The sequence below is a fragment of the Cricetulus griseus genome (assembly GCF_003668045.3).
Source record: "Cricetulus griseus strain 17A/GY chromosome 1 unlocalized genomic scaffold, alternate assembly CriGri-PICRH-1.0 chr1_0, whole genome shotgun sequence".
NCBI lineage: Eukaryota > Metazoa > Chordata > Mammalia > Rodentia > Cricetidae > Cricetulus > Cricetulus griseus.
Window position 1 is genome coordinate 57,953,260 of NW_023276806.1, and position 72,089 is coordinate 58,025,348.

At 42.2% G+C, this 72,089-nt stretch overlaps 3 protein-coding genes and 1 long non-coding RNA gene across 5 annotated transcripts; 3 read left to right on the forward strand and 1 right to left on the reverse strand.

The window, feature by feature from the left end:
* Window positions 1-14,380: 14,380 nt before the first annotated feature.
* LOC113830678 (3 beta-hydroxysteroid dehydrogenase/Delta 5-->4-isomerase type 1) lies at window positions 14,381-20,984 on the forward strand. 2 transcript variants are annotated; one of them, XM_027393774.2, is made up of 3 exons: window positions 14,381-14,564; window positions 17,760-17,924; window positions 19,832-20,984. In XM_027393774.2, exons 1-3 carry the CDS (start codon window positions 14,420-14,422, stop codon window positions 20,641-20,643), a joined length of 1,122 nt encoding a protein of 373 aa, XP_027249575.1. In that variant the 5' UTR covers window positions 14,381-14,419; the 3' UTR covers window positions 20,644-20,984. The 2 variants fall into 2 exon arrangements, with proteins under 2 accessions (XP_027249575.1, XP_035307870.1); XM_035451979.1 differs by lacking the exon at window positions 17,760-17,924.
* Window positions 15,905-31,407, reverse strand: LOC113833199. Its single transcript, XR_003480760.2, has 5 exons — window positions 31,204-31,407; window positions 22,798-22,899; window positions 19,043-19,115; window positions 17,819-18,941; window positions 15,905-16,801 (listed from the first exon to the last, which is right to left on the reverse strand). It is a non-coding gene; the product is annotated as an uncharacterized LOC113833199 (long non-coding RNA).
* Window positions 31,408-31,568: 161 nt separating this feature from the next.
* On the forward strand, window positions 31,569-39,920 carry LOC113833198 (3 beta-hydroxysteroid dehydrogenase/Delta 5-->4-isomerase type 1-like). Its single transcript, XM_027393773.2, has 4 exons — window positions 31,569-31,812; window positions 34,035-34,241; window positions 37,366-37,530; window positions 38,725-39,920. Exons 2-4 carry the CDS (start codon window positions 34,097-34,099, stop codon window positions 39,534-39,536), a joined length of 1,122 nt encoding a protein of 373 aa, XP_027249574.1. The 5' UTR covers window positions 31,569-31,812; window positions 34,035-34,096; the 3' UTR covers window positions 39,537-39,920.
* Window positions 39,921-40,224: 304 nt separating this feature from the next.
* On the forward strand, window positions 40,225-44,012 carry LOC113833179 (3 beta-hydroxysteroid dehydrogenase/Delta 5-->4-isomerase type 1-like). Its single transcript, XM_027393525.1, is given in 2 exon segments — window positions 40,225-40,240; window positions 43,297-44,012. Coding segments are annotated over 2 exon segments (732 nt in total).
* The last annotated feature ends 28,077 nt before the right edge of the window (window positions 44,013-72,089 follow it).

The window sequence follows — 72,089 nt, forward strand, 5'->3', positions numbered from 1 at the left end:
CATCCCTTTTCCCCTTGCTCCTCTAGCAGCACAATGTGATCCACTGGAAAGGAGGGACGCCAATAAGGCATCGATAAGTCTTATAAAATATATAGGTTTATGATAGTTAAGACTGAGCTATCAGTTGAGGAATCCTAGTCATTGGTCAAGCAGCTTTGAACCTAATACAAGTTTCTGTGTATCCATTTGGGCCTAACTCGGGCGGGCGGCTGGCATAAAGCGCACATCTGGCAGTGGGGCTCGGCGGCTTTTGGTGGAAAGATTTATCGTAACAGAATGGTGTCAGACAAGCCCACAAAATCACCAAAGAGGTGAGAAAGAGGCACACACCCCTGTGTGAGCAATGCTAACTTGCAGCAAGAATATTTTCTTCTTTGTGTTTTTCTCATTTCTAAAGTATTCTCAATAAAAAAGTACTGAAATATGCAACTACCTAGGTAAACCTTTAAAATTACACTAAACAAAAGAAGTTGGCAAGATAATAAAATATTGCGTAAATCTCTTTATATGAAACATCCAAACAGACAAAACTATGGAGACAACATTTGCCCAGAATTAGGTGTGGAAATGGAGAGCAAGCAGCACCTACAAATGGCTATGTGGCTTTTTCGTGGGTGAGAAACACTCTATAGAGTACTGATATTTTTACAACAGTAGATATAAAAAAATGCTTTGAATTTTGTACTTTTAATTATGAGCCATTCATAAATTATGTCCATAAAATTGCCTAAAGGAAAGCACAATAAAAGCTTTGTAAACAATATCCTGCTAAAAATATTTTTGAGGAGTGTTCCCCTTTCTCCACATCCTCTAATTTGTATATTTTGGAGATCATCCCTCTGTCAGATGTGGGAGGGGTTGGCCCTCCCTGAGGAGGGGTGGGATGGGAGGTGGGATACAGAGTTGGTGGGAGGAATGAGAGGACAGGAGGGAGAGAGAACTGGGATTGGTATAAGATTGTTTTTGATTTAATAAAAATTAATTAAAATATTTTCGAAAGATTTTTTTCATTTTTAAATATTTAATTGTGCATATCTACGTGTGTCTGTGTACAGGAGTGCTGGTACCCACGAAGGCTAAAGGAGGGTGTTGGATTCTCTAGACCTGGAGTTACAGGTGGTTGTGAGCCACCAGACATAGGTGCTGAAAAGCAAGCTCTGGTGTTGGGCAAAAGCGATATATTATACTCCTTAACCAGTAAGTCATAGCTCCAGTACCTGAAAACATTTTTAACTTACTTTTTTATTTGTTCTTTGTGTCTTTTACATCATGTAGCTCCATTCCATTCATTTCCCCATCCCTTCATTTCCACCCTCTGCCCTTGCAAACTCCCCCACAAAATAAAATGAAATAAAATTTAAGGCAAAAAAAAAAAAAAAAACCATAAAAACCAGTCTCACCATGGAAGCTGCAGTGTGACACAGTGAGTCATAGTTTACCCTTTTATCCATATATCTTTACTTGCAAGTGTTCATTGCAGAGAGTCATTGGTCTGGTTCGAGGCCTCTAGTTTCTGCTACACTATCGACGCTGGGCCCTCACTGGAACTCCTCTTGGTTATTCTGTTGTTGCCCAGTGTCTTGGAGATCCTGAAGCTTTGGGTCTGCAGGATCAGTCCCTTCATGTGCTCCAACAGATCCCCAGATGAAGTGGAAGTTGGGGTAGGTCAACTCATAACCCTCTTTTGGGGCCTGGGTAGTTGCAGGGCTGGTCAGCCTGCCCCCTCTTCCTTGTCCTCGACACCAGGGTGAGCTTTCCTGCATTGCCCTGGCGAGTTCACCCCTTGCTGTGATGAGCAAGGGCCTGAGCCAGTTCTCCTGTTTTCATGTCCTCAGGGACGGGTCTCCCATACCTTCATGGCCAGCTCTACTGTGTCGCCCAGGCATGGTGTAGGGGTCATTCTCCCAAGTGCTGCAGCCAATGAAGGCAGGAACAGCTCTTCTGCTCTTATGACCTCAGGACCCATGTGCCTTGGCATTGATGGGAGGAAGCATCTCTCCCATCACATGACAGATGAGTAATAGGTACAACTCTCCCATGCTCACAATTTCAGGGCTGGCTCACTCACACCTCTGCCAACAGGATTGGCTCTATTGTGCTGCCCGGGCAAGATGCAGGGCCTGCTCTCCTGAATGTTGCAGCTGGTGAGGAACAGGGCCAGTTTCCCCCTCCCCTCTTATGCTCTTATGGCCTCAGGGCCAGCTTCCCACCTGCCTCAGTCGTTGATCGGCCACAGTGTTGGGGGAGGGCATTCCTCTCCAATCCACGCTGCCTCATGACAGAAGAGCAATGTGAAGGTGTGGGGGGGTAAGTCCCAAAGCTGTGAGCACTGGAGATCTGTCCCCATTACTCATCTGTCGTGTGGCAGCATGGGTGGGAGAGAGATGCCTTCCCCACATCACCCCTATCCCCACCCATCAACACCTGAAGCAGGTAGGCGAGCTGGCCCTGAGGCCATATGAACTGGAGAGATGCCCCTGCCCCCCACCAGCCGCAACACTCCAGTGAGCAGGCCCTGCACCTTACCTGGGCAGCACAATAGAGCCAACCCCATTGGTGAAGGTATGAGTAAGCCAGCACAGAATTTGTGAGCATGGGAGAGCTGTCCCCATTACTCATCTGCCATGTAGTGGCATGGGCAGGGAAGAGATCCCCACAACACACACACACACACACACACACACACACACACACACACGCACGCACGCACGCACGCACGCACGCACGCACGCACTCGCACACGCACATGCACACGCACACGCACGCGCACGTGCGTGCGCATACCCATCTAACACCTGAGGTAGGTGGGAGGGCTGGCCCTGAGGTCATAAGAGCAGGAGAGCTCTCCTTGCCCCTCATCAGCTACAACACTCAGCAGAGCAGGCCCTGCACATTGCCTGGGCAGCACAGTACAGCCAATCCTGAAAACATTTTTAAAGGGAAGTGGGGTAGAGTTGAAGATGGAAACAAGAGCCAGAGGAGAATGATACTAACCTCGCCTTGACCCAGGTCTAGAGTAGATGGCCCTGCTGCTTCTTTGGGGAGCAAAATTTAGAGGCGCTCTCAGAGACTCCCTCTACCCTGATATGAGAGCAGTTTCCCCTGAAAAGCTATAACCTGGAGCAGAAGAAATCATCCCCTGAAAAACATTCTGTCTGCTCAAGCAATGCACAGGTCTTCAGACTACGTTGTGACTGTAGCGATGATAAGCATAGGCAGGACCACACCTTGACCGGGACTGCTCATTCATTATGCATTCCTACTGTCCCTTATCCCAATTCTTTCTCTATTGAAACCCAAATTCCATGTCAGTACTTCAAAGAAACCATTGGATCCCTTTGTGAACTGAAGTTCCAGGGAAGGAGAAGATGGGCAGGGTAGATTGGAGAGGGAGACAAGGAGACAATCAGAGGGACAGAGAGAAGCTAAACTTGTGTGATGATTCTCTAGGATCAAATGGCTAAATATCAAGAGTTATATCACATCCTTGTGATGATCTATCAAAGAAAAAAGACTTTTTGAAAAAAGTCATATGGAAACTTAACAACAGTATGATACTTGCTCAACCGTGTTCATTGCAGCATTATTCATAGTAACCAGAAACTGGAAACAACCTAGATGCCCCTCAACAGAAGAATTGATAAAGAAATGTATTACATTTACACAATGGAACATTACTCATCTGTTAAAAACAATAACATTATAACATTTTAGCAGATGGATGTAACTAGAAAAGCACATTCTGAATGACCCAGAAAGACAAACATACTATGTACTCACTTATAGGTAGACATTAGCTGTTAAGGAAAGGGTAATCATGCTACAATCCACAGATCCAGTGAGGTTAAGTAACAAGGAGGGCTGGGGTGGAGGTGGGGGCAACACACAGGGATCTCCCTGGGAAGGGGAAATAGAATAGATTTTGCAGGTAGATGGGGCAAATGGGAATGTGAACAGGAGGGACCAGGTGGAGGTTGGAGGGATGGAGGAAGAGAGTACTGGGAGAGATGACTGGAATTGGGGGACATTTGGAGGTAATGAAGAAATCTAGTGCACTGCAAACTCCCTGGAATCTACAAGAGTGACCCTAGTGAAGTCTCCTAGTAGGGGGAGATACGGAAGTGGCCATATTCTGTATAACAAGGCAAGGCTCCTAGCAATGGGACTAGGACAGCAACCCAGCCATAAGACCTTCATCCTACAATTTGTCCTACTGCAAGATGTGCTGGAGAAATAGCGGTGCAAAACTTGTGGTAATGGCCAACCAATGACTGGACCAACTTGAGGCCCACACCTGACGATGCCTCAATGGCCAGGAACCAGAGGCAGGGCAGCCCAGAGACCCAGGATAGAACCAAACAAAACTGGCAAAAAAAAAAAAAGTCAATGAAATTATTCCTAATGATACTCTACTATATTCATAGGTCAGTTCCTAGTCCAATTGTCAGCAGAGGGGTGTCATCCAGCAACTAATGGGAGAAGTTGCAGAGACCCACATCAAATACTAGGTGGAGCGATTGTTGGAACCCAGCATTATGCTGACCCCGCCCCCTGACAATGGGTGGGACACACATATGGGCATTCAGGCAGATACTTAGGCAGCTCAAACAGCCCCGTGTTGCCTAGCCACATCCTGGGGCCACATCATGTTACGGGGCTGCATAAGGACTCAGTACGCATGTGCAAGCTTTCCCTTTTAAGTGATCACCACATGTTCATTTTCTCTCTTCCTTCACCCCCTTCTCTCTCTCTCTCTCTCTCTCTCTCTCTCTCTCTCTCTCTCTCTTTTTCTGTCTCTCTCTCTCTCTCCCCTCTGCTTCTGCCCCCTTCCTTTGTCCCCTCACCCCTTCCTCCAATAAACTCCACAAGGGTTTGTTGAGTCTTATGGTTCGTGTTTTCAAGTATTCATAACTGGTTTCCTGTTCCATCTACCTGTGCGTAACTGAAACAAAAGAACAACAGCCATGGAATCCCCACAAAAGAGAGAGAGAGAGAGAGAGAGAGAGAGAGAGAGAGAGAGAGAGAGAGAGAGAGAGAGAGAGCTGATTAAGAAGCAAACAATAAAGATTTCATAATATCCAGCTCTACATAATGCACCTCTCCTCCTAAGTCTAAGAGTCCACTGCAGAAAAATGGATGGAGAGAGTGGGAGAGCCAGATGCTGTTGATGACAACAAGGATAGAGTCTTTTGGACACAGCAGGGCAGCTGCACATATAACTCACAGTGTTGGTAACAGCATGCACAGAACATGTACAAGACCAGGCCATACCAAATCCCAGGCTGGAAATGGGATTTGGACATAAAATATGACCCCTAGCTGAAGAGCTGTTGGCAGTTGTTTAACTGTTTGAAGATGGATGAACAATTTTCTCCAAGAGTATAGCTCTAAGTCTACCATGCTCCAGTAGAAGTCCATACTTTCAAGAATATTTGGGAAGGACATTGGTCTCAATGGATTAAGAAGAAAAGAAGGAAGAAGAGGAAGAAGGAAGAAGAAAAATGGAAGAGGAATAAGGAGGAGGAAAAAAGGAAAGAAAGAGGAAAAGTTGTTGTTGCTGTTAGGTGGGGTAAGGAGAGCAGATGAAGTATTAATCTAATTAATCTTATCAATAAAAATCAGGACTCAAATATTGGGGTAAGAACCTGAAAGATCAGAGAACAAGGAGCAGCTGCGGGTTGCTTCTTACCTCTTCTGTTCCTCTATCCAAAAGGGTGGAGATCCTCTCTCCATCATGCCTTACCACTTCCTGTCTCCTCTCTGTCTACAGTCCTCCAAACCTCTATGGTCAGCTAGTAGCTAGCTATTTCCACCCTCTGACTCCAAACAAGCTTTATTTAAAGATTAAAAGAAAAAAGACACAGCTTTTTACATCCAAAGGAATAAAAGAGAATATGCTAATTCATTTTGTCAACTTGACACATGCTACAGTCATCTGGGAAGGGAAACCTCAATTGAACAAATGCCTCCATCAGATTGCCTAGCAGGCAAGTGTATGAGGGATTTTGCTTAACAATTGATATAGGAGGTCCCAGTTCACTGTGAGCAGTGTCAGCCCTGAACAGGTGGTCTTGGGCTGTATTAAAAAAGCAAGCTGAATGAACCATTGAAAGTAAGCCAATAAGCAGCATTCCTCCATGGTCCCTCTGTGTCTGCCTTCAGGTCTATGCTTGAGTTCCTGCCCTGACTTCCTTCAATGGTGACTGTGATATGGAAGTCTAAGCCAAGTAAACCTATTTCTTTCCCAAGCTGCTTCTTGTTATAGTGTTTTATCACAGCAACAGAAAGCAAGTTAGAACGGATGGCTTGCTCCAGAATCACATGTAAGTAAGTGATCACAATCAAGGAATACAGATTCAAGTTTTCCCAAATACCATATTGCACTGTGGAAGTGGTTACGTGGGACTTTATTAATTGTAGAACAAAGAAATTATGACATTTAACTTTTGGACTGGTGAAAGCTCATAGTCTGCTAAGCATGAGTTGTAAGGGCCACTTTTTATTAAAGAGTTCATTTAATATTCATGTATAGCCCAAATAAAACTTGGGTTAAATACTTTTAAATGGTTTTATGTTTTTTTACTAATTCTCTGAAAGTTTCATATGACATGTTGTGGTCACAGTCAAGCCGCCCCCACTCCAGCCAACTTTTCTCAGATCTATGTGCTGTGTGATATTTTGACTGTAGACAGAGAGGAGACAAGAAGTGGTAAGGTGTGATGGAGAGAGGATATCCACCTTTTTGGACAGAAAAATGGAAAAGGTTAAGAAACAAGGGGTAGCTTCTCCTTGTTCTCTGATCTTTCAGGTTCTTACCCCAATGTTTGAATCCTTTGTTTTAGGGATTCCTGAGACCTCAACCATTAGGATACTGAGGGTGGAGATCTTCTCTAGAGACTTAACTGGAGAGGGACACCTGCTTCCAAGCTCACTTACATGGTAACTGGAAGACTTAGTTACTTGAACACTATTGCACAGGAGCCTCCATTCAGTTCCTCACTGGCTATCAGTTAGAGGCTAACCTCAGTTTCTCACTAAAATGTCCTCCACAACACAGCATCTTACTTCATCATAACTAATGTAAGAAAGAGAGTCAGAAAGCAAAATGGAAGTCACAATCCTTTCTAACCTCACCATGGAAACATTGCTTCATGTTCACTTTATTATATTCATTAGAAGCAAGTTATTGAATTCAGTCTGTGCTCAAAGGGTAAAGAATACATTGGGTGTGAATATTAGGAGGTAGAGATATTGGAGCCACTCTAGGAGCTGGCTACCACACATTCATTCTCGGCCTCTGAAGCACACACTTAAGAGCATTCATGCCTTTGCCAGGGAAACTGGTACTAGGTGGGAGATGGGAATTAGACTCACAGCCTTCTCCCAATGCCTTTCTAGTAAAGACAGCTAAGCTGTACTCAAGCAAGTACAAGAGATATGACTCTAAGCCTCCCTTTTTTGTGACGGGTACAATGCATCCTCATTTATGATAACTGGCTCTTCAAACGTGGTTCAAATACATGATACTCTAATAATAACCATCTTATAGATGGGAATAAAAATGCATTTCCTCAACAAATGATTTTGTCTTGGGGTATTTGAAAAAAATAGAGGATTCTCAATAGAGGAATCTAAAATGGCTGAAAGACACTCAAGAAAGTGCTCAACATCTTTAGCCATCAGAGAAATACAAATCAAAACAACTCAGAGATACCATCTTGCTCCTATCGGAATGGCTAAAATCAAAAACATAAATGACAGTTTATGCTGGAGAGGATGTGGAAAAATGAGAAACACTCCCCCATTGCTGGTGGGAGTGACAACTCATACAACCACTTTGGAAATCAGTATGGTGGTTCCTCAGGAAAATAGGAATCAGTTTACCACAAGATCCAGCAATTCCACTCTTAGGCATATACCCAAACGATGCACATTCATAGAGCAAGGACATCTGTTCAACTATGTTCATAGCAGCATCATTTGTAATAGCTTGAACCTGGAAGCAACCTAGATGGCCCTCAACTGAAGAATGGATAAAGAAAATGTGGTGCATTTACACAATGGAGTATTACTAAGTGGGGGGGGGGAGGTGGCAATGGAATCTTGAAATTTACAGGCAAATGGATAGAACTAGAAGAAACCATCCTGAGTGAGGTAACCCAGTCACAAAAAGACAAACATGGTATGTATTCACTCATATATGGATTTTAGATATAGACCAGAGGATTACCAGCCTACAACTCACACTGCCAGAGAATCTAGGAAACAAGGAGGATCCTAAGAGAGACATGCATGGTCCCCTGGAGAATGGAAAAGGACAAGATCTCCTGAGCTAATTGGGAGCATGGGGGAAGGTGAGAGGGAATTAGGAGAAAGGGAAGGGGAGAAGAGGAGGACATGAGGGAGCAGGAAGATTGAATCAGGGGAAGAATAGAGGAGAGCAAGAAAAGAGATACCATAATAGAGGGAGACATTATAGGTTTAAAGAGAAATCTGGCACTAGGGAAATGTCCAGAGACCTACAAGGTTAACCCCAACTAACAATCCAAGCAATAGTGGAGAGGCTGCCTTAAATGCCCTTCTCTGATAATGAGATTGATGACTACCTTATATGTCATCCTAGAGCCTTCATCCAGTAGCTGATGGAAACAGAGGCAGACAAAACAGCAGACACCCACAGCTAAACATTGAGTTGAACCCTGGAACCCAGTTGCAGAGAGTGATGAGCAAAGGGATCAAGACCAGGCTGGAGAAACCCACAGAAACAGCTGACCTGAACAAGGGTGAGCTTGGACCCCAGACTGATAGCTGGGATACCAGCATAGGACCAACCCAGACCCCCCTGAACATGGGTGTCAGTTAGGAGACCTGGACAATCTATGGGGCCTCTAGTAGTGGATCAGTATTTATCCCTAGCATGGGAATGGACTTTGGAAGCCCATTCCCCATAGGGGAGAGGGCCTAGGCCTGGTCCAAATGATATAACAGACTTTGAAGATTTCCCAATGGAAGGCCTCACCCTCCCTGGGGAGCAGAAAAGGGATGGGATAGGGGGTCAGTGTAGGCAGGGGAGGGGGGAGGGAGAGGGAACTGGGATTGACGTGTGAAACAAGCTTGTTTCTAATTTAAATTTAGAAAATGATTGAATTTGTTCATTGTCAGGCTTGGACACCTCTTTCAAGGCATATATATAGTGCATTGTTTATTCTAACCTCTCTGTTCTTTCTTATCTCCTTCCTACCCTGACTATCCCCCACTCTTCCCCACAGGTCCCTTCCCACAGTCATACCCTTTGCATTTGTTTTGTGATTCTGGTTTTAACCAGTACTGTCGATGTGACAGTGGGTTTGGAGCTATCCATCGGAATCTGGTGAGGTCACCATTTGGTATACAACTCAAGGCAATGACTGTCTACTCCACAGAATCTATCGATTGACAAACAGCCAATCATGAATCCCGTATTTTTTTTTTTTTTACTTTTGTGGCACTTCTTTCTTCTATTTACGCATAGGTGTTAGTGTACAAATTAAAAAATAAAACTATTATTGGGGTTGGAGAGATGTTTCAGCTGCTAAGAGCATGCATTTACTCTTTCAGAGGACCAAAATTTGATTTCCAGCACCCATGTCTGATGGCTCTTAACCACCTGTAATTCCAGCTCCAAGGGATCAGACATTGTCTTCAGGGTTCTTCAAACACCTGAACTCCCATACATATAGCCAAATATAGATGTTCATAATAAAAACTAAAATAAAGCCTTTTAATAAGAACAAGAAGATATTCTAGCATCCTTGATTATTCATCCACCTTCCAAGTCATTAGTCAAGCTATTTAATAAAATGTATTAAGCTCCCATTACATGTTAGATATAATGCTAATTCTTAAGTGTGCTAAAAAGATGAATAAGGACCAAGTTGGCCAAAGTGTTACAGTGAAACCCTGTCTCAAACAAAAACAAAAAGAAAACAGAAAAAATAAAACCATAAAATACAGGTAGATGAGATATAGATACTTTAGTCATTCTCTCATATTCAGAGCTACTATTGTGGTAACATGTGTGAAGCACCATGACCAAAAATCACATAATGGAGCAAAGGGTTGATGTAGCCTATGTTTCCACATCACTGTTCATCTAAAGTTAGGACAGGAGCTGAGGAACCTGGAGGCAGGAACCTGGAGGCAGGAGCTGGTGCGGAGGTCATGGAGGAGTTCTGTTTACTGGCTTGCTCTTCATAGCTTGCTCAGACTGTTTGCTTATAGAACCCGGGACCACCACCCAGGGTGGCACCACCCATAATGGGCTGGGCTCTCTCCATCAATCACTAATTAAGGAAATGCCTAATAGGCTTGATAACAGCCCAATCTTATGGAGGCATTTTCTCAATTGAGGTTCCCTTCTCTATACTCTAGTTTGTGTCAAGTTGATTGAAAAGTCATCTGACGCAATTTACCCTTAGTCAACTTGACACACAAACACAATACTTATTTTGCTGGCTAGTCTAATGTCAAGTTAACACAGAAGCTAGAGTTACCCGAAAGAGAGGCAACATCAACTGAGAAAATGCTTCTATAAGATCCAGTCTGTAGGGCATTTTCTTAATTAGTGACTGATGGGGGAGGGGCCAGCCCACTGTGGGTGATGTTGCCCCTGAGTTGCTGATCCTGGGTTCTATAAGAAAGCAGGCTGAGCAAGCCATAGGAAGCTAGCCAGTAGGCAGCACCCTCCATGGCCTCTACATCAGATCCTGCCTCCAGGTGCCTTCCCTATTTGAGTGCCTGTCCTGACTTCTTTTAATGATGAAGAGCAATATGGAAGTGTAAGCCAAATAAATCCTTCCCTCCCCAACTTGCTTTTCGGTCATCGTGCTTCATTGCAGCAACAGAAACCCCAAGACACTTATTAAGCATAACCTTTCCTTTCCTGTCTCCAAGATCTCATATTAATATTACAATATAAAATGTTATAAACTTTAAAAGTCTCACAGTCTTTACAGATTTTCACTATTTTCCCCCATACTTCCCTTGTGAACAGCTAATACATAAAATAGCAGTACCAGCCGAAGTGTTTCTTTAGTTAGTAAAGCTTCTCTGTTCATGCTTTCTTGATGTAAAAATACAATAAAGAAGACAGAGTTCCAAGCCTGGAATGTAATAGGAGCTCAGAAGGCAGTACTTCAGAGTAACATACACTGTGCAGGACCAACTCAAGAAGTTTCAGAGGGTAACAATATTGGAAACTGGGCTAGCAACCATTCTTGTTGTATTTCAGCAAAGAATGTGACTGCTTTCAGCCTTTTTCCTAAGAATTTACCTGAGACTAAATTGAGGAGTAATGGACTAATTTCCTTGGCAAAGTTGTTCTCTAGACAGCCTAAATTCTGTTGTATGGTTGTGAAATATCAATTTATATAGGCCTACAGTGAAAAAGAAGAGCAAGTAGGCAAAAAGGAAATATAAAATGTACAATTTGAAGCAAAAAAGAAAAAGAAAAAACAATAGTGGGAAATTTAATGTTAGAGCCAAGGCTTGTGCTGAGAGAGATAAGGAGCTCAAGGAAGAGGCCTGATGTGCCCTCACCTAATTAAGCTTCCAGCATGTAGAAAGAAAAGGCCTAAGAAATCTTCTGTTCCTAAAAAGCAAAAAGCAACCAAAACTCAAAGATGCTACAAATGTGATTCTCAAAGTGTCATGATTCACCCCAAGTAGGCAGACAAATATGGCAGTATCATCTATATGACTCTGTGTTTAGAATCATAAAGAATACATAAGTAAAGGGATTACGGAATCTTCCTCCATGGTTAAGCATGGATTGTGTTGGAAATCCCAAAATGTTGATTATGCCAAAGCCATGATACATTTGCCAAGGTAAAGAAGGGGTAGAACCATCTATATCCTCTGACATCAGGCTTAAAGCTACAAGATTTGGAGTTTGTCCTGCTGGTTTTGTATCTTCTATGCTATCATATGTTGGAAAATGTAATTTGCTTTCTCATTTTACAAAGAGTTACTATTAAGAGATTGTCTTGAGTCTCAGAAGAGGCTTTTGAACTTTAAACTTTTAAACAGTGTTGAAACTGAAAGACTATGGAAAGTTTTCAACTTGGACTGAATGTATTTTGCATTATAGAATGGCCAAAAGCCTTTGGGAGCCAGGGAGTAGAATGTGGAGATTTGAATGAGAATGACGCCCGTAGGATCTTATTTATGAATACCTAGTCCCCAGTTGGTGGAACTATTTAGGAAGGATTAGGAGGTGTGGTCTTGTTGAGGGATGTGTCACTGGGGATAGGCTGTGAGGCTTCATAAACCCACATCATTCACAGTTAGCTTTCTTTGCCTACTATTTATAGATCAAGATGTAAGCTCTCAACTGTTCCTGCCCTCATGCCTTTACCATTATGGACTTTAATCCTCTGAAATGGTAAGCCCAGTTAGAAACTTCCTTTAATAAATTGCTTTTGTTGTGTTGCTTTGTCACAGAATTAGAAGAGTGACTAAGACAGACTGTGACAAAAATGTCCCATTTAAACCTGAGCACTCCACAGTCACTTATTCTAGATAGATTGCAGGTCTCTGTACTAACCAGCATCTACGGCAAAAAGAAGCTTCTCTGATAAGGGATGACATTTTAGAAGTACTTTTGAAATAGGTTAGAGGTTATCTAGAGTTGGAGGATGAGAATCCGGACTGATATCCATGTGACATGAGAGATCTTTGTGGGGATTATAAAAACATCCTAAAGCATGATTACAATAGTGGTGACACATGTCTAAATTGGAAATCATTGAACTGTACAATGAAAACTGATGAATGCACAAAAATCATACCTTAATAAAACAGTTGGAAAACAAAAGTTTCATGATAACTCCTTTGCTTTGTTTCTCACTTTCTTAGGCTTTGTATATATCAAGTCTATTTGGGAGCCCAACTCCCAGCTCCTTTGATAAAAGCAATTCTCAGAGAAATAGTAGCTTCAATCTACCAGCTTCTGACACAGCTAAGAGAATAATATTCCAGTCTTCAAAGCAACGGAGGGTTCTGACATCAGCTATAGCCAGCAAAGGTGCCCAATTCACCTAGATGGTTGCGGAGAAAGCCTGAAGATGTTATCAAGACCAAAGACCTTTAACTAACAGCTGCATTCTATACAGGGTGGTGCTTCCCTGAGCAAGTGTGTTTGAAGTGCTGGGATTCAGGACCCAGGTGGAAGAGGAAAATAGCTACAAAATGGGAAGCAGGTGGTGCAAAGTAGGATGTCAAACTCTTCAAATTAAAGTTATTCCCAACCATTCCAGAAAACATCCTTTAAAAAAGAGTCTCAATAAGCATCAGAGTCAACATCATACAGAGATCATGCTATGGTCACATGACCACTAAATTCAAAATCAATAGCAATAAAGCTTAGAAAACTCCCCACTTCCATAGAATAAGCACACGTGTAAACAATACCTGAGTAAAAGAAAGGACATCATCATTGAGTGGGGACTCCAGTTGAAGAAAGCATAAAAATGATCAGCTAAGCTTGCACCACAAGATGCCAGGAAAGGAAGATATTATATCCAAATTAATAAGTGAAAGCAAATAATAAAAAATAAAACAAGGAAGTAGACAAAATAGAGCTATTTATATGACTTCATTTCTAAATAAAGCACATTAAACCACGAAATCTCAGTATGGGTTGCTTACTGGGTTACATTATAGACATTCATGAAATAAATTCAAATTCTGGTTAAAAAAAAACTTTCATATAATTATCCTTAGATGCAACCTAGAAATCGATTGCTTCTAGTAATTCTAGTTAATTTTGTTTTGTTTTTCCAGACAGGGTCTCATTGTGTAACTCTGGCTATCCAGGAACTCACTATGAAGACTGACTAGCCTGACTATGGCCACCACTTGCAGAGTGCTGGAATTAAAGACATGCACCACCATGCCCCTCAGTTTCTTTAATTCTTTAGTATTTTATGTCTACTGGTCCTTCATATGTTGGCAATAATCCTGTAAGAAGCAAACAAAATAAAGTCTTTATCACAATATAGCCTTGAAACGGGCTGTTCTTCCTGTGTTAAGAGTAAAGGACATGACATTTATCAGTAACTGGGGTGGAAGGATCACAGAAAAGAAGTCATGAGTCAGGTATGATGAATCAAGAGACCAGAGCATAAAACTCGGGTCCAGAGGAATGAGGCCAGTGTCATCCTGATCCTTTCATTCACTTTCTAATGGTCTAGCAGGTTGGAACACTACATTTATTTTTGTTCCTTGGTGTTGGTGAGGACATAGAGAGTTGGCAAAATCGGGTAGAGTGAATCTGCGGGGTTACTAGAAAACTGTTTTTATCTGGGCCTCTTTTTCCAGCCCTTCCACGGGTCACCTACATCATACCTATTCCCACTGTGATCTGCTTCCTGTGTGGACCATGCCTGGGTGGAGCTGCCTGGTGACTGGGGCAGGAGGGTTTCTGGGCCAGAGGATCATCCACATGTTGGTGCTGGAGAAAGAGCTGCAGGAGGTCAGAGCCCTGGACAAAGTCTTCAGACCAGAAACAAGGGAGGAATTCTGTAGTAAGTAAAGCCAGAGGTTCTGTCTGTGGGAATGCTGATTGTGTTATGATAAAGCTCGAGAGGAACCTTGGCAGATTCCATGTTGGGCAAGGGTGACCCAGAAGGAAGGACAAACATGCCAGGCAGACAGACTTTTTTTGTTAGAAGCAATCTTATTTTATATATCAATCCCAGTTCCCTCTCCCTCCCCTCCTTCCATGCCTTCCACCAATGCCCCCATCCCATCCCCATCCACTCCCCTGGGAGGGTGAGACCTTTCATGGGGGATCATCAAAGTCTGTCACATCATTTGGGGCAGGGCCTAGCCCTACCCCATCCCCACCCCTGCCCCTGTGTATCTAGGCTAAGAGAGTATCCCTCCATGGGGAATGGGCTCCCAAAGTCCATTAGTGCACTAGAGATAAATACTGGTTCCACTGCCAGAGGCTCCATAGAGCCCAGTGCTCCTAACTGACACCCACATTCAGGGGTCCTGGTTCAGTCCTATATTGGTTCCCCAGCTGTCATACTGGGGTCCATGAGCTCCCCCTTGCTCAGGTCAGCTATTTCTGTGGGTTTCCCCAGCATGGTCCTAACCCCTTTGCTCATCACTCCTCCCTCTCTACAACTGGATTCCAGGAGTTCAGCTCAGTGTTTAGCTCTGAATCTCTGCTTCTGCTTCCATCAGCTACTGGGTATAGGCTCTATGATGGCATTTAAGATGGTCATCAATCTCATTATAGCGGAAGTGCATTTAAGGTAGCCTCTCTACTATTGCTTAGATTCTTAGTTGAGGTCATCTTTGTGGATCTCTGGACATTTCCCTAGATTGAGTTGGGGGAAGAATAGAGGAAAGCAAGAAAATCGATACCCTTAATAGAGGGAGTCATTATAGGTTTAAACAGACAGAGCTTAAGTGGGTTTTATTAGAAAGGAAAGGGGGAAGGAAAGAGAAAACAGATAGAAAGACACAGAGACAGAGAGAACAGAAGAGAAGAGGGAGACAGGAAAGTCCTGTATGCCCCAGGGGAACAGCGGGAAAAGAGAGCAGGAAAGAGAGGAGCAGGAAAGAGAGGAGCAGGAAAGAGAGGAGCAGGAAAGAGAATGTAAGGATTCAGGCATTCTGCTGGCCTGCCCCTGTCACTTGCAGAATTTACTCAGGCAGTATCTGGATAAGTCCAGGATTCCAAGGTTGCATAGTCTGCACACAGGTGCAAAGGACCCCTTTAAAAGAAAGACCCCTGTCCACTTACGCTCTCTTTCCCACTCTTTTTCCCTCCTTCTCTCTCTCATTCCTGCTGTTCCCCTGGGACAGACAGGACTTTTCCTGTCTCCCTCTTCTCTTCTGTCCTCTCTTTGTCTCTGTGTGTCTTTACCTCTATTTTCTTTCCTCCCCACCCCCATTTCCTATTATAATAAAGCTTCTTGCTATTTCCACTAGCCTCTGTCTGCCTGGCATGTTTGTCCCTCTGCCTGGGTCACCCTCCCTTGCCATGGAATCCTCCAGTGTTCCCCTCGAGACTGGGCACTGCAGGGCTCCTGTCTAGCAAACATGGAGCACTTGGAGCATAAGGCTTCTCCCATGCTCACACTCACCAGGAAGGATCATGACAACACAGCATAAAACACACCAGATCACCTAGATGCTGGAGACTAAAGTCTGGCTTGTCCCAGATCTACGAAAGGTGGTCATGAAGGCAGCTGCTGAACCTCCCTGCTTCTGCCCTTCTTCCCACTTGGAAATCTCACATGTGTTCTCTTTTTAATGTGCTATGATGGATCTGTAGAAGTGCACAGTTGTAGATTTGTCTACTGTTGCACAGAATCAGCAAGGTTATGGGGTTGGAGACCTCAGTAGTAAATTTCTGCCTTTCCTGCTTGTCCTGGGGCCAGCTGGCTGGCTGTTCCTTTAACGTTCTCCTGTGGAGTTGGAATTAAAAGGAAAGTAGAATCTGTGAATGAAAGAAAGACAGAGGGGACAGAGGATGGCAGACAGAACCAGACAGAAGTACACAGGGCAGTATAAAGGGCAGAGGCAGGTGAGGGCCAGGAGGGCCACAGATGCCCCCCACCCTCCTGGATTCCTCCAATGCCATTCCCATATTCCTCTTTGTCCTTCATCCTGACAAAGAAAATGACTGCAGATGTTGAAGCAGCATGTAATTGTTTGCTGATATTGTTGTCCCCAGGGCAAGGGCAAAATCTGGATTGAAAGTTCAGTTCCCCAGCTGCATTATCTTCCCATGTTGCTGATAACCCTGCAGGAAAGTAGAAAAAGAGGCTCAGCCATGAGGACAGTGTCAGGGATGGGTGTAGGTTGCATGTGTCACAATATTCACTTTGTGGGATAATTTAGTTGATGGCATGACTACTGCTGTCATCCTGTGGGTGTCAGAGACGCATGAGGATGTATCCACTGATTTATCCACTGCCCTAGCTGCATGTCTGCAATGCAGGTCTCAAAGAGGCTGGCTTATGTTCAGTGCTCACTTCTTTCATCTGCCATATGCTGACAGACATTCAACCAAACCCTTCATTGGAGCCCATTCTAGGTTCTCTCGAAGCGGCTCATTTTTCCTCTTTGTAATTGAGCTAGCTCTTCATTTGTACTCAGCTCAGATCCAGAAAGCACCAGGACCTATCAGGGAAGGGCTGAATTTTCCATCTTTGTGTCTCCTTGTTCTGAGTCCTCCTCACTGGAACTCTGGAAGACACAATCTGATTATCCTGTTGCTTGCCCAGGGTTACTCGTATGTCTTCATTCCTGTACATTTGCAACCTGAGACCTCTGTTACAGCTTCCCATGGCAGGACTCTGCCTCTGCTTCTCCTTCAGGCCAAATCCACAAGTGATTCCCCATTCTCCATCAATTAAATCCTAATTCCCCCTTTCTTACATTTGACTACCACCACCTATCTGGTCTCTTTAATGAGTCTATGAATTTCCATAAGTCTGTTTTCATGTGCAAAGCACGAATAACATCTTACTGCTCAGGTCCATTTTCTACAAAGAGATGGGATAGAAGTGGCTGCTTGCTCCTTCCCTACTAACGCTACATTCTGACTGCTGTGCGTTTATTGTTCCTTCAGTAGAAAGGCCTCCTCCCCGGGATCTCCTCACTCTGACTGCCCTTGAAGGCCTAGGGAACTGATACTGTGTCAGGAAACTTCCATCCCGTGCAGAAAGCTTCCCAATGACCTGCTTTATGTTCCTCAGAGCTGCAGACAAAGACCAAAGTGACAGTGCTGGAGGGAGACATTCTGGATGCCCAGTACCTGAGGAGAGCCTGCCAGGGTATCTCTGTTGTCATCCACACTGCTGCCGCCATTGACACCTTGGGTACCATTTCCAGACAGACTGTGATAGACATCAACCTGAAAGGTACAGTAACTCAGGAAGATACTGAGTGAGAGGGAAGAAAAAAAAAACAGAAAAACAAGTTTTTTTGGGGGGTGGGTGGGTACTTTGAAACATCTTCTATGCTTGCTCACCTCCCTTAGACAGCAGAGCCCATAGCTGTTGGTCTCAATATTCCTTTAAATTTTTATTTTATTTTTAGTTTATGACTGCATGCATGTCTGAGCACCATTTGTATGCTGGCTGCCCATGGGGTGTAAAAAGGGCATCAGATCTCCTAGAACTGGAGTTGCAGAAGTTGTGAGTGACCATGTGGGTACTAGGAATAGAACTCAGATCCTCTGGAAGAGCAGCTAGTACTCTTAACCACTTTTTCCATCCCTCTGGCCCCTAGTCTGAATAGTTTCAGTGAGGAAAACAGGATGAGAGGGGAAGGAAGATGATCAAGACCCCAGAGACAGTAGGAGAATAAAGATTTAAAGTCACACTCCTGTCGTTCCAACTGCTAGAAAAGCTGTTCTCCGTGCCAGTGCAACTGGACTCCAATTCCAAACCCTTAATTTCCATCTACACTCTGCGTCCCTCCCAGGCCAGATCCAGACCTGACAAGTGTTAGCCAGTACAGCATGTGTTACTGTAGTTCTAAGAGAACCACCCTGCCCATCTAAAGGAAGGTGTCCCCTGCGTAGACCACAGCACAGGTTCTCCACAGAGGCCCACGGGGAAGAATGACCCAGCATTTCCCTGCCCATTTTGTTTTCCTAGGAGGCATTATTTCTCATGTCTTTCACACTAGCTTTTCAGCCCACTGTGGATCTATCTCCTCTGGAGGACATAGGCAATTCCCTTCACTTGGTGGGCCTTTCTGTATTATGGCTTTTTAATGTAAGTTAGGGTGAAACAGGTAAGTTTGCATGGGATTCCTATGTAACATCCTCCTCCTGGGCATCGAGCATCATTCTTGCTATCACCATTACACCCTCGGCAAAGTCCTCCTCTGTGTTCCTTATGTTGACGTCCAATATGGGCACTCCAAGACTCCTTTACAAAAGGAAAAAAAAACTGATTTAGAATTTCCAGGAACATCTCAAAAATACCCTTTCTAATCCCTAATATGCCTCCCTGGTGTGGCACAGGCATACCTGCAGGAAGGTGTCAAAAGCCTCTGGTGCTCCTTGACTATCTCTCACCTATAACAATTGCCTGTTGTGTTTCCTAGCAACAGGAGATGAGAAATGACAGAGATAGTGATTAAGGCAATATTTTACAAAATATTGTTACAGATTGAGAAAATATTGCACATTGATGGTTATTCATGCCCCCATTAGTAAGTAAAGTCCAAATTTAATTAGCAAATATATTTAACTTAAGGTAATGAAGTTGTTTCTCCAGGAAATCAAGTTACAGAGTGCATATTAATGTTAATAAATGAGTGAATTATAATAATAACAGCAACTGCTTGCCCAGGACATTCCTTCCTTCCTCAAGGCAAGATGCCCTTGCCTCTCCTCCAGGATCTGCAGATCTGCATTGTGTCTGCAGTGTTCTACCCTTATAGAAATGACCAGCAGTAGACACACATTCTTTTTCAGTTCTCCAGAAGGCTCAATAGAAAATAATTAAATGACATAAACAGCAAATCCTCATTCTTAAAGCTATGTTGCCAAAGTACACAGTAGGAACCAGAATCAAAGATCACAGATAGAGAAGGAAAGAAAGATCTGTAAAGGCTGGAAGGCTAGAAACCTTGGCTCCCAGACAGCAGATTTCACCTGTCCTTTTATATTGCTCATGTGCCCATGCCCTATTCCTGCTGATTAGGGAACAGCAAAGAATGCACCAAGATGCTGGGATTAGGCTGGAAATGAACAAGAATCATGTGGATCCCTTGGTTTATTTCCTGACACTGACAGTGTGCTGTCTGTGACTAGGTACCCAGAACCTGTTGGAGGCCTGTGTCCAGGCTTGTGTGCCAGCCTTCATCTACACCAGCACAGTTGAAGTTGCGGGGCCCAACTCCTACAAGGACATCATCCTAAATGGCAATGAGGAAGAGCAACATGAAACTACATGGTCTCATTCATACCCATACAGCAAAAGGATGGCTGAGAAGGCAGTGCTGGCAGCCAATGGGTCCACCCTGAAAAATGGTGACACTTTCCACACTTGTGCCTTAAGGCCCATGTACATCTATGGGGAGAAAAGTCCATTCACTTCTAACACAATGATCAGGGCCCTCCAAAATAATGGTATTTTGGATATTACTGGAAAATTTTCCACAGTTAACCCAGTGTATGTGAGTAATGTGGCCTGGGCACACATTCTGGCTGCCAGGGGCCTACAAGACCCCAAGAAGTCACCAATCATCCAAGGGCAGTTCTACTACATCTCAGATGACACCCCTCACCAAAGCTATGATGATTTAAATTATGCCTTGAGCAAGAAATGGGGCTTCCGCCCTGATTCCAGTTGGAGGCCTCCTCTGCCCCTGCTGTACTGGCTTGCCTTCCTGCTGGAAACTGTGAGCTTCCTGCTGCGTCCAATCTACAATTACCAGCCTCCCTTTACCCGCCATTTGGTGGCACTCTCAAATAGCGTGTACACTTTCTCCTACAAGAAAGCTCAGCGAGATCTGGGCTATGAACCCCCTGTCAGCTGGGAGGAAGCCAGGGAAAAAACTTCAGAGTGGATTGGGTCACTAGTGGAGCAGCACAAGGGGACACTGAACATAAACACTCAGTGATGTAATGATGGCAGTGACAATGGCAGGGGCATGGCCCTGGGTGCTGTCAGGAAATAGTTGTCAGGTTCTCTAGAAGGGACATAGGCACAACCCAGGTCCTACTGCCTCCCTTTGACACAGAGACCAACTTAGTGTCTTCCTCAAGACACCAGCAGCTTTGCCAGTCCCTGGTCCAGCCACAGGCTTTCTTCCCTCAACACTTGCCCGGTAACATGCAGCTGTGCCTCAGCTGCTGTGACCTGTGACTTCAGGCTTCAGCCATTGCAATTTCCTGTCACGTAGAGTTCAGTATTGCTTTTCTTTGCACTCTCAATTTCTGTATCACATCCTGCCTTTGAGAAAACCCCATTGCTTTATGAAGCTCAACAGAAATAGAAATAAATATTGCAATACCTTACATGGAGGTAGCATTTTTCTCTTATTGGGCATTGTTATGATTTCCCTTCCATTAGCAAGGCTTGGCCCTTCCAGAACACTAATGGAACCTAGAACTGGCATTTTCATACAATCACAGGAAGTATGAATTTGAGATTGTGCTTAATCAATCAGGTAGGCACTAACTACATGATTGACATCAATTACCTCATTTTACACCTCCCAGACAGGAAGCAGAGATTCCTATTCCCATGTCATATATAAGAGATATTCCTCTCCTCCCCCACTAACGGGTTGCTGGAAAGTTCACTTCACCAGAGAGACTGAAGTGAAATGCCTCACCTTCCCACTAAACCTTGCAGCCTTCACTTCCCTTTTATAGGAAAAGCAGTCCTGAAGAGTAGACTGCCCCCCTTGGTAGAGCTCCAACTCTCCTGGCCTCCTCTCTGCCTATACTTGCACACAAGGCTCCCTAGAACCTTGAGGGGTACATGGGAATCTGTGTACTCCTTAACAAATGGCCCTGGAGAAAAGGGGGGTGGGAATGGGAGAAACTCTCAGCCACTATCTGCAATGGTTGTGTCCTGGAAGATTCTAGAACACACCTAGATAGATTTGTGTCAGGTATTTTAGTCATTAATAACCCCAAATTTCTACCTTAAAATCTATACAATAAAGATAAACCTAAGTTCCTGGAAGGTTAAAAGGAACAAAACAGATGCAATCAAACATGTGTTCCTACTCAGCCTAGAATCTGAGATTTAATTCTGCTCCTTTCATCTTCCATGGTTCCATCTTACTTCTGCAGGGCCTCCTCTGACATTGTGTCATTTTATTTCCTTCCATTTATCCCCTTATCCTTTTCAACATTCTCTGAGGAGAGGATGCCAGTCAGGAAAAGTGTAATAACCTAAATGAGAATACAGCTATTAACTAACAATTAACAGACAGTTGTCAGTTCAATGCAGATAGCAGTGAAGCATGCTATATACTTCGGGTAGGGGTAAATACTCCTGCACACAAGCCTTTTCAATGCAAGTAAAATATCAAAAGAGGCAGCAAAGACACAGGAAAAGGGCAGCTGCCCAGCCTGTGAGCCTCCTTCCCTTTTCCTATGGATTCTGCAGTCTGTGGTCATAGAATAAGGGAAGCACAGGGAAGGGCTCACCCACAGGTTTAAGTATGGTATGCAAATGATTGGAGAGAGTGGAATTGAGCAAAAGGTGTCCAGGAAAGCTTCGAGGACTTCAAAGTCCCACTTTCAGGTGGGACTTGAAAAGGAGAGTCGGGTGGGTCCATGCAGGGAGGACAGCCTGAGAGATGGAGGAGTGTGCAGGTGGAGGGGGACCAAGGTGAGTAAAGATGCCGGATACCACTCAAGCAGGGTTTGCTGAGTGGGTGTCCTGGGTGCCAGATAGTGCTGGGTACTAGACAAGGGTGGCCTCTGGGGACCCAGCAGAGTGGCCGGGGGATGGTCTGCTTAAGGCCACCTGCAGGAGCATGGTGCAATGCTTGATCTTTGATCTCCAAATACTGGAGTGTGAGCTTTGGAAGCAGACAAAAGCTCAAGGACAAGGGTAAGTGTGAAGGCATCTTTCTTGACAAGATGGTGACATATCTGTTCTTTCATGGTGCTTTGTCCCAAGAATGCATTTTAGCATATTTTAAACTTTTGCATGTTTTCAATTGGTTGAAGATCCTTTGTTTAAAAAAAATGTCAGTTGGTTAGCAATGTTAAGTTATAAACTAAGAAGACCCATCTATGGGCTAATCACTTACCTTTGGCCTCCAATTGCATCTCTGCTCCTAATTCATAGTATAGTTAGGAGATAAATGTAGTATCCCATCTTTGTGGTATCAGTCTGTAGCCCGTGTTCATGCCTGAGAGGGGGAGTGTGGATTGAGAAACGACATGTAAAGATACTAAGGAAAAGAGAGACACAGAATAGAGTCAAAAGGGCAATCCAATGAATACTGAATGTACCAAGTTTATTCTTCAACATTCTTAAATATCCCAACCAAAGGGGGGAAAATGATAAAAGACTTCTTTATCATGATACAGGGAAGAAACAGACTTTCTTCCTTAATTCTCCAAACATTAAGCAACCATGCCTTAGACTAAATCTTTCATTAGTTAGATAAGACATCCACACCTAAGACCAAACTTCCTACAGTAGCTAAGCCTTAGACCTTTAGGTCTTATGCCTTTAACCTTGGAAGAGTAAAGATAGTTTTGAACTCTCTGACCTTAAGCCAAGATGAAGCTGAGCATTTGTATGAACCCTGACAGATAAAGCATGAAACCTGGGTGTGGCTATAAAGACCAGAAGGTGTATAATGCTTGAGAAAGGTCATATCTAATGGCAATACCCTGTCTGGACATTGGGCTTCATGGTAGTAGATGGGTGAGATTCCACAATTGTAAGAAGAAGGGAAAATGACCCAAGCAGATGCATTGAAGCCTCCAAAAGCCCATGTGGGATAGAGCATGATCCTGAGGCAACAAGGAAAACATGTCTGAACAGAACAGAGAATTCAGCTGCAGAAGTAGAAGAGATACCTACAATGGCATAAGATACAGAGACATTGATGTAAAACTCCTAAGAAGAAAACAAAAGTCACTATGTAACAATCAAGGTATTGACTCATTAAAAATATAGATTGTATTTTGATAATCACCTAATGTCAAAACATAATAGGTTTATAAAAACAAAAACAGTGAGGAGACCTATATGTCTCTGTTGATTTCTCATTTCTTTGAAGTGTGACAATCTGTTGCTAGGTAATCTGTAATTCTATTTTTATTTATTTATTTATTTTTGGTTTTTTCGAGACATGGTTTCTCTGTATTGCTTTGGAGGTTGTCCTGGAACTTGCTCTGTAGACCAGGCTGGCCCTGAACTCACAGAGATCTGCCTCTGCCTGCTGAATGCTGGGAATAAAGGCGTGCAACACCAGCACCCAGAGTAATCTGTAATTTTATAATGTATTTCTGTAGTATCACTTATAGCATCTCCTTTGGCATATTTAAGAACAGCACAACTTGGTGAAAAGCTTCCTGGTGATAAATAACTCAACCCATGTGCACAGTGACATGAATACATCGTAACCCCTTGTAAAATGCATGTGACATCTTCCATAAAGATTCTATAGATTGACTAGCTCATGATAAGGGTATGGGGGAGGATTCAGTGTGGTCTCAGCCACACAGATAGCACAAAGATCACATCCTCTTCCAACTTTCAGGCAGAAAACAGATTATACATCTTTCTCTTTGAAGAGACAAGCCTGTGTATTTGACATTCAGTGCTTATCTGTGAGTACAAGGACTTCCTTGCCTCCCCCAGCTATGAGCTGCCATGTGTATGCTGGGAATCTAACCTCAGTCCTCTGCCAGATCAATGAATTCTCTTAACTGTTAAGCCATCTCTCCAGCCCCTGATTTCCATTTGAGAATGTACTTGGATGATAACTTAGGTAACCCCAAAGTCAAAGTGATTAATGCAGTGCTGAAACAAAATGTCTGGATTTCATGCTGCTTCCAGTTGCTTCATGGACCCAAATGGGAAGAGCCTCTTAAACAAAGACAATTTCTAAGCCCCTGTTATAACAAGGCATAAATCTTTCAAAAACAGTTTAGTTAATGATGTTAAGAAAACTGGAAAATTTATCTTGAGTGAGGTAACCTAGACCCAGAAAGACAAATGCTGTTTGTGTAGAATTCAGCACTAAATCTTTAGTTTTGTGTGTTTAACTTAGAATAACACTTCAGGACACTGAGGAGTAGGAAGAAAGATATTAATTGTGTGGAGTATGGGCAGTAGAATACAGGATAATATGAAAAGGAAAAGGATATAATGAAGAGGAAGAGTTAGTGAGAATGGGGATTAGGAAGGTAGAACAGAAGAGGAGCTAGGGAAGGGATAATTAATGCTAAGATGCTTGAAAAAGCCATATGGAAACCTACTAATTTGATATATATGAGTTTGTTGCTCTACTCAGGATAATGCTGTTTCTCTCAGGAAACACAGATTGCCAAATAAAAAGCCTAGCGCCAAGTGTGGAATAACCTGCCTTGAGTTGTTGGTCAGAGGCATCCCAAAGACCCCCCCAAATTTTTACAGGCTACTGCCATTGCTCCTGGTGCCCATCAGAACTTATGGCAAGACCCTATTGCTGAATATACCACACACTTTGGTCACAGACATGAGAAAAATAAGCTGGCACTATCCAGGAAGCTTCCTCCATGATGGCTAGCTTTCATAAGGTGTTATGAATACTACAGAGAGAAAGAAAACATCAATATCCTGATACAGCTGTGGATGCTATTAGCTATAATAAAAACCAGCCTGGAAAGATATGCACAAACACTATGGAAGTAACCAACAACTTTTTTGTTAGATATAAGGACCACTCCACAGGAGGACATACATCCCTAGTTCAGTAGATCTAAGAACCCATTGTTCTGAAGCTCATAGGTTTAGGGGGAACCTTGCTAGATTGACATGGTATCAAACTGTTCTCTAAATACGTATCTCTATACCCATGGATGAGTGCAGCCCTCAGTCCTCATCAGAGTAGTTTCTTTGTGCAATGGACAATAAAACAGAAATTCACAACTGGCCACAGCACAGAAAATAATAGCTGTGGAGTCCTCGGCCACAAGTGGAACATCTATTATCATACACTACCTTACGATTTCTATTGCTGTGATCAAACACCAGGACCAAAAGCAAGTTGAGGGGAGGAAAGGGTTTATTTGGCTTGTACTTCCATATCACTGTTCATCATCAAAGGAAGTCAGGACAGAAACTCTAAACAGGGAAGGAACATAGAGGCAGGATCTGATGCAGCGGCCATCTCCCCAAGCCTCATAAAACACTGTGGAAGAGGTCATAGAAAGATTCTAAGAGCCAAAGGCCAGTAAGAAAGCAAGTCAAACTGTCTTCTGGACATTATAGGGCTATTGTACCAATGAGGTCATACCAGCTGTGGTTACCTCCACAAACCTACACAAGATTAAGTCAGTTAACATTACGTCTTGGAATAAGGAAGGGCTCAGAGCCCTCAACCCTAGCTCAGGAGCTATTGACAGTCAATGACTGCTAGGAAAGAGAAAGTCAGTTTTCTTTAGGGATGTGGTTCCCAGTAGGTTGACCATGCTTCAGTGGATGGCATAACACCTATAGATATATGGGCAGCACAAATTGATTCAGTGGGTTTTTCTCCTAAGAATATGATGTTGGAAAGAGGTGGGGAATAGGAGGTTAGAACCTGGAGAAACTAGGTGGAAGAGTAGGGTTAATGTAATCAAAATAGATTGCATACATGCATACAATTCTCAATAGATTTATTTAAAATAGTACATTTTTTCAGAAGGAAAATTAAGAAAGCCAAAAGCTATTAACATATTTTGCCTGTATTTATTAAGTATTGAATATTTAAGATAGAGTGTACATGTTTTCAATGTTTCCACTACAGATTCCTGGGTTTTCATTTGAAATAAACTGTAGTAGGAAGGAATGTAAAGAGCACTTGAAATCCTGCAGCTGGCATAACTGGAAAGCCTGAAAGCAACAAAAGCAGGGAGTGACAAGGCAGAACTAGCAACCAGAGCGAAGCATACAGCTTTCTTGGCAGGCACTCAACAGCAGGGACCCCTGTTGGTTGACTAAACCCAATTGCCCATCTAGGTAGTCTTGCATTCTGCCAAACTGCCAGAATAGGATTCAAGGCAAGACATTGTTCTCCTCAATTGCAGTTTTGTTTTGTTTTTGTTGTTGTTGTTGTTTTGCTTGTCTGGTTGGTTGGTTGGTTTGGTTGGTTTTTTGAGACAGGGTTTCTCTTTATTGCTTTGGAGGTTGTCTTGGAACTTGTTCTGTAGACCAGGCTGGCCTCGAACTCACAGAGATCTGCCTGCCTCTGCCTCCCAAGTTCTGGGATTAAAGGTATGAGCCACCAACACCCAGCAATTCTAGATGATATTTAGGGGATAAGACCATGGTGGATTTTGGTGGGTTCCCCTCCCCTCCCCTCCCCCCCATCTCCTTCTGTTCAACTGATCATAACAAGGGCATGTGTCACATAAACACAGATGTTAGGGCTGCAATGTTATTTTTTTTTTTTTTTTGGAACTGGGAACAGACATTATTTGTGTGTGTTTAAATGCCCACCAAAGATTGAAGCCTGCCATCTTAGCTTCTCCAGCCCTTGGAGCACAACACAAGGAACACATTTGCTATGCTTTGCAAGTGAGTTATCTAAACCAACACAATGTTATCTTTATTGGCTATTTTGCTTAGAAAGGTAATAATAGCCAGTTTTTCTTCACATTAACAGATAAAAGATGTAAACATAACATAAATCCTCACTCCAGATAGTATGATTATATTGCTTTAAGGTCAAATTTTAAAAATCTCTGTCTGAGGAAAACTGTCCTTAGTGGGGGGGAAGCAGCTATTTGAGGTCATGATAAAGCAAGATTGATTTCTTTCTCTGTTGACTTCTTCCCCACTTATAATTCTCCATTCAACTAAATAGAAAACATTTTTTGAAGTATTCATTGGTGCGGAAGACAAGAATAGGAATGTAAAAGATTTTAATATTTCTATCTCACATTTTCTTTGTCATACAAAGCTAGTTTACTTGAGTTTTCAAATGCACTAGAACTCAAAATTTTAGAAACAATGAACTATCCACAATGTTCTGTGGGGTTTGATGATATGTTTTCTTATGTATTTTTAGAGTGTCAAATCATATCATTTAGCTCATAACCCAAAAACTAGAATGATCACACCAATAACCTAACATCCTATTTGGTGCACAAAGAACATCTGGAAGAGGTTCCAAGACAAGCAGTCAGCTCACACACTCTTGGTGTGGTGTGTTTATTGATACACAGAGACTGCAGTTGCCAATAGTACTCAACTTCAAAAGATGTCTACAGGAACAACCTGGTGCCCTATACAGCAAACTAAAAGAGCAACATGTCATCTCAAGCCCACCACAGTTCAGTCTTTTCTGAACACCATTTCACTAAAAACAGAAAGGCAAATTGAATTGGAAAACAACAAAACTCTTAATCAACAATCTGATCCCAGATAGGCAGGTCTCGGTGTAAAAACATCAGGAGCACATGAAAAACCAAGACAACTTGTTGAATTATGTCTAGATTTGATAGATGTAGATTTGATAGATAATAAGTATGCTATCTTTGTGGCCCCTAAAGAAAACTGGTGCTGGCAGTCCTTTTATAACCTGAGTGTACTATGAATGTAACTTTTATGTGCTATCTTATGTATTAATGTATTAGTCTGTGTCTCTGGTGATGGAAGCTGAAAACTTGGTGCCTGTAGCAATGGTCTCATTACATATTTATCTACATGAATGTCTCTGGAACCCAAAGATAAGAGACAAATATGTATGCTAGCCTGTTCTGGGTGACTCTAGGAGACTAGAGTCTTAATAGATATTTGGATATGCTTGACCAAATGATAAGCATAGGACTCATTTCTATGAGTCAGAAGAAAGTACCATGCTCCTGGGCTGGAAGGAACCCCAGCAGCTCATCTGGAAAATGCACCCAAGGTTTGAACCTTGAACTACCTCACATCCTTGTTATATGTGGCTTCCCAATACATATCTGGCTCTGAGTAAATAAAAGTCTAATTCTCTGTCAGATATTCTCCCCAAATCCTCCATCACAGCTCTGTCATTCATCCACAAGCTCAACATACTCCACTTACCCTTTACCCTGACTTCAAAATGTTCCCCTTAACTCCTACATGGTTCAAATCCCAGACAATGTGCAGAGAGCCAATGGGCTGTTGGGACACACTGATTGATCATATCTAGATCTGTCTGTTGCCTCATAGGACCTTCTGGAAAGCAAGCCAGTGAGTTCTTGCTGTAATACAACAGGCTCTTGCTTAGCCTCTTCTCTTCTGAAGAAGTAGAATTTTACTTACATCTTCACTGCTAGGCATACTGCTGTGCCTTTTCTCACGCCCAGTTTTCACAAGCCTTGTTTGGCAGCACATGACCCCTCTTTTCGAGTAGCATATCTTATTGTTCTTATTCTACTTGCACATTTTCAGTTCCTGAGTCTGTGACTAAGGACTAAGTTTGTTCTTTTAAGAACCCAAAAGGCCTTCTGGCTAGAAGTACTCAGAGTGTCCAGACAGGTTTGGACACTCTTGGTGTCTTGGGTTTCTATTGCTGTGATAAAAAATAACTACCATGACTAAAACCAACTCATAGGGAAAGGGTTTATTTCAGTTTACAGTTCTACATACAAGTCTATCACTGAGGGAAGTCAGGGCAGGAACTCAAACAGGACAGGAACCTGCAGGCAGAAGCCATGGAAGAGAGTTTCTTATTGGCTTACTCTTCATGGCTTGCTCAATTTGTTTTCTTATTTATTCAGGGCCAGACAAAATTAGTTTTGAGACAGCATCCTGGAAAGAATTTACCTAGAGTAAAAGGAAACTTAAAACTGAGACACTTTCTGTCAGAACAATTTTAAAAGCAGAAGCTCTGTATCATAGACCTTTGTGTTTACGTATCTACAGGTCCCCTTTAAAGGGAAAATTAAGTACTTAGTTGGCTTAGTGCTCTGATGGGGCTCTCTTGCAAGTGACTTTGGTCATTTTCTGGGAAGTAATGCTGACCCTGCACAGGTGAAAAACATTAGTAACCCCATGGCATTTGACAGGCACTGGGTTAGTTAGTAACATCTAGTAAAGTCCCTTTAAAAATGGCTGAGACCAGTCACTTAAATGACTCTCCTGTAGGTCCTGAGGCCCCTTGACAGAATGAAGTCAGTCTGGAAACCTTAGTAAGGGGCCGGTAGCACATGTTTCATAGCATCAGAACTGTTTGATGCTGGTATTATTCTTTCCTATTGGGTGTTCAAGACTAATAATTAACCTTTCAAAACAATAATTTGTGCAAGGCTGAGAGGTGAACCGTAATCTATCAGTCGTCATCTTCCAGAATTATTGTCTATTTGGATTCTTGTTAAAGATTGAGAAACATTTTGTTCTGGTGGTTTGCCCTTTACAGGGAATTCTGGTTAGTGTGCACCCTCTAGTGTCTCCATGGTGTCTGTCGTCTAAAGGAATGCTGACTCTGGAGTTTTTAGAGGCACCTGTCTTTCCTTGGGTTCTCATTGACCTTCCAGAGCTAAAATCCAAGTTATTGGCACTCTTTTTTGTCCTTATCATTTAGACATCCACACTTGTACTGGAAAGGACTTTGACAAATCTTTAAGTGGGGCTGAGAAGTTTTTAATCACAACTTTTATGTAAATTTACATAAAATTAGATGGAAAATTGGATTTAAAAAAAGTCATTTTGTTTGGTCTTGTGGGTTTTGATGCTAATTTTTCCTTATTCTTGAGAATTTCATATGTATATAAAGGGAAACGTGATCATATTCATCTCCCATTTCCCCCTCCTCAAATGCTCCCCAAGCACCCCTGCCCCAACACTTCCCCCTCCCAAGTCTGTGTCTTTTTCTGGATAGTGTCCACACAAATGAGTATGGAACTATCCACTGGAGCAGGAGACATCAACCAGTGATCATGGGCATACATTCACAATTAAATCTCAGTCTGAAAACCTTCTCTGGGCTCTAAAATATACTCAAAATATAAAAGGGGGCAGTGCAAAGATGGTCACCAGCCCTCTTACACTCTCTTGATGCTTAGTGCCCCCCATCCCCAACCCACCCCCACCGCTCGTCCCCACCCCGGTGCTGTCTCCCAGTCAACAGAAACACAGCTGCTGTAGCCCTCTGCTGTTCACATTGGTGGTCTTTGCAGCACTGCGCCTGGCTCCACCCCAAAGATCTGACCATCACTATTAAAAAACATTTCAAAGTTAGATTTATCTATAGTTAAAGATAAAAAAATAGATGTCATAGGACAAGTAAAGGGACTTCCCACAGATTTACGGGGATCCCTTCCTACAACATGTTTTAGCTTCATTTTAAGTTAATCGTAACGATAACTCTTTCCACCGGCTGCCTGGGTTCTGCCGGCACTTTAGGGCCCCCAAATAACACACAGAGTCTTATATTAGCAACAATGCTGCTGGCCAATGACTAGGATTTCTTATTTGCTAGCTCAGTCTTAATTATTAACCATAACTACTGATCTATATTTTTTATATGTACTTATCTTACCGAGGACACTGCCTTTTGCATCCTTTCTTCCTGGGATCACGTGGCGGCTCTCCCCTTCCCTACATCTCCTCTCCCAACCCCACCTAACTCGCTTCCCTATTAGCCAACAGTGCTTTATTTATCAGTCAATAAAACAAAATTTACACCGAAGGATCTCAGTTAATCAAATCTATTTTAGGTTGTAGAACAAAATGCTCTCTTTAGTTCAGGAGTAGCCTTCCCCCAAAAGAAGCTCCCCTCAAGTGTTTCTGACACAGGAGACACCTAATTCTGATTGGTTTTAGTGTCAATTTGTCACTCAAGGAAGTGTCCTGATAACCTTGACTGCTGTGGGAAGCCCCACCCTAATTGTGGGCGGCAACCTCGGCTAGCAGCCCACATTAATAAGAACATCCTGTCAGGAAGAACATCTGACCTGTTGCTGCCTTTGCTTCCCTCTGGCATGAGAGCTTATTGGTAGCACTGCTGCTGGCCCTTCTGCAGATAGCAGAAATCAACTTAACCAGGCTTGCAGTGTGCTTTGGGACCAGCTGGGTCTCAGGAAGCTTCCATACTTCCAGCTCCAGGTTGGGACTGCTGAGACTGCTGACACATCGGTCTTGTGGCTGAGTAAGTACAGTTTGTCTCCCCACAATGAGTAATTGTGGGACTATTTCAACTGTTGCCTTAAGGCATTTAGTCTTAAGGACCAAGTAACCACTAGTTTCTGAAGTGTGATTTAGCTGTTCTTACTATTTTAAAGCTGATTTAATAAAAAAAAATCTGAGAGATAGATAGATAGATAGATAGATAGATAGATAGATAGATAGATAGATAGATAGATATACATCCTCTTGGTTCTGCTCCTGTATAGACCCTTGACCAAAACACACCAGCTATCTAGCTATACAATTACTAACTGCCAAGTATGCTCTTTGTAAGTGGTATTATCTACCATCAACCACAGCATTCTGTAACCAGAACTACTATATTAAAAGCCTGAACTAGAGCAGCCAACCTAACATAACAATTAAAGAAACAAGTAATCGCTAAAAGTGTGAGTGTGTGTGTGTGTGTGTGTGTGTGTGTGTGTTTTCAACATGACTGGAGGGGGGGTGAGAAAAACAATACGAGTGCTCAGTGACCCCAAAGTCCATCTTCATGCTACTGTTTGAGCTTGCAGTAAACAGAGAAAGTCATAGGTAAACATTGTCTCAGTCCAGCTTTTTCAGTGTTACCCAAGGAAATCCTTCCTGCTCAAGATAATAAGGTGATTCTCAGAAATTGATTGCTCATTTTCATGGGTAATTGCCCTCCTCTTTTGTTGATATATAATATCAATATATCAGAGAAAATTCAATATATTAGAGGAAACAAATATATTAATACTATGTCCTGAGAGGTGCATGGGAAGCTCTTGGCTATAGGCAGTCCTTTCTTTATTCCCTTTTCTCTTCCTCAAGGTCCCATCTCAAGATCATTTATTAGAAATTATCACTTCAATTTAGAGATGGCTACAACACCTGGAGAATTGTGTCCCTGTGTGCACAGAAACATGAAAACTAATAAGAAAGGGGTGAAACATTCCATTGCTTGGTCATTATTAGCAGAGAATGCTGGGTCAGACCAATGCAGAGATGCCTGACATGAAAGGAAAGGACCAGAACAGTGGGTCGGAAAGATGCTAGATGGAGCTCAGAACTCTGTGTTTAACCTCAGACCTCTGCCGTCAGCAGTGCCTCCAAGGAAAATTACACAAGAACTACGGGGTGGGGTGGGGTTACCTTTCTGTCTCTTAGTCACCAAAACCATATTCCATTAAAGGGAAAGGCAATAGCCAGAAATGGTAAAAGCAGAAAGGTGTAAAGTGAAGGAATGCTTTCATTTGTGTTATCCAAATGGATTGTAGGAGTAGCTGGTTGAGCAGAATAAGACAATTTTTAAAAGCTGCACATTGGCAAACACACTAGGGTTAATACAGGACCTATAGCTGCAGAAGGCAGGCTCTACCTGGTAAACACTGACTCTAGGTTATCCCCCAAGTGGGTGAGTAGCCTCCTGGACTAGATGAAAGGCCCTAGGGTCATTAACTTGGCATGAACATTAAAATACAGGAGATTAACAAGTTGCATAAGCAGTTCATGGACTTCAGAAATGTTTGTTTGGCTACAAAAGGTGATGCACAAAAGTGGGGAGTTTCTGTGCCCTTGGGGAATACACCACCAGAAACCTCTACAAGTTCAGTGGCATGGAAACAAAGGATAAGCTGAGCCATTTTTTTCTTGAGTGTTGGTGTAGTCTCTAGCTGAGCAGTGTTCCCTCATGAGGTCCTCTTAGACCAAAATAGCTTAGTGGCGGCTAAGTGGGAATGGTTGTAGGATGAAGACAAAGTTCACAGATGAGGTATCTTTTGCCAAAACCTGTCCAGATGTCCTGATCTTTTTATTTAAATTAAAAACAGTCTTATTTCACATATCAATCCCAGTTCCCTCTTCCTCCCATCCTCCCATGCCCCTCACCAACCAACCCTCCCATCCCACCCCCCATCCACTTCCCAGGAAGAGTGAGCCTTCCTTTATGGATCTTCAGAGTCTCAGAAGTCCTTATCTTATGTGTGGTAAATCTGTGGCCATTTCAAAAGCATGGGTGAAATCTCCTGGGCTTGCAACAGGCATCTAGGTAGAGGAGAAATCTTGGGACACAACTACACCCTGTGAGTCTGTCAGTTTCAGAGTACACATTGGAACATATTGCTTAGTACATGGAAAAATTTGCCCATGTCTTACAATCTGTGTTGTAAGAGGTTGGTGGGAGTAATTGGACTTGAGGAATCACTGGCTCTCTCTTTCTAGCCATCTCCAGAATCGCCTTACATTACCTGCTGCTCATACTGGATCTGTTTCCTGTTTGGACCATGCCTGAGTGGAGCTGCTTGGTGACAGGGGCAGGAGGGTTTCTGGGGCAAAGGATTGTCCACTTGCTGGTGCAGGAGAAGGATCTGAAAGAGGTCAGAGTCCTGGACAAGATCATCAGACCAGAAACCAGGGAGGAATTCTTCAGTAAGTCAACTTGAGGATTGGCCATGTGACTGCATAACACTTGGTGGCGAGATTCAGGGAGGGCTCCTCCCTCGTCAAGTACATAAAACACTTGGAGTCATAACACTTCTCCAGGGCCACATTCATCAGGAGGAAACAGACCACACAGCATAAAAGACACTGTATAGTTGTGGAAGACTGAATTCAGATGGATGGGTTCTCTCTCCCTTTCCTGTAGTTGTTTAGTGTGGGCTTGCCAGTTGCTGGGTAATATTCATAAAGATCATTAAGTTGGATGGTTCAGCACTAGCTCCCAGTCTTTCCTAATTGCTACTGGTCTAGTTGTTTGTTTTGGTTAGGTTTGCACTGGGGGAGGGGGCTGTCATTCATTTAGCATCTTGGGTAGAGGTCAAATAAAAGGAGTAAAAATATATGAAAGGGAGAGAAATGTACAGAGACAGAGATAGGGACAGGGGCAGGGACAGGCAGACAGAAAAAGATACAGAGAATGAGACTGAGAAGTGAATTTCTGAGCAAATGCATGAAGTACAAGGGACCCACGTGAAGCCAGTGAGAACAGGACTGTCCATACCTCACTTGGACTGTTCATGCATATCTCTCACCAATCCTCACTGGAATTTGTCATCACTAAGAATAAGATTGCAGAATTCACTGAGTCAGGCCATTAGTCCTTTGCCAATTTGTTCTCTCAGGTACAACTGGACCAGCTGATTTCATGGGATATTTTGTCACCTATTCGACCCCCAAGTTACTGAAAGAACCTTGCAGGGAAAGTAGGAAAGAATACTCACTCACCTGGACAGCAAAGACTTTGAGTTGTGAAAAGAACGATGACTATAGCAACATCATATGATTAATGAGAATCACAGAGCAAGCCAGAGGTCCCTCATTTAAACTTCATTATTTTGTCCAGTGGCCAGCTCTTGGCTCCAAAGTCCTCAGTGTTTCCCACTGTCTGTCTATGACTCAAGCTAGTTCTTTACCCCCTCCTCAGCTTCAAGTATAAATGCACACTTCCTAGGGATCTGTCCTGCAGGCAGGACCCTCCAAAGCCCTCTCATACAACACCCACCCTCTATGCCACTTCTTTGTCTCTGACCTCTTCCAATGTCAATTTCCTCCTCTATCAGCTTGAAGGATGCTTCCAGAAACCCAATATTAGCACATAGCTAATTCTATTAGTTAGAATCCCAATGTCTCAGAAATATTTGCAAATAGCCAAGGTTTGGTCTGGAGGAAGAGCCCCATAGTGAGTACTGTCTGGTCTAATGGATAGAAAAGGTCCTGCATAAAGTAAGTGTGGAGATTCCTGTAAGTATGCTTTCTGTGCCAGGCTCTGTGTCACTTACTGTGGTGACAACTCAGCTTCGTATAACATTCGTGAAATGTAGCTAATGTTTCTATCCTCTCTTTCTGTAAATAAATAGTTACAGAGGTTAACTGGCTTGTCCAAATATCGCAATCAAATAAACAAGTTGAATTGGAGCCTAGGAAAGTCTAGTGGCAGCCTTTACACGCTTAACATTCAGTGTGATTAGGGACTTTCCTGGGTCTCTCTCTCTCTGACACAGTTCACATGATAGCAACACTCCACCATGTTGCTATGAAAATGTTTGCCACACCCAGGTGTACTAGATAAGATTGCAACTATGGCTCCACCAGAAAACACTTGAAGGGGCCTCTCCTGGGATCTCAGGGACCCCAAATAGCTCATGGATGGGAGTCTATTTTAATACAGGTCTGGATTCCTCCTGTCTTGTCCCAGCGATATCCCTGCACCCGCTTGTCTAAATCCGTAGCAAAGGAGAAGGACAGAATGGGCAGATAGGATCGTAATCCAGGAACCCAGCCTTCAGGCAGGCACCTGCTTCCTCCTGAGCCTCCTTGCTTGCCTCTCTCTACTTCAGGGTTTTCCTGGAGTTGCATGATGAGAGGATGGAGCCTGGATGGGACATACTTAGCCATTCTATTTGTGTCTCTGGAGATGCTTCTTCAGCCCTGGATTTCTCCTGCCCTTCTTGCTACTCCTTGGCTTCATTGGCAACTTCAGTTCAGTGGAATGACTTTAACCTGCCTCTATAAAATTAATTCCAAGCCACCCCAGAGAGTGGGCTAATGGCAAAGGTGGAGACAGACAAGTGAAGTATCCTCAGCCAGTGTACCCATAACTGTGTCCCCAGACTTCTTGAGCTTCACTTTCCTCATCTATTAAATAGGGTCCAGAGGACTAGTCTCTAGGAAGTATGGGAAGGAAGGAAAGAAGGAAGGGAGGGAGGGAGGGAGGGAGGGAGGGAGGGAGGGAGGGAGAGAGGGAGGGAGGGAGGAAGAGAGAGAGGGGGGAGGAAGAAAGTCCTAAAGTTAGGTATAAATTAAGAAGCCAAAGAAAATGTAGGGTACTGTTGAAGACTGCATGTGGCACACAGGTCATTTTGTGAGTTGAGTGACAAAATAATAGGCAGTGCTACCGTGGGTTTCAGAAAAAAAAACAAAGATACTGGCATTGTGCCCACTGCCTTGGGGTAGATGGCTGCAAGGGAATTCCTGGAAAGCCTCAGTTACAGCATAGACATCTGGTTTTCTTGGTATCTCATAGGAGATATTCCAATATATCCATACTTAAGCTCTTGGTATCTGTATTGCCAGTGTCTCTACTCCCCCCGAGTCATTTAAACGGAGTTATGGGTGCTGTGTTAACTGTTCTTTTTGTGCTTAACACAGACCCATAAAATACCAGGCTCTGGCATGTGTGGAGGGGATGACACAGGAGGTGGGGAACACATCTAACATTCATACCTGTATGGTTTTCTTCTCTGCTCCCACTGCTGGGAGCAGGGACTTCCTAATCATGTCCCTGGAATAGACACTCCACTAATCTCACTTCTACCCAGACCCCTGAGTTTCTTTGATAAATGGATCAGCTTCCCACCACTCTCTTGAACAAGTTTCATGCCCCAGGCATGTTTGCTTGCTCCCCAATCTGCTTTTCCCTCCTTCCATATATCAGGCTTCCTCACGTTTTCCCCACTATGCTACTTCTTGATGACCTAGGTGACTGACACCTGTCTACAGGGAACACCCAGCCCACAAACAAGCTTCCCAATGACCTGTCTTGTGTTCCACACAGAGCTGCAGACAAAGACCAAGGTGACAGTGCTGGAGGGAGACATTCTGGATGCCCAGTACCTGAGGAGAGCCTGCCAGGGCATCTCTGTTGTCATCCACACTGCTGCTGCCATTGACGTCTTGGGTACCATTCCCAGACAGACTATCATAGATATCAATCTGAAGGGTAAGGTATCTGTAAACAAGGTGAAAGGTGGGGAGTTGAAAATGTCAGTTCAGATCAGGAAGGGATGCTCTCACCACAGAACACCTACTGTGCTCTCAGTCTAGTGCCTCTGCTCACCAGACCCAGATGGAACTGCTCAGGGCTATTACATGGCTGAGTCCCAGCAGGTAGAAAGTAGGTGGCTAGGATGTGAGGCCACATCAATGTCACTCCAACTTCAGGGAAAGCTCTCCCATTGTCCTCCATGCCAAGGATTCCATTCTAAGGAGACTAAATTCTAACTCCAGGCAGTTGACAACCATCCACCCATTGCCTCCCTTGGGCCAGACCTACACTAGACTACTCTGAATGCTGTTAACTTTGAGAGAGCTTGGGACCTCACGATGTTCTGCCATTATTAGAATTCCCAGCAGGGAACACACAGTCCCTTTTAGGTTTTCACTAAGAGGAACAGTTGAGGTCAGTGCCGGGTTCCAGAATGAAAACTAGAAGGAATATTTATGACCTCTACTTTGAATAGCTGAGTAAAAAGAAAAAAAAAAGTCACAGATAAACCCAGGAATGCTTTAACATGGTGTATACAATCAGGGGCACAGCTATGGCTCTGCTTCTCCCCAACCCCACCCAATAATCACTTATTCCATGACTCAGAGTAGGTGTCCTTGTGACAGTTTTGATTCTTATCAAATGACAAAAAAAAATGTAGCTATGAAATATCTACGTAACATGTGTATGGCCTGTACTCAACTGTATTGAGCTTGTATGGTGTTAATTCTCAAAAGAGTTCTTAGTTAAAAAGAATTACTCTTGTTCATAGTCCAAGAATATGATCTGCTTTTGTACATTTAAGAAAAATGCAGGAATTTATATGATTAAATTACAATTACCTCACGGACACATTAGGAATGGATAAACAAGAAACCTTAGGTTTCTTTGAAAATAAAACAACAACCAATTATACCCACTTCTGCATGCAAACGCTCTTAGGGCTGTGAATACAAAAGCCTAGAGATTCTTGCTCTCTGGAATCTACCTGTTGTCCCCAGGTTATACCATGGTAGCTGTGTATCCAGGAAACAGGGAATGCGTGCTGATCTGTAAAAGGTGCTCTATTAGACTAGAGGATGAAAATAGTCATGAGCTGTGCACATGGTATCCACCTCCTGACACTGACAGTGTGCTGTCTGTGACTAGGTACCCAGAACCTGTTGGAGGCCTGTGTCCAGGCTTGTGTGCCAGCCTTCATCTACACCAGCACAATTGAAGTTGCGGGGCCCAACTCCTACAAGGACATCGTCCTAAATGGCAATGAGGAAGAGCAACATGAAACTACATGGTCTCATTCATACCCATACAGCAAAAAGATGGCTGAGAAGGCAGTGCTGGCAGCCAATGGATCCACCCTGAAAAATGGTGACACTTTCCACACTTGTGCCTTAAGGCCTATGTACATCTATGGGGAGAAAAGTCCATTCATTTCTAACACAATGATCAGAGCCCTCCAAAATAATGGTATTCTGGGTATTACTGGAAAATTTTCCACAGTTAACCCAGTGTATGTGAGTAATGTGGCCTGGGCACACATTCTGGCTGCCAGGGGCCTACAAGACCCCAAGAAGTCACCAATCATCCAAGGGCAGTTCTACTACATCTCAGATGACACCCCTCACCAAAGCTATGATGATTTAAATTATGCCTTGAGCAAGAAATGGGGCTTCCGCCCTAATTCCAGTTGGAGGCCTCCTCTGCCCCTGCTGTACTGGCTTGCCTTCCTGCTGGAAACTGTGAGCTTCCTGCTGCGTCCAATCTACAATTACCAGCCTCCCTTTAACCGCCATTTGGTCACACTCTCAAATAGCGTGTTCACTTTCTCCTACAAGAAAGCTCAGCGAGATCTGGGCTATGAACCCCCTGTCAGCTGGGAGGAAGCCAGGGAAAAAACTTCAGAGTGGATTGGGTCACTAGTGGAGCAGCACAAGGGGACACTGAACATAAAGACTCAGTGATGTAACCATCACAGTGACAATGGCAGGGGCATGGCCCTGGGTGCTGTCAGGAAATAGTTGTCAGGTTCTCCAGAAGGGACAGAGGCACAACCCAGGTCCTACTGCCTCCCTTTGACACAGAGACCAACTTAGTGTCTTCCTCAAGACACCAGCAGCTTTGCCAATCCCTGGTCCAGCCACAGGCTTTCTTCCCTCAACACCTGCCCAGTGACACACTTGTGGCTGTGCCTCAGCTCCTAGTTCCAAACTACTCAGCACCTCTTGTACCTTAGAGCTCTCTCCAATAGCTTCATCTCCTCATGAAAGGCATTTCTCATCTTTGGAAAATACCCATTACTTTATGAAATGCAATCAAGGGAACAATAAATATTTGTTAATACCTCATCTGCAGAATGTATTTTTCTATTCTATTCCCCCCACCCCAAGTCCAGACAAGGCCATGCAAAGATCAGAAAGGGATTGTGGATCTGAGGTGGACTGAAGGCGTCAAATTAGGATTCACCAGAACCAGTATAATTGAGGTGGAGTTTATTAGTAAATAACTTTCCTGGAAAAACAATAAGTAACTGCTCCAAGGAGACAGACCCTGCTCCCCATGCTCTCCACGAGAGCTTCTAAATGGGCTTCTGACCTGGATACTTTTCCTTTTAAGCAGTCAAGTCTGCACCTGTGACCACACCCAAAAGGCATGGTCAGCGCCACAGGTACAGAGCTGAATATATCCCTACAGTGGACTGAAGAAAATCAGGGCCAAAATAGGGTTAGGAGACTAATCCCAACACTTTGTCCTTTGGGGGGGGTGTACTAATGGCCACATTGCCATATTTTATGTAATAGGGACCTGACAGAAGCAATGCTTGAAGTTACAGTATCTCCAAGAGATTCCCAGCTAGGGCCAGGAGGAGGTGCCTTCTAATGAACATTCTCGAAATTGCAGTTTTTCTCACAGCTAAATCTGGTGGGTTTTGTTCCAGCTTTCCTATAAAAATGCTGCTATGACCCCTTTGCTCATCACTCCTCCAAAGGGGTCAAGACCAGATTGGTGAAACCCACAGAAACAGCTGGCCTGAACAAGGGAGGAGCTCATGGACCCCCAGACTGATGGCTGGGAGGCCAGCATGGGTCTGATGCAGACCCCTGAATGTGGATGTCAATGAGGAGGCCTGGCAATCTATGGGGTCTCTGGTAGTAGATCAGTATTTATCTCTAGCGTATGAAAGGACTTTGGGAGCCTATTCCACATGGAGGGATGCTCTCTCACCCTGGACACATGGGGGAGGGCTAGGCCCTGCCCCACATGACATGACAGACTTTGAAGATCCCTCATGGAGGGTCTCCCCCTCCCTGGGGAACAGAGGAGGGATGAGGTGGGGGGTTTGTTGGGGGCAGGAGAGGTGGGGATGGGAGAATGAGCTGGGATTGACTTGTGAAGCAGGCTTCTTTCTTATTTAAATAAAAATAAATTTAAAAAAATCCTGGTATGAGAACAGTATATAGGGGCTAAGAACTTTTTCCCCCCTAGCTCTAGACAGAACTATAAATAAACCCACTCCCCTTTATAAGCTAATGCCTCCTAGTATTCTCTTTCTAAAGCACAGAGAATTGGGCCTCAGATCCCAGACTCCAGGGACCAATTTTTGTTTGACAAACCTAGAGAGCAGAGAGAGGCTTTGGGTTGATGCTCTGGGATTCCCAGCAGTTGCTATGATGGGGAGATTTCCCCATTTCCATGCATGGTGGTACCAACTACCTGTAAAGGGATACTGGTCAAGAGAATGGGCAAGGGTGAAGGAAAAGGCTTGTAGAGTCAAGATACCTTTATTCTGATAAATACCAGCCAAACGCAAGCCAGAGCGTACCCAGGGGCAGCAAGGCAGGGAGGCCAGAGAGAATGGGCAGCTAAAGGGGAAGAGAGTGTTCCATGTGCTCGTGGTTGCTTAAGAACCCATGCCTCTGACCTCACCTTGACCACGCCTTGGCAGGCGTAGTCAGACACACCTGTAGCCAGCCCTTAGGAGGTGTGGTTATGATGTCTCCCTACACAAGGGCTCCAGTGTGACCTTATTTAGAAGGAAGCTGTACTATTGGGTTTGGGATTTGAAAGTTCTCAGTAAACTGTTAGGAATGCTTCATTCTTCTCACTTAATTTCTCCAGTTTCTAAAAATGTGAAGAGTGTAGTCAGGTGGTTTTTTTATTCTATGTTTTTTTGGGAGTAGGGGCTCCCACCCAGCTCCCAAATAATAACACAGAGACTTATTCTTGCTTATTAAAGCCCAGCCTTAGCTTGGCTGTTTCTAGCCAGTTTTTTCTTAAATTATTCCATCTACCTCTTGCCTCTGGGCTTTTCTCTTGCTCTATTCTATATACCTTTCTTTCCTTCTTACTCCGTGGCTGGCCGTGTAGCTAGGTGGCTGGCTCCTGGTGTCCTCTCTCTTCTCTCACTCCTTGATCCCTCCCCCTCAGATTTCTCTTATTTATTCTCTCTGCCTGCCAGCCCGGTCTATTCTTTCCCTCGACTATTAGCCATTCAGCTATTTATTAGACCACTCAGCTATTTATTAGACCAATTATTAGACAGGCACAGTAACAGAGTTAAACAAATGCTACATAAAAGAATGTAACACATCTTTGCATCATTAAACAAACGTTCCACAACATAAACACACGTAACACTTCTTTAACGAATATTCCACAGCAGGAAAGTGCTAGTTTCTTAGAACCCTTTGCTTACCAGAGTGGCCCCAAGTCACGTGAACACATTTTGTAAAGACTTTTTGGGAAAGAAACATATACACTTAAGATGGCTCTCTCATGAAAGTCTCTTCTCCCCATGCCTGAAGCTCGACAGGCACCAGACTCCAGACTCAATACGGATGCTCTCTCCTACTGTGGGTTTAGGATTCCACACCAGAGGCTGAACACAGCACTGGCATTCTCTCCCTTGTGTATGCAAGGAAACTTACTTGGGTCTTTTGAAGTTTGTGTTCTACAAATCTGATAGTAATTCCCCAAAAGGGGATATGACAAACAGAAATCAGTGGCTTGGGGCGGGGGGTGTTCAAGTGTGAGCTTTAGCCAAAGCCTAATGTTTTCTGCCCCGATAGTCTCTGGGGATTGAAAACTTGCACTCACTCTGTAAACAGATTGTGTTTTCTGAAAACTACCTGGGCATTCTCAGTCCATGTGATGCTCTTGACATGTTACTTTTTGCCTGTATCTGTGTAGACAGACCTGATGAGGGAAAGAACAATGTATCTACAGCAGTTCTGTTAGAAAAGAGACAAATGTCCCCTCCAGTCCACTCTGGTAATGAGGGACAAGGCCATTGATAGAGATCCACCTGTCTCTACCTTCTGACTGCTTGGATTAGAGGCATGTGCCACCACCCAAATTGTCATTTTTAAAACTGTGTTGACAAAGCATAGAATAGAAATATTTTGTTCTTTTCCAGAATCAAAATCCTTTGTCAGGATTTTACACACACACACACACACAGTGAGAGAGACAGAGAGATATAGGGACAGAGACACAGTGAGAGGGGTGTCTGTAAAGGCTGGAAGGCTAAAAACCTTGGCTCCCAGACAGAAGATGTCACCCGTTTCCTTTTTTATTGCTCATGTGCCCAGGTGCTGGTCCTCCTGCTGATTAGGGAACAGCAAAGAATGCACCAGGGAGCTGGGATTAGGCTAGAAATGAACAAGAATCATGTAGACCCCTTGGTTTATTTCCTGACACTGACAGTGTGCTGTCTGTGACTAGGTACCCAGAACCTGTTGGAGGCCTATGTCCAGGCTTGTGTGCCAGCCTTCATCTACACCAGCACAACTGAAGTTGTGGGGCCCAACTCCTACAAGGACATCGTCCTAAATGGCAATGAGGAAGAGCAACATGAAACTACATGGTCTCATTCATACCCATACAGCAAAAAGATGGCTGAGAAGGCAGTGCTGGCAGCCAATGGGTCCACCCTGAAAAATGGTGACACTTTCCACACTTGTGCCTTAAGGCCTATATACATCTAGGGGGAGAAAAGTCCATTCATTTCTAACACAATGATCAGGGCCCTCAAAAATAATGGTATTTTGGATATTACTGGAAAATTTTCCACAGCTAACCCAGTGTATGTGAGTAATGTGGCCTGGGCACACATTCTGGCTGCCAGGGGCCTACAAGACCCCAAGAAGTCACCAATCATCCAAGGGCAGTTCTACTACATCTCAGATGACACCCCTCACCAAAGCTATGATGATTTAAATTATGCCTTGAGCAAGAAATGGGGCCTCCACCTTGATTCTAGTTGGAGGCCTCCTTTGCCCCTGCTATTCTGGCTTCTGTTATCAGCTTACTTTCCTTGGAAAGCAGCCAACACAGTTCACCAGAGAAACTGGTTTGAGTACCTTTATCTTCCACTGAATCCTATACTGGCTTTTCAGAGGAACAGCAGAGTCCTAGAAAGTGGGCTGCTGATCCCTTAGGCAGCCCTAGTTCTTCTGACTTCCTTCCTGCCCATTCTACTCTGTATAATCATAAGAAACCTTCAGGGTCACCTGAGATGCCACATTTGCCTTGACAAATGATACTTACTGGTCAGAAGATGGAGAGACAGAGGTGTTCTCAGCATCCACTTCAGTTGTACAAGATTATCCTCTGAGCCAAACAACTACCATCTTAGGAAGTTCCGCTGTACCCAGATGTGATCATCCCAGCTAGACTAGTCAACCAGTGGCATTACCTTAGAAAAGAAGGAGCAAGAAGGACCGTGGGACCCTCACCTGAGTGTCAGGCCACTCCAAACCACCCGTTATGTGCAATTCTACTCTAATTGTTTGTGGCCTCCAGGAGGGACTAGGGTACATAGAACTAGATAGAGAAGGGTTGTGTCTGTTCAGTTATGAGAAAAGTCATCATTCCCGCTTTGTAGAGACTTCCTGGTATAGCCTTCTGCAGGGAACACCTATGATCCTGTAAATAATCCCCTCACCTAAGTACTGAAAGGAAGGCCAATAAGATCATTGATATGGCAGGATGAACTTTGGTAGTACCTTGTCTTGGTGTGTCATTGGAACCTTGGGGAAGGGAGGAGACATTGTTTATGTCTCCTCAAGGCAAAGAATTTTAGCCATAACTTCCAGGGTCTGTATCTCATAAAGATTTAGAACAACACTAGATCTGTATAGTTATTCCCAGTCTTACGTTTCCACCTTTCTGTTTACACAGTGGGACAAATTGTCAGCTCACAGCAAAAGAAAGACAAAAATAATTGGATTCCTCCCAACATTTGCCTTCCAAAGCTTGAGCTGTGGAGCACTACCATTCCCTTCCATAGTTAATTGTTTTTCCTTCTTCCTCCATATCCACAGCTCCCTTCCATATCCACAGTCTTCTCTCCTTCATCCTTGGCTTCTTTCCCTTCTTGACACTTCCCATATTGTCCATCTCAATTTTCCAGAAAAGAGGAAGCTAGTGAAGACAGGTTTGAAATGTGGCAAGATTCAGACAGTAAAGTGTACTTGCCACCGAGCCTGACAACAGAATTCAATCCTTGGGACCTATATGGTAGAGTGAGAGAGCTGACTCCAGTCATATGTGCCACAGCATGCATGTGCACACATGCTCACATGCACGCGCGCGCACACACACACACACACACACACACACACACACACACACACACACACACACACTAAAGAAATAAATAAATAAACGTAAAAGGAATAAGTTTTGGGGGCTTATGACATGGTTCTTTTTATAGTTCATTTTAGTTTTATTTTTTACATACTAATCCCAGTTCTCCCACCTTTCCCTCATCCCACCTTCCCATCTGCTCCTCAGAGAGGGTAAGGCCTCCCATAGGGAGTCAATGAATTCTGTCCCATCACCACCACATCGAAGCAGGACCAGCCCCACTCCCTGGTGTCTAGGCTGAGCAAGTTATCTCTCTATAGGAAATGGACTCCAAAAAGAGACTCAGTCATTAGGGATATCTCCTGGCCCCACTACCAGTAGCCCTAAAACTGTTCAAGCCACCCACTGTCACCTGTATTCAGGAGGCCCAGTTCAATACTATGCAGGTTCCCATGCTGTCACTCCTAAGTCAATGAACCCCTACTAGTTCAGGTCAGCTGTTTCTGCAGGTTTCCCCCTCATGGTCTTGACCCCTTTGCTCATATTATTGTTCCTCCCTCTCTTCAACTGGACTCTGGGAGCTTGGGTAGTTGTGAATCTCTGCATCAGCTTCCATCAATTACTGGATGAAGGTTTCAGGAGGTCATGTCTATTTCCCCTGCCAAGGCAGATCCATGTATGTCATCTTTGTTACCTAGCTTCTCTGGGGTTGTAGACTGTAGGCTGATTGATTATCCTTTGCTTTGTGGCTAATATCCACTTATGAGTGAGTACATACCACATTTGTCTTTCTGGTCTGTGTTACCTCACTCAGGGTGGTTTTTCCAGTTCTGTCTATCTGCCTGCATATTTCAAGATGTTATGGCATGGTTGTTAACTGATTAGGAACCAAAAGCTAAAACCCTGTTAAGTCCACAGAGCAGTGACAATCCAAAGCAGGTATGGGGTTGACAATCTTATAGGGATAATGATGCCACCTTCTAAACTTGGCTACTGTCTCTTCTGTCTTTAAATACCATAGACAGCACAAGATTCTCACCTAGCACCAAGATTTCTTCTTTGGCTTATTTAATCACACATTTGTACAAACAAAAACAAAATGGGAAATCATAATATGTAAGCAGAAGATCTGTAAAGTTAAAAAATACAATTGAACTCATTTTGTGTTGTCCATATGGAGGACATAGGGTTGCCTTTCAGTGTGGCTTGTATACACAGTAAGACTCCAAAAAACAGTATTTCCTTTGTGGTCTATTATCAACTGGACATAGTGTCCGGTTTACGGAGGGAGGTTTCTGTCTACTTCGATTCTCAGCACCAAAACTCCATCTGGCTTAGGCCTGTGTAGGCCCTGTAACTGCTGCATGGTTTCTGTGACTTTCACATGTATGTAAGTCCTGTTGGGTCTAGAAGGCCTTGTTTCCCTGATGTCTTTCATCTTCTCTGGTTTTTACAATCGTTCTGCCTCCTCTTCTGAAGAATTCCCTGAGTCCTGAAGGTAGGGACTTGTTGAAAACGACCCATTTAGAATTGAGAATTCAGAGGTCTCTCACTCTCTGCCAAATGTCCAGCTGTAGATCTCTGTATTTGTTTCCACATGCTGCAGGAAGACACTTCTTCTGATGATGGCTAAGCAAGGCATTGACCGATGAGTATACCAGATGCCATTAGAAGTCATTTTATTGCTATATTCCATTAACAGAACAAAATTTTGTTTCTCCTAGGTCCCTGACCTATTCAGCATGACATTCTTGGCCACCTGAGTGGTATCAGGCAAGAGTTCTATCTCATAGAGTAGGCCTTAAATACAACTGGAGAGTTATTGGTTGCTCCCACAACTTTGGTGCCAATATCACAACAGGGCAGGTCACCCTGTCTTTGCAGGCAGGTCACCATTGGTGATCACAAGGCGCTATGGAACAATCTTTGTACTCTGTAAAGATGCATTGCTCTCATTGTTAATAAAACGCTGATTGGCCGGTAGCTGGGCAGGGAGAGATTGGGTGAGACAGCCTGAAACACACAGCAAGTTAAGAAGAGGAAAGGCAGAGTCTGAAGTCTTGAGCAGATGCACAGAGAAGCAAGATGGACATGCCATACTGAGAAAAGGTGCCAAGCCATGTAGCAAAGCATAGATAATAAATATGGGTTAATTTTATTTATTCTTTTGATTTTTTAAATCATTTTTATTTGAATTAGAAACAAGATTGTTTTACATGAAAGTCCTAGTTCCATTCTCCCTCCCGTCCTTCCCTACCAACCCCCCAACTAAACCCTACCTATCACATATCCTTTCTTCTATTCTTCCCCTGACTCAAACTTTCTGCTTCCTCCATGACCTCTGCATCCTTCTTCTTCTTCCCTTCTCATTCTCATAGCTCCCTCCCACCTCTTCTCATGTTCTCAATCTGCTCAGGGGATCTTGACCCTTTCCCCTTCAACAGGGGACCCTATATCTCTCTCTCTTAGGGTCCTCCTTGTTTACTAGCTTCTCTGGCAGTGTGGATTGTAGGCTGGTAATCCTTTACTCTATGTCTAAAATCCACATATGAGTGAGTACCTACCATGTTTGTCTTTGTTGTGATTGGGTTACCTCGCTCAGAATGGTTTCTTCTAGTTCCATCCATTTTCCTGCAAATTTCAAGATTCCATTGCTTTATTCACGCTGAGTAATACTCCATTGTGTAAATGTACCACATTTTCTCTATCCATTTTTCGGTTGAGGAGCATCTAGGCTGCTTCCAGTTTCGGGCTATTACAAATAGTGATGCTATGAACATTGTTGAACAGATGTCCTTGTTGTATGAATGTGCTTATTTTGGGTATATGCCTAAGAGTGGAATAGCTGGATCTTGTGGTAGACTGATTCCAATTTTATTGAAGAGTCGCCATACTGATTTCCAAACTGGCTGTACAAGTTGGCACTCCCACCAGCAGTGGAGAAGGGTTCCCCTTTCTCCATATGCTCTCCAGCATAAACTGTCATTGGTGTTTTTGATATTGGCCATTCTGACAGGAGTAAGATGGTATTTCAGAGTTGTTTTGATTTGCATTTCCCTGATGGCTAAGGATGTTGAACACTTTCCTATGTGTCTTTCAGCCTTTTTAGATTCCTCTGTTGAGAATTGTCTATTTAGTTCTGTACCCCACTTTTTAATTGGATTGTTGGTGTTTTGGAGACTAGCTTCTTGAGTTTTTGTATATTTTGGTGATCAGCCCTCTGTCAGATGTGGGGTTGGTAAATATCTTTTCCTAGTCTGTGGGCTGCTGTTTTGTCTTGCCGACTGTGTCCTTTGTCTTACAGAAGCTTCTCAGTTTCAGGAGGTCCCATTTATCAATTGTTGATCTCAGTGTCTGTGCTACTGGTGTAATGTTCAGGAAGCAGTCTCCTGTACCAATTAATTCAAGGGTATTTCCCACTTTGTCTTCTAATGGGGTAAGTGTGGCTGGGTTTATGTTGAGGTCTTTGATCCATTTTGACTTAAGTTTTGTGCATGGTGAAAGGCTTGGGTCTATCTGTAGCCTTCTACAGGTCTGCATTCAATTATGCCAGCATCATTTGTTGAAGATGTTTCTTTGTTCCATTGTATAAATTTGGATTGTTTATCAAAAATCAGGTGTTCATAGGTGTGTGGGCTAATATCAGGGTTTTCAACTCTATTCCATTGGTCTACCTGTCTATTTTTGTGCCAATACCAAGCTGTTTTCAGGACTATAGCTCTGTAATAGAGTTTGAAGTCAGGGATGGTGATATCTCCAGAAGTTATTTTATTGTACAGGGTTGCTTTGGCTATCCTATGTCTTTTGTTTCTCCATATAAAGTTGAGAATTGTTCTTTCAAGGTCTATGAAAAATTGTGTTGGGATTTTGATGGGAATTGCATTGAATCTGTAGATTGCTTTTGGCAAGATTGCCATTTTTACTATGTTGATCCTACCTATCCAAGAGCATGGGAGATCTTTCCATTTTCTAGTATATTCTTTAATTTCTTTCTTTAGAGAGTCAAAATTCTTACAGTATAGGTCTTTCACATTTTTGATTAGTGTTACCCCAAGGTATTTTATGTTGTTTGTGGCAATTGTAAAGGGTGATGTTATTCTGATTTCTTTCTCCACCAATGTGTCATCCGTACATAGTAGGGCTACAGATTTTTTTGAGTTAATGTTATATCCTGCCACATTGCTGAAGGTGTTTATCAGCTGTAGGAGTTCCTTGGTAGAGTTTTTTGGGTCACTTATGTAGACTATCATATCATCTGCAAATAGAGTTTGACTTCTTCCTTTCCGATTTGTATTCCCTTTTGTTATCTTATTGCTCTAGCTAGAACTTCAAGGACAATATTGAAGAAGTATGGAGAGAGTGGACAGCCTTGTCTTGTACCTGATTTTAGAGGAATTGCATTGAGTTTCTCTCCATTTAATTTGATGTTGGCTGTCAGCTTGCTGTATATTGCTTTTATTATGTTGAGGTATGTTCCAGTTATCCCTGATTTCTTCAAGACCTTTATCATGAAGGGTTGTTGGATTTTGTCAAAGGCTTTTTCATCATCTAGTGAGATGATCATGTGTTTTTTTTTTCTTCAGTCTGTTTATATGATGGATTACATTGATGGATTTTCGTATGTTGAACCATCTTGCATCCCTGGGATGAAGCCTACTTGATCGTGATGGATGATTTCTCTGGTGTGTTCTTGGATTCAATTTGCCAGTATTTTATTGAGAATTTTTGCATCAATGTTCATGAGGGATATTGGTCTGTAGTTATCTTTCTTAGTTTTGTCTTTGTGTGGCTTGGGTATCAATGTTATTGAAGCCTCATAAAAAGAGTTTGGCAATGATCCTTCTGCTTCTATTGTGTAGAATACTTTGAGAATTGGTATTAGCTGTACCTTGAATTTCTGGTAGAATTCTGCACTGAAGTCATCTAGCCCTGGACTTTATTTGGTTGGGAGACTTCTGATGACTGCTTCAATTTCATTAGGGGTTATTACTCTTCATTATATCGATTCTTTGTATTGTTCTCCTAGTTTCCATTTTATTGATTTCAGCCCTCAATTTGATTGTTTCCTGGTGTCTCCTCCTCCGGGGTATATTGGTTTCTTTTTTTCTAATGCTTTCGGTTGTTCTGTTAATTCTCTAGTGTGATTATTCTCCTGTTTCTTCATATGGGCACTTATATATGAACTTTCCTCTTAGTACTGCTTTCAAAGTGTCCCATAGGTTTGGGTATGTTGTGTCCACATTCTCATTGAATTCTAGGAAATCTTTAATTTCTTTTTTTATTTCTTCCTTAACCCAGGAATTGTTCAATTGGATGTTACTTAATTTCCATGAGTTTGTAGGTTTTCATGTTGTTGTTGAATTCTAACTTTAAAGCATGGTGGTCTGATAAGATACAGGGGGTTATTTCAATTTTTTTGTACTTGTTGAGGTTTGCTATGTTGCCAAGTATGTGGTCGATTTTAGAGAAGGTTCCATGTGGCACTGAGAAGAAGGTAAATTGTTGTGTATTTGGATGGAATGTTCTATAGATATCTGTTAAGTCCAATTGGGCCATAACTTCGATTAGTTTCTTTGTTTCTTTGTTATATTTCTGTCTGGTGTTCCTGTCCAGTGGTGAGAGTGGGGTGTTGAAGTTTCCCACAATAAGTGTGTGCAGTTTTATGTGTGACTTGAGTTTTAGTAATGTTTCTTTTACAAATGTGGATGCCTTTGTATTTGAGGCATAAATGTTCAGAATTGAGACTTCATCCTGATTGATTTCTCCTGTGATGAGTAGGAAGTGTCCTCCTTTTTCTCTTTTGATTGATTTTAGTTTAAAATCCACTTTGTTGGATATTAGGATTGCTACCCCCACTTATTTCTTGGGTCCATTTGATTGGAAAATCTTTCCCCAACCTTTAATTCTTAGGTACCATCTGTCTTTGAATTTGAGGTATGTTTCTTGTATGCACATAAGTATGGATTATCTCTTCTTATCCATTCTGCTAATCTGTGTCTTTTTATAGGTGAGTTAAGACCATTAATGTTGGTGTATATTAATGACCATTGATTGTTCATTCTTGTTTGTTTTGGATTTGGTGGTGGTGGTGGAATTATGTGTGGGATTCTATCCCTTTTTCCTTTTGGCTATTGGTAAAGTGGGATTATCTATTGCCTATATTTTTCTGGTTGTAGTTAACTTCCTTGGGTTGCATTTCATTCCAGAACTTTCTGTAGGGCTAGATTGGTGGATATGCATTGTTTGAATCTGATTTTGTCATGGAATATCTTATTTTCTCCTTCTATATTGATTGAAAGCTTTGCTGGGTATAGTAGTCTGGGCTGGCATCCATGGTCTCTTAGTGTAGGTAGAATATCTATCCAGGACTTTCTGGCTTTCAGAGTTTCCATGGAAAAGTCAGGTGTAATTCTGATAGGTTTGCCTATATAAGTTACTTGACCTTTTTCCTTTGCTGCTCTTAATATATTCTCTTTGTTCTGTATGTTTGATGTTTTGATTATTATGTGGTGAGGAAACCTTTTTTTGGTTCAGTCTATTTAGTGTTCTGTAGGCTTCTTGCATTTATATTGGCATGTCTTTCTTTAGGTTGGGAAATTTTTCTTCTATGATTTTGTTGAATATATTTTCTGCACCTTTGAGTTGGATTTCTTCACCTTCTTCTATACCTATTATTCTTTGGTTTGGTCTTTTCACGCTATGCCATATTTCCTGGATATTTTGTATTAGGGATTTGTTGGACTTAAGATTTTCTTTGGTTGATGATTCTATTTTGGCTAATGTGTCTTCAACTCCTGAAATTCTCTCTTCCATCTTTTGTTTTCTGTTGGTTATGCTTACATCTGTAGTTCCTGATCATTTACCCAGCTTTTCTATTTCCAGAATTCCCTCAGATTGTGCTTTCTTTATTGTCTCTATTCCAGTTTTTAGGTCTTGAACTGTTTCCTTGAAAGATTTGAAATATCTTGTATTTTTTGGTTAGTTTTTTCTTCCATTTCTTTAAGGGATTTTCTCATGTCCTCTTTGAGGTCCTCTATCATTTTCATGAAGATGTTTTTAAGGTCATTCTCTTCTGCTTCATCTCCATTGTGATGTTCAGGTCTTGCTGGTGTATGGTTCCTAGTCTCCGGTGGTGTAATATTGGGTTTTCTGTTGTTGAATGTGCTTTTACTTTGACCTCTTTTCATCCTTTCTTCTGGTGGGTGTAGCAGGAGTCTTCCTCTCCTGATGGGTATGAGACTTAGGTTCCCTTCTGGTAGATGCAAACAGCTCCAATACTTTGACATCTGTCCTCTTGTGGATGGACGCAGAACTGCCACCGGGCCTTGGCAGTGTCAGGGTGTGTCGGGTCCTGCTGCCGATCTCAGATCCGTCAAGCAAACCCTTGGCATCAGATGCCTCAGAGCAGGGCAGCTTCCCCAGGTTAATTTTAAATGTAAGAGTTAACTAGTAACAAACCTGAGATATTGACCAAGCATCTATATTTAATATTGAGTCTCTGTGTTGGTTATTTGGGAACTGGAGGGCAAGAAAGAAAAGTCCATCTACAAATGACATTCCAATGTGGGGCCAGAATTTCCACATATGACAAGAGAAAGCTTTAAACAAGTTCTGAACACACAAAAACAGAGCCAAATTCAGCTTCCTAGTCTCATGTCTCTCATGCTGGCTATGGTACAGAGATGCATCTCCTGGAGTACACCATGAGCTAAGCTGCATGGCAGGTTCTCTCATTCTCTCACATGGGTCACTGCACAGAGTGGTGTCTCTCAGCTGCTGATTGTGGGCTTCAGCTTAAAGTTCAAACTCCATCAGGGTGCTACATGGCAGGTTTTGGATTTTGCTCATGCAGACAGAAAAGATTACAGATAAGATTCAGATGGAGAAAAAAAAAAAAAAAAAAACAAACAAAAAAAAAAACCTCTGAACAGGTTACAGTGTGTTTGAAAATATACATAGGCTTAAGAGAGAAAAGAGAGGGTATAGATAGTCAATATATATACATATTGCTTTACAATAATAAAATAAAGTCTTCAAATTGGAGTAAAGTAACATAAAAAATAAGGCATGTAAAGATGAAAATACAGAGTCTGGATTCTGTATGTTATTGTGTTGTCTTTAGATTTTCTGATTGCTAATAAAGAAACACCCCCAAACAACAGTTAGTTTAGAGAACTATGGCCATATTCCCAACAAATGGATTATGGGTGTTTAAAGTCAAAGGTCTCTCTCTGAAAGAAAAGGGGGGTTGTAGAAATGATAAGATAAAATGGTAAATGGTAGATAATTGAATCTACTTTTAAAGTAAAACAAGCAACTACCAGCTTTAAATATTTTTAATGGTATGAATTTGGTTTATTGATACATATTTAAAGTTAATTTTGTTATAATGTATGTATATTTCTACTCTTGTTTGGAATATTGCACTTATACATTTAAAAATATAATGTCGGCCAACCATTCTCCTCTGACTCACCAGTGACCAACCGACCCACTGACTCTGCCTGCACCTGGAGTAACAGATGCACTCTGAGACCCCAGCTAAAGAGCCCTGCTCTCTAGTCCCTAGTCCCACCCCTCCCCCACCCAAGGCACCCCCAGCAACCAGGCAGCAGCACCCTTTCTGGCTAACCATCCCCAACTGCTGCTCCAGCAACCACCTGACACACTGGCACCACCTGTACCTGGATGGAAAGTGGCCACCAGAGCAACAGGCACTCTGAGGAAGAGACACCAACTGCACCTGAATGAAGAATGACCACCAGAGCTAGAGGCCCCACCTGTACTGATTGGAGGTAGAGATGGGCAGACAGCAGTGTAAAAATACATTCAACAACACAAAGATCAGTGTGGCACCACCTGAAACTAGTTGTCCTAGATCAGCAAGACCTGAACATCCCAACTTTAAAATAACTTTATGAAGGAAATCACTTTAAAAATAACTTTATGAAGATGATAGAGACAGTCAACAAGGCAAAGCGGCAGCCCACAGAATGGGAAAAGATCTTCACCAGCCCCACACCTGACAGAGGGTTGAGCTCCAAAATATACAAAGAACTCAAGAAGCTAGTCACCAAAACACCAAATAATCCAATTTAAAAATGGGGTACAGATCTAAATAGAGAATTCTCAATGAAGGAATCTCAAATGGCCAAAGGCACTTAAGAAATTGCTCAACATCCTTAGCCATCAGAGGAATGCAAATCAAAACAACTTTAACATACCACCTAACACCTGTCAGAATAGCTAAAACCAAAAACACCTGTGACAGTTTATGCTGGAGAGGATGTGGAGGATGAGGAACACTCCTCCATTGCTGGTGGGAGTGCCAACTTGTACAGCCACTTTGGAAATCAGTATGGGGGTTTCTCCGGAAAATGAGAATCAATCTACCTCAAGAACCAGCAATTCAACTCTTAGGCATATACCTAAAGGATGTAAATTTATACCACAGGGCACCTCTTCAACTATGTTCATATCAGCATTGTTTGTAATAACCAGAAACCTGGAAGCAAGCTAGATGTCCCTCAATTGAAGAATGGATAAAGAAAATGTGTTACATTTACACAATGGAGTACTACTAAGTGGGGGAAAAAAAACAATGAAATCATGAAATTCACAGGCAAATGGATGGAACTAGAAGAAACCATCCTGAGTGAGGTAACACAGACACAGAAAGACAAACATGGTATTTACTCACTCATAATTGGATATTAGACATAGAACAAAGTATAACCAGCCTACAGTCCACAACCCCAGAGAAGCTAGAAAACAAGAAGGACCCTAAAAGAGACATACATGGACTCCCGGAGAAGGGGAAAGGGACAAGATTGCATGAGTAAACTGGAAGCACAGGGGGAGAGGAAAAAAGAAATAAAAAAAATCCATTAAGAAATGGAGGAAAGTCCTCCAGAGGGCTGGCACCCCAGCCTCAGGTGAGTCTGGGTGCTGCCCTGCTCCCTAACCTCCCACATCAACCCCCGCTCACTTCTGCCTGAGCACCCCCAACTCTCTACCCCCTGACAAGAGTGGAACTGCCCAGACTGAAATGCCCACCCTGAGTCCGGACACCCTTGTCCACCCTCCTCACTCTGTCACAGGAAAAGCCCATCAGGATGAAGTCTCAATCCTGAACATCTATGCCCCAAATACAAAGGCACCCACATTTTTAAAAGAAACATTACTAAAGGTCAAATCACACATAAAACCTCACACACTTATAGTAGGAGACTTCAACACCCTGCTCTCACCACTAGATAGGACCACCAGACAGAAATTTAACAAAGAAACAAAAGAAATAACACATGTTATTACCCAATTGTGCTTAACAGATATCTATAGAACATTTCACCTGAACACAAAAGAATATGCCTTCTTCTCAGTGCCACATGGAACCTTCTCTAAAATTGACCACATACTTGCAACATAGCAAACCTACACAGATACAAAAGAAAAAAATTGGAATAACTCCCTGTATCTTATCAGACCACCATGCTTTAAAGTTAGAATTCAACAACACAAATTGCAGAAACCCTACAAACTCATGGAAATTAAATAATGTGCAATTGAACCATTCCTGGGTCAAGGAAGAAATAAAAAAAGAAAGACTTCCTAGAATTTATTGAGAATGAAGACACAACATACCCAAACCTATGGGACACTTTGAAAGCAGTGCTAAGAGGAAAGTTCATAGCACTAAGTGCCCACATGAAGAAACTGGAGAAAAGACACCCTAGAGAATTGACAGAACAACTGAAAGCTTTAGAGCAAAAAGAAGGAAACCGACCACAGAGGAGTAGATGCCAGGAAATAATCAAACTGAGGGCTGAAATCAATACAGTAGAAACTAGGAAAACACTACAAAGACTCAATGAAACAAAGAGTTGGTTCTTCGAGACAGTCAACAAGATAGACAAACCTTTATCCAAGCTAACCAAAAGGCAGAGAGAGAAGCAAGCTAATTAACAAAATCAGAAATGAAAAGGGGACATAACAATGGACACTGAAGAAATCCAGAGAATCATCAGGTCATACTTTGAAAACCTGTACTCTACAAAATTTGAAAATCTAAAGGAAATGGACCATTTTCTGGATAGATATCACTTACCAAAATTAAATCAAGAACAGATAAGCAAGTTAAACAGGCCTATGAAATAGAAGCAGTCATCAAAAATCTATCAACCAAAAAAGCCCAGGCCCAGATGGATTCACTGCAGAATTCTACCAGAAATTCAAAGGAGAGCTAATACCAGTACTCCTCCAGTTGTTCCACACAATAGCAGCAGAAGGGACATTGCCAAGCTCTTTTTATGAGGCTACAATTACCTTGGTACCCAAGCCACACAAAGACAAAACGAAAAAAAGAGAATTACATACCAATATCCCTCATGAACATGGATACAAAAACATTCAACAAAATACTGGCAAATAGAATCTAAAAACATCAGAGAAATCATCCACATGATCAAGTTGGCTTTATCCCAGGAATGCAGGGATGATTCAACATATGAAAATCCATCAATGTAATCCATCATATAAACAAACTGAAAAAGAAAAATGCATGATCATCTCTCTAGAAGCTGAAAAAGCCTTTGACAAAATCCAACAGCCCTTCATGATACAAGTCTTGGAGAGATCAGGAATAACAGGAATATACCTAAACATTATAAAAGCAATATACAGCAATCCAACAGCCAACATCAAACTAAATGGAGACAAACTCAAGGCTATTCCTCTAAAATCAGGAACAAGACAAGGCTGTCCACTCTCTCCATATCTCTTCAATATTGTACTTGAAGAAGTCCTACCTAGAGCAATAAGACAGCAAAAGGAGATCAAGGGGATACAAATTGGAAAGGAAGAAGTCAAACTTTCACTATTTGCAGATGATATGATAGTTTACATAAGTGACCAAAAAACTCTACCAGGGAACTCCAACAGCTGATAAATACCTTCAGCAAAGTGGCAGGATACAACATTTAACTCAAAAAAATCAGTAGCCCTACTATATACAGAAAGAAATCAGAGAAACATCACCCTTTACAATAGCAACTAACAAAATAAAATATCATGGGCTAACACTAACCAAAAACGAAAAAGACCTGTATAGTAAGAACTGTGAGTCTTAAAGAAAGAAATTAAAGAATATACTAGAAAATGGAAAGATCTCCCATGCTCTTGGATAGGTAGAATCAACATAGTAAAAATGGCAATCTTGCCAAAAGCAGTCTACAGATTCAATGCAATTCCCATCAAAATCTCAACACAATTATTCACAGACCTTTAAAGAGCAGTACTCAACTTCATATGGAAAAAAAACCACAAAGAATAACCAAAACAACCCTATACAATAGAGAAACTTCTGGAGGCATCACCATCCCTGACTTCAAGCTCTATTATAGAGCCATGGTCCTGAAAACAGCTTGGTATTGGCACAAAAAATAGACATGTTGACCAATGGAATCAAATTGAAAACCCTGAAATTAACCCACACACCTATGAACACCTGATTTTTGACAAAGAAGCTAAGTTTATACAATGGAAAAAGGAAAGCATCTTCAACAAATGGTGCTGGCATAACTGGATTCATACATGTAGAAGACTGCAGATTGATCCATATCTATTGCCATGCACTAAACTTAAATCCAAATGGATCAAAGACCTCAACATAAATTCAGCCACACTGAACCTTCTAGAAGAGAAGGAAGGTGGCTTGAACAAATAAGTAGCTCAAACACTGAGATCGACAATTGATAAATGGGACCTCCTGAAACTGAGAAGCTTCTGTAAGACAAAGGACATAGTCGGCAAGACAAAACGGCAGCCCTCAGACTGGGAAAAGATATTCACCAACCCCACATCTGACAGAGGGCTAATCACCAAAATATACAATGAACTCAAGAAGCTAGCCACCAAAACACCAATCAATGAAATTAAAAAATGGAGTATAGAACTAAATAGAGAATTCTCAACAGAGGAATCCAAAATGGCTGAAAGACACTTGAGAAAGTGCTCAACATCCTTAGCCATCAGGGAAATGCAACTCAAAACCACTCTGAGATACCATTTTACTCCTGTCAGAATGGCTAAAATCAATAACACCAATGACAATCTATGCTGGACAGGATGTGGAGAAAGAGGAACTCTCCTCCATTGCTGGTGGAAGTGCAAAATTGTACAACAACTTTGGAAATCAGTATATGGCGGCTTCTCAGGAAAATGGGAATTAGTCTACCTCAAGATCCAGCAATCCCTCTTTTGGGCATATACCCAAAGAATGCACACTTATACAATAAGGACATATGTTCAACTATGTTCATAGCAGCGTTATTTCTAATAGCCAGAACCTGGAAACAACCTAGATGCCCCTCAACTGAAGAATGGATAGAGAAAATATGTTATATTTACACAATGGAGTACTACTCAGCAGAAAAAAAACAATGGAATCTTGAAATTTGCAGGCAAATGAATGGAACTAGAAGAAACCATCCTCAGTGAGGTAACCCAATCACAAAAAGATAAACATGGTATGTACTCACTCATTTTTTTATTTTTAGACATAGAGCAAATGATCACTAGCCTGCATTCCACACTGCCAGAGGAGCTAGGAAACAACGAGGACCCCAAGAGAAGTTTGCATAGTCCCTCAAAGAAGGGGATGGAGATAAGAACCCCTGACCAAATTGGAGCCCGGGGGCAGGGAAAGGAAGGAGAGTCTTCATCCAGTTGCTGTTCGAAGCAGAGACAGACACCCATAGCTAAGCACTGGACCATACTACTGGAATTCAGTTGTGGAGAGGGAGGAGGGTTGAGCAAAGGAGGCGAGATGGGGATGGAGAGACCTGCAGAAACAGTGGACCTGACCTACCGATAGAATGGAGACCCTAGTCATAAAGCTGGGGAAACAGCATTGGACCAAACCAAACTCTCTGAATGTGGCTGTCAGCTAGGAGCCCAAGACAGTCTATGGCTCCTCTAACAGTGGAGCCAGTCTTTATCCCTAGAACACAAATGGACTTTGGGAGCCCATTCCCTATGGAGGGATACTATTGCAGCCCAGATATAGCAAGGAGGGTCTAGACCCTCCCCCAAACAATATGACAGACTTTGAAGGTCCTTGGTAGAGGGCCTCACTATACCTAGAGATGAGTCAGGGGTGGGTTGGGGTGGGTTGGGTGGGGAACATGGGAGGAGGGGAGGGTGAGGGAATGGGGGTTATGGCTCAGGCAGCATGCAGGGGAGGGGGGACAAGGGTGAGGTGCATCCTGACTCAGAGTGGGCCTTCTAGTCTGGGCAGGTCTACTCTTGTCCAGGGGGAGTCTCAGGAAGAACCAAGTAGGGGGTTATGGGGGAGATTGAGGGCAGAGCAGCACCCAGACTCACCTCAGGCTCAGTCAGCAGGCCCAAATTCTTAACACAAAACATCCAGGATATCTGGGACACCATGAAAAGACCAAACCTAAGAATAATAAGGATAGAAGTATAATACCAGCTCAAAGTCACAGAAAATATATTCAACAAAGTCATAGACAAAACCTTTCCCAACCTAAAGAAGGATATGCCTATGAAGGTACAAGAAGCTTACAGAACACCAAATAGACTGGACTTCCCCATCCCCAAAAGTCCCCTCTCTATAAAATAGTGAAAACACTAAACATAAAGAATAAAAAAAAAAAACTAAGCATTGCAAAGGGAAAAGGCCAAGTAACATATAAAGGCTCACCTATCAGAATTACACCTGACTTCTCTTTAAAGCCAAAAGGGCCTGGATAGACATTCTGCAGACACTAACAGACCATAGATGCCAGCTCAGACTAGTATACCAAGCAAAGCTTTCAATCACCATAGAAGGAAAAAACAAGATATTCCATGACAAAACCAGATTTAAACAATATCTATCCACAAATCCAGCCCTACAGTAAGTACTAGAAGGAAAATCCAAAGAAGCTTGCTATATCCATAAAAACACAGGCAATAGATAATCTCACACCAGCAAACCTCAAAGAAGAGAAACACACAAACATTACCACCAACAACAACAAAACAAAATATGAAGGAATTAACAATCACTAGTCATTAATATCTCTTAGTATCAATGGTCTAAATTCACCTATAAAAATACAAAGGCTAACAGAATGGATACAAAAACAGGACCCATCCTTTTGCTGCATACAAGAAACACACCTCAACCCCAAAGACAGATATTATCTCAGAGTAAAGAGTTAGGAAAAGATTCTCCAATTGAATGGGCCTAAGAAACAAGCATGTATAGATATCCTAATAACTAACAAAATAGACTTCAAACTAAAACAAATCAAAAGAAATGGAGAAGGAAATTTGATATTCATCACAGGGAAAATCAATCAAGATGGAGTCTCAATTCTAATCATCCATGCCCAAAATACAAGGGCACCCACATTTGTTAAAGAAACATTACTAAAGCTTAAATCATACATCAAACCTCATACACTAATATGGGGAGACTTGAACACCCCACTCTCACCATTGGACAGGTCTGCCAGACAGAAACTTAACAGAGAAATAAAAGACTCCAATGAACTTGCCAGACATCTATAGAACATTGTACCCAAACACAAAAGAATATACCTTCTTCTCAACACATCATGGAACCTTCTCTAAAACTGACCTCATACTCAGTAGCAAAACAAAACTCAAGAGATAAAAACAAATGGAATAACCCCCTGTATCTTATCAGATCACCATGGCTTAGAATTCAATAACATCACTAATTGCAGAAAGCCTACAAAGTCATGGAAATTGAACAATGATCAACTGAATCATTGCTAAGTCAAGGAAGAAATAAGAAAGAAATAAAAGACTTTCTAGAATTCAACAAAAATGAAAGCACAACATACCCAACTTATGTGACACTATGAAGCAGTGCTAAAAGGAACGTTCATAGCACTAAATGCCCACATAAAGATAGTGGAGAAATCTCCCACTAGCAACTCAACAGCACACCTGAAAGCTCTAGAACAAACAGAAGCAAACTCACCCAGGAGGAGTAGAGGACAGGAAATAATCAAACTGAGGGCTAAAATCAATAAAATAGAAACTAAGAGAATACAAAGAATCAATGAAACAAAAGTTGGTTCTTTGAGAAAAACAGGATAGACAAACCCTCATCCAAAATAACCAAAGGCAGAGAGAGAATATCCAAATGAAAAGGGGAACTTAACAACAGACTTTGAGGAAATCCAGAGAATCATTAGGTCATACTTCAAATACATGTACTCCACTGTGGTGATATTTTGTTTATGATCTAATAAAGCTTTCCTTATCAGGGTGCAGAGCTAAGTCACTAGTTAGCTACACAACTAATTAAGAATTAAGTCATGAGCAAAAGAGGAGGGGGAGGGAGCTAAGAGAATGAGAAGGGGAGAAGAGGAGGGGTGAGGAGGATATAAGGGAGCAAAAAGGTTGAGTCGGGGGAAGAATAGAAGAAAACAAGAAAGGAGATACCATAATAGAGGGAGACATTTTAGGTTTACAGAGAAATCAGGCACTAGGGAAATGTCTGGAGATCTACAAAGATGACAACAGCTAACAATCTAAGCAACAGAGAGACTACCTTAAATGACCTCCCCTGATAATGAGATTGATGACTGTCTTATATGCCATCCTATAGCCTTCATCCAGCAGCTGGTGGAAGTAGAAGCCGACACCCACAACTAATCACTGAACTGTACTGGAATCCAGTTGCAGAGAAGAACGAGTTATGAGCAAAGGGGTCCAGACCTGGCTGGTGAAACCCACAGAAACAGCTGACTTAACAACGGGGAGCTCTTGGTCCCCAGACTGATAGTTGGGATACCAGCATGGGACTGATCCAGACCCCAGGAACGTGGGTTTCAGTGAGGAGACCTCAGAAATCATGGGACCTCCTGTAGTAGTTCAGTACTTATCCCTAGCATAGGTGTGGAGTTTGAGAGCCCAATCCACATAGAGGGATCCTCCCTGAGCTAAGACACACGGGGGTGGGCCTACGCCGAATCCCAAAGGATATGATAGACTCTAATGACCCCCTATGGAAGGCCTCACCCTCCCTGGGGAGCAAAAAGGATATGTGATAGGTAGGGATTTAGTTGGGAGTGGGGGTGGTAGGGGAGAAGGGGAGGGAGAGGGAACTGGGATTGACGTGTAAAACAATCTTGTTTCTAATTCAAATAAAAAAAATTAAGACACTAGTTAGACACGCGCGCGCGCACACACACACACACACACACACACACACACACACACACACACACACACACTAAGCCACTAGTTAGCCACACACCTAAGCCACTAGTTAGCTATAGAGGACAGGCAGTGGTGGCCACACCTTTAATACCAGCTTTTGGGAGACAGAGGCAAATGGATCTCTGTGAGTTCAAGGCCATCCGGGGTTACATGAGAGTGAATCACTCTAAAAGAGAAACAGAGCTAATACCTTTGATCCCAGCACTTGGGATGACACACCTTTAATTCCAGCACTAGAGAGGAATATAAGGTGGGATGAGACAAGAACAGTGTGAAGTCTGAGGTTTGGTGAGGAACATTGAAGTCTGGAGATGCAATTTGATGACAGGATCATCCTTTTGGTCTGAGAATTGGTAGAGGTGAGAACTTTCTAGTGTCTGGCTGCTTTGCTTGTCTGATCTTCAGGCAAGCTTTATTAGATCATAAACAAAATATCAGCACACTCCACAAAACTGGAAAATTTTAAATTAAAGGACAATTTTGTAGATAGGTACCACATACCAAAATTAAATCAAGACCAGATAAACAATTTAAATAGATGTAAGGAAATAGAAGCAGTCATAAAAGTCTCCCAACCAAAAAAAGCCCAGGGCCAAGCGGTTTCAGTGCAGAATCTAGCAAAATTTCAAAGAAGAGCTGGTACCAATACTCCTCAAATTATTCCACACAATATAAAAAGAAGGAACATTGTCATATTCTTTTTAAGAAGCTACACTTACCCTGACACCAAAACCACACAAATACACAACCAAGAAAGAGAATTACAGACCAATCTCCCTCATGAATATTGACAAAAAAAACCTCAATAAAATACTGGCAAGAACACATCAAAAAAATCATCCAAGATGATCAAGTCGAATTCATCCCAGAGATGCAGCGATGGTTCAGCATATGAAAATCCATCAATGTAGTCAACCATATAAACAAACTGAAAGAAAAAAACCCACATGATCATCTCAATAGAGGCTGAAAAAGCCTTCAACAAAATCTAGCAGCCCTTCATCATAAAGGTCTTGGAGAGAATAGGGATACAAGGAACATACTTAAACATAATAAAGGCAATATACAACAAGCCAACAGCCAACATCAAATTAAATGAAGAGAAATTCAAAGTGATCCCACTAAAATCAGGAACAAGACAAGGCTCCATCTCTCTCCATATCTAATTGGTGTTTTAGCTAGAGCAGTAAGATAACAAAAGGAGATCAAGGGGATACACATTGGAAGGGAAGAAGTCAAACTTTCACTATTTGCAAATGATAATATAGTATATATAAGTGACCCCAAGAATTCTACCTGGGAACTCCTACAGCTGATAAACACCTTCAGTGATGTGGCAGGATACAAGATTAAATAAAGAAAAATCTGTAGCCCTGCTATATAGAAATGATAAATGGGCTGAGAAAGAAATCAGAGAAACATAACCCTTTACAATAACCGCAAATAACATAAAATATCTTGGGAAAACTCTAACCAAACAGTGAAAGACCTGTATGACAAGAACTTTAAGTCTTTGAAAACAGACATCCAAAAAGATATCAGAAAATGGAAAAATCTCCCATGCTCTTGGATAGGTAGAATCAACATAGTAAAAATGGCAATTTACCAAGATCAATCTACAGATTCAATGCAATCCCCATCAAAATCCCAGCAAAATTATTCACAGACCTAGAAAGAGCAATACTCAACTTCATATGGAAAACCAAAAACCCAGGATAACCCAGAATATCCAAAACAATCCTGTACAATAAGGGAACTTCAGAGGCATCGCCATCCCTGACTTCAAGCTCTATTATAGAGCTACAGTAAGGAAAACAGCTTGGTACTGGCATAAAAACAGACATGTGGATCAATGAATGGAATAGAATTGAAGACCCTGATACTAATCCACACACCTATGAACTGATTTTTGGCAAAGAAGCCAAAATTGTACAATGGAAAAGGAATGTCAACATGTAGAATAATGCAAATAGATCCATATCTATCCCCATGGACAAAACTCAAGTCCAAGTGAATCAAAAACTTCAACATAAATCAAGATACACTGAACCTGATAGAATAGAAAGTGGGAAATAGCCTTGAACACACTGGCACCAGAGACCATTTCCTAAGTATAGCACCAGTAGCACAGACTCTGAGAGCAACAATGAATAAATGGAACCTCCTGAAACTGAAAAGTTTCTGTAAGGCAAAGGATATGGTCAAAAAAAAAAAATGGCTCCCCACATCTAACAGAAGACTGAACACACACACACACACACGTGTGTGTGTGTGTGTGTGTGTGTGTGTGTGTGTGTGTGTATAAAGAAACTAGACACAAAAATACCAAATAATCCAATTTTTAAAAAATGGGTTACAGATCTAAACAGACAATTCTCAACAAAAGAAACTCAAATGGCAGAAAGAGATTTAAGGAATTGCCCAACATCCTTAGTCACCAGGGAAATGCAACTCAAAACAACTCTGAGATACAATCTTACTACTGTCAGAATGACTAAGATCAAAAACACTGACGACTGGAGAGGATGTGGAGTAAGGGGAACACTCCTCCATTGCTGATGGGAGCTCAAACTTGTACAGTCACTTTGGAAATCAGTATGGTGGTTTCTCAGAAAACTGGAAATCAAACTACCTCAAGACCCAGAAATATCACTTTTGAGAATATATCTAAAGGATGCACACTCACACCACAAGAACCTTCGCTCAACTATGTTCATAGCAAAATTATTTGTAATAGCCAGAACCTAGAAATAACCTAGATGTCCATCAATAGAAGAATGGATAAAGAAAATGTGGCACATTTACACAATGGACTATTACACAGAGATAAAAAAACAAAACAATGACATCCTGAAATTTGCAGGCAAATGGATTAAACTAGGAAAAAACATCCCAAATGAGGTAGCCCAGACCCAGAAAGACAAATATGGTATATATTCACTCATAAGTGAATATTAGATGAAAAGCAAAGGATAACCAGGCAGGCTACAATCCATGACCCCAAAGAAGCAAGGTAAAAAAAGTGGGACCCTGACTCTTTCTTTCCCCTCCGCCAGCCTGACCCCTACCACGGAGAGTGTACCTTCTGCTCTTGCCCAGCTCCTGCTCTTGCCCAACTCCTGTCCAAAGTCCCATTCACCCCGGATCTCTCTGGGCCTAGGGCTGTGCCTGCTTGGAGTGGACCCGCCCAGCCAGGTGGAGCTCCCTGATTCTGGAATCACCTCACTATTCCTTCCAGCTCCACTGGCCTGACCCCTACAGAGGCCCAACCCCTACTGAGTGAGGAGACTACCAGGAGAGGCAAGACATTGCTCCAGAGCTGTGGACATTGAAGTCTTGGCCCACACACACCAGCTGGTCACAAGAGGAGATAGAGAGAACCCACCTGCACCCACTGGCAGAAGAGATGGGAAGAAGACAGAATAAGAACACACTCAACATCAGAAAAACCAATATGACAACACCAGAATGTAGGGACTCCACACCAGCAAGATCTGAAAAGCTCAACATAGAGGATTGTTGGGAGCCATACAGCTTGGCATGAACCTTTAGGCCAAACTTGGCAAGCTATAGGGTTATAGAACTGTCTTTTGATTATAAATGGCTCCTAGAAGCATGAACACCCAGAAGGAACAACATGACCCAGATGTCAATCCTTTGTTCCAACCACAGGCCCACTTTCCTAGGCAACCCTCCCTCACCCCACCACTTACCTAGGTAACACTCCCTCTCCCCACCACCCACGAACTTTTTACCCTGACAATATCCTCTTTCGATAGTTTTCTAACATCCTGCTTAAACTAACACCTGGCTCTTGGCCTCTTCTCCCCCTCCCCTTTACCCCATGCTACTGACTATATAAGCTAGCCTGGAAAAAATAAAATTTGCCACTTGATCAGAATCCTGTCTTGTGGTCATTGTCTCTCGTCTCTTGTCTCTGTTCCCCTCCCCGGACTTCTTGATATAGGTTGCTGTCCTTCGGGTCAGTACAACTACAGAGGACAAAGAAGAGATGGACGTCAAAAATTATCTTGGGAAAATGATAGAGACCTTTAAAGAGGAAACAATAAAATCCCTTAAAGAAATAGAAGAAAAAACAAGCAAAAATTTACAGGAGATGGAGGAAAAGACAAACCAAAAAATTCAATAAATAAAGAAATCTCTTAAAGAATCTAAAGAAAGTCAAGAAAAAAACAACCAAACAAGTGAAGGAAGCACTCGAAACATTTCAAGGAATGAAAGCTGAAATAGACACAAGAAAGAAAACACAGAACGAGAGGATGCTGGAAATAGAAAGGCTGGATAAACAATCAGGAATTAAAGATGTAAGTATAGCCAATAGAATTCAAGAGATGGAAGAGAGAATCTCAGTTATTGAAGACTCGCTAGAGGATATACATTCATCTACCAAAGAAAATCTCAAGTACAACAAATCCCTAACACAAAATATCCAGGAAATATGGGACATCATGAAAAGGCCGAACCTAAGAATAATAGGTGTAGAAGAAGGTGAAGAAATGCTGCCCAAAGGTACAGAAAACATATTCAACAAAATCATAGAAGAAAACTTGCCCAACATCAGAAGGATATGCCTTTGAAAGTACAAGAAGCTTACAGAACACCAAACAGACTGGACCACAAAAAGAAGTCCCCCTGACACATAATAATCAAAACACCAAATCTACAGAATAAAGAGAAAATATTAAGAGCAGCAAAGGAAAAAAGGCCAAGTAACATATAAAGGCAGACCTATCAGAATCACACCCAACTTCTCAATGGAATCTCTGAAAGCCAGAAGGTCCTGGATAGATATCCTACAAACAATAATGGAGCATGGATGCCAACCCAGACTATTGCACCCAGCAAAACTTTCAATCACCATAGATAGAGAAAACAAGATATTCCATGACAAAACCAGATTTCAACAATACATCTCCACAAATCCAGCACTACAGAAAGTTCTGGAAGGAAAACTCCAACCCAACGAAGATAACTACACTCACAAAAACATAGGCAATAGATAATCCAATTTTACCAAACATGAAACGAAACAGGAGGGAGAAATCCATACACATTGACACCACCAACAATAAATCCAAAACAAACAAGAACCAACAATCAATGGACATTAATATCCCTCAATGTCAACGGTCTTAACCTGCCCATAAAAAGATACAGAATAACAGAATGGATACAAAGACAGAATCCATCCTTCTGCTGTATACAAGAAACACATCGCAACTTCAAAGACAGGCGTAACCTCAAATTAAAGGGTTGGGAAAAGATTTTCCAATCAAATGGCCTCAAGAAACAAGCCGGTGTAGCAATTCTAATATCTAACAAATTAGACTTCAAACTAAATTCAATCAAAAGAGATGAAGAAGGGCATTTCATACTCATCACAGGAAAAGTCCATCAAGATGAAGCCTCAATCCTCAACATCTATGCCCCAAATACGAAGGCAGCCACATTTGTAAAAGAAACATTACTAAAGCTCAAACCACACATAAAATCACACACTTATAGTAGGAGACTTCAACACCCCCCTTTCACCACTAGACAGGACCATGAAACAGAAACTTAACAAAGAAACAAAGGATCTAACAGAACTTATGACCCAACTGGGTTTAACAGATATCTATAGAACATTTCATCCAAACACAAAAGAACACAGCTTCTTCTTTGTGCCACATGGAACCTTCTCTAAAATTGACCACATAGTTGGCAACAAAGCAAACCTCCATAGATAAAAAAGAATTGAAATAAGCCCCTGTATCTTATGAGATCACCATGATTTAAAGCTAGAATTCCACAGCAATACAAATTGCAGAAAACCTACATACTCGTGGAAATTGAATAACACCCAATTGCACCATTCCTGTGTTGAGGAGAAATAAAAAAAGAAATTAAAGACTTGCTAGAATTTAATGAGAATGTATACACAACATACCCAAACTTATGGGACACTTTGAAAGCAGTGCTAAGAGGAAAGTTCACAGCACCAAGTGCCCACATGAAGAAACTGGAGAAAAGACACACTAGAGAATTGACAGAACAACTGAAAGCTTTAGAGCAAAATGAAGCAAACTGACCACGGAGGAGTAGATACCAAGAAATAATCAAATTGAGGGCTAAAATCAATAAAGTAGAAACTAGGAAAACATTACAAAGAATCAATGAAACAAAGATATCTTTGAAACAAACAAAAAAAATCTTTGAGAAGATCAATAAGATAGACAAGCTTCTAACCAAAAGGCAAAAAGAGAAAGCATTCTAATTAACAAAATCAGAAACAAAAAGGGGGATATAACAACAGACACTGAGGAAATTCAGAGAATCTTCAGGTCATACTTTGAAAACCTGTACTCCACAAAATTCGAAAATCTAAAGGAAATGGACAATTTTCTGGATAGATATCACTTATCAAAATTCAACCAAGAACAGACAAGCAGTTTAAATCAACCTATAACCCCTAATGAAATAGAAGCAGTCATCAAAAATCTATCAACCAAAAAAAGCCCAGGGCCAGATGACTTCACTGCAGAATTGTACCAGAAATTCAAACAAGAGCGAACACTAGTACTCCTCAAGCTGTCCCGCACAATAGAAGTAGAAGAGACATTGCCAAACTCTTTGTACGAGGCTACAATCACTTGGATACCCAAGCCACACAAAGATACAACTAAAAAAGAGAACTACAGACCAATATCCCTCATGAACATTGATGCAAAAATTCTCAATAAAATACTGGCAAATCAAATCCAAGAACACATCAGAGAAATCATCCACCATGATCAAGTAGGCTTCATCCCAGGGATGCAAGGATGGTTCAACATACAAAAATCCATCAATGTAATCCATCATATAAACAGACTGAAGAAAAAAACCACATGATCATCTCACTAGATGCTAAAAAAGCCTTTGACAAAATCCAACAGCCCTTCATGATAAAGATCTTGGAGAGAACAGGAAAAACAGGAACCTATCTAAACATGATAAAAGCAATATACACCATACCAACAACCATCATCAAACTAAATGGAGTGAAACTCAAAGCGATTCCTCTAAAATTAGGAACAAGAGAAGGCTGTCCACTCTCTCCATATCTCTTCAATATTGTACTTGCAGTTCTAGCTAGAGCAATAAGAGAAGAAAAGGGAATCAAAGGGATACAAATTGGAAAGGAAGAAGTCAAACTTTCACTATTTGCAGAAGATATGATAGTCTTCATAAGTGACTCGAAAAACTCTACCAGGGAAATCCTACAGCTAATAAACACCTTCAGCAAAGTAGCAGGAGACAAAATTAACTAAAAAAAATCAGTAGCCCTACTATATAGAGATGATGAATGCAATGAGAAAGAAATCAGAGAAACATCACCCTTCACAATATCCACAAGCAACATAAAATATCTTGGGATAATACTAACCAAAAAAAATGTTACCTGTACAGTAAGAACGTTGAGTCTTTAAAGAAAGAAATTAAAGAAGATACCAGAAAATGGAAAGATCTCCCATGCTCTTGGATAGGTAGAATCAACATAGTAAAAATGGCAATCTTGCCAAAAGCAATCTACAGATTCAATGCAATCCCCATCAAAATCCCAACACAGTTCTTCACAGACCTTGAAAGAACAATACTCAACTTTATATGGAGAAACAAAAGACCAAGGATAGCCAAAACAACCCTGTACAATAAAGGAACTTCTGGAGGCATCACCATCCCTGACTTCAAGCTCTATTACAGAGCTATAGTCCTGAAAACAACTTGGTATTGGCACAAAAATAGACAGGTAGACCAATGGAATAGAGTTGAAAACTCTGGTATTAACCCATACACCTATGAACGCCTGATTTTTGATAAACAATCCAAATTTATACAATGGAACAAAGAGAACATCTTCAACAAATGATGCTGGCATAACTGGTTGCAGACATGTAGAAGGCTACAGATAGACCCAAGCCTATCATGCACAAAACTTAAGTCAAAATGGATCAAAGACCTCAACATAAACCCAGCCTCACTTACCCCATTAGAAGACAAAGTGGGAAATACCCTTGAATTAATTGGTACAGGAGACCGCTTCCTGAACATTACACCAGTAGCACAGACACTGAGATCAACAATTGATAAATGGGACCTCCTGAAACTGAGAAGCTTCTGTAAGACAAAGGACACAGTCCGCAAGACAAAATGGCAGCCCGCGGACTGGGAAAAGATATTCACCAACCCACATCTGATAGAGGACTGATTTCAAAAATATACAGTGAACTAAAGAAGTTAGCCACCAAAACACCAATCAATGAAATTAAAAGATGGAGTATTGAACTAAATAGAAAATTCTCAACAGAGGAATCTGAAATGGCTGAAAGACATTTAAGAAAGTGCTCAAAATCCTTGGCCATTAGAGAAATGCAACTCAAAACAACTCTGAGATACCATCTTACACTGGCCAGAATGGCTAAAATCAATAACACCAATGACAATCTATGCTGGAGAGGATGTGGAGAAAAAGGAACACTCCTCCATTGCTGGTGGGAGTGCAAACTTGTAAGACCACTTTGGAAATCAGTATGGTGGTGGCTCAGAAAAACAGGAATCAGTCTACCTCAAGATCCAGCAACTCCTCCCTTGGGCATATACCCAAATAATGTGCATTCATACAACAAGGACATATGTTCAACCATGTTCATAACAGCATTGTTTGTAATAGCCAGAAACTGGAAGCAACCTAGATGCCCCTCAACTGAAGAACGGATAGAGAAAATGTGGTACATTTATACAAGTGAGTACTACTCAACAGAAGGAAAAACAATGGAATCTTGAAATTCGCAGGCAAATGGATGGAACTAGAAGAAACCATCCTGAGTGAGGTAACCCAGCCACAAAAAGACAAACATGGTATGTACTCACTCATGTATGAATTTTAGACATAAAGCAAAGTATTACCAGCCTACAATCCTCTTCACCAAAAAAACTAAGAAACAAGAAAGACTCTAAGGGAAAAATGCATGGACCCCAGAGAATGAGAAGGGACAGGAACTCCTGAGTTAATTGGGAGCATGAGGGTAGGGGAGAGGGAGCTTCCAGAATGAGAGGAGGAGAAAAGGAGGGGAGAGGAGGAAATGGAGGAGCAATAATGTTGAGTTGGGGGAAGAATAGAGGAGAGCAGGATGAGAGACACCATATCAGAGGGAGCCATTGTAGATCCTAGGAGAGATCTGGCACTAGGGAGATTTCCAGATATCTACAAGGATGATACGAACTGACAATCTAGGCAATGGTGGAGAGGATAACATAAATGCCCTTCCCCTATAATGAGACTGATGACTACTTTTTATGCCATCCTAGAGCCCTCATCTAGTGGCTGATGGAAGCAGAGGCAGACATCCACAGATATACACTGAACTGAACTCTGGAACCTAGTTGCAGAGAGGGAGGAATGAAGATCAAAGGGGCCTGGTGAAACCCACAGAAACAGCTGGCCTGAACAAGGGGGAGCACATGGGCCCCAGACTGCTGTCTGGGAGGCCAGCACAGGCCTGATCCAGACCCCTGAACATGGATATCAATTAGGAGGCCTCTGCACTCTAGGGGGCTCCTGGTTGTGGATTAGTATTTTTCCCTGGTGTAAGAAGGGACTTTGAGAGCCCATCCCACGTGAA

Excerpts from the sequence above, each read along its gene's own strand:
- LOC113833198 (XM_027393773.2), top strand. The coding sequence starts at position 34,097 with ATGCCTGAGTGGAGCTGCTTGGTGACAGGGGCAGGAGGGTTTCTGGGG. Across the intron at positions 34,242-37,365 it reads AACCAGGGAGGAATTCTTCA|AGCTGCAGACAAAGACCAAG; the intron begins GTAAGTCAACTT and ends TGTTCCACACAG. Across the intron at positions 37,531-38,724 it reads CATAGATATCAATCTGAAGG|GTACCCAGAACCTGTTGGAG; the intron begins GTAAGGTATCTG and ends GTCTGTGACTAG.
- LOC113830678 (XM_027393774.2), top strand. The coding sequence starts at position 14,420 with ATGCCTGGGTGGAGCTGCCTGGTGACTGGGGCAGGAGGGTTTCTGGGC. Across the intron at positions 14,565-17,759 it reads AACAAGGGAGGAATTCTGTA|AGCTGCAGACAAAGACCAAA; the intron begins GTAAGTAAAGCC and ends TATGTTCCTCAG. Across the intron at positions 17,925-19,831 it reads GATAGACATCAACCTGAAAG|GTACCCAGAACCTGTTGGAG; the intron begins GTACAGTAACTC and ends GTCTGTGACTAG.